The following is a 72,089-nucleotide window of genomic DNA, read 5'->3' on the forward strand; positions in this document are numbered from 1 at the left end:
AATCTTAGGGTGGTTTTGATTTGCATTTCTCTTATTACTAGAGATGTTGAACATTTTTCCATATGTTGGTTGATTGCTTGTATATCTTCTTCTGTGAAGTGTCTATTCATTTCCTTAGCCCATTTGTCAGTTGGATTATTTGCATTCTTGGTGTAGAGTTTTTTGAGTTCTTTATAGATTCTGGAGATTAGTGCTCTATCTGAAGTACGATTGGCAAAGATTTTCTCCCACTCTGTAGGCTCTTTCTTCGCATTGCTGATAGTTTCCGTTGCTGAGAGAAAGCTTTTTAGTTTGAATCTATCCCAGTTATTGATTCTTGCTTTTATTTCTTGTGCTATGGGAGTCCTGTTGAGGAAGTCTTGTCCTAAGCTGACATGTTGAAGCTCTGGACCTACTTTTTCTTCTATAAGATGCAAGGTCTCTGGTCTGATTCCAAGGTCCTTAATCCATTTTGAGTTTAGTTTCATGCATGGTGAGAGATATGGGTTTAGTTTCATTCTGTTGCATATGGATTTCCAATTCTCCCAGCACCATTTGTTGAAGAGACTATCTTCTCTGCATTGCATATTTTTGGCCCCTTTGTCTAGTATGAGAAAATTGTATTTATTTGGGTTTGTGTCCGTGTCCTCTATTCTGTACCATTGATCCACCTGTCTATTTTGGTACCAATACCATGCCATTTTTGTTACTATTGCTTTGTAGTAGAGTTGAAGATCTGGTATTGCGATACCCCCTGCTTCACTCTTTCTGCCAAGGATTGCTTTAGCTATTCTGGGTTTTTTATTCTTCCACATGAATTTCATAATTGCTTGCTCTATTTCTGTAAGGTACATCATTGGGATTTTAGTTGGAATTGCATTGAATCTGTATAGCACTTTTGGTAGTATGGCCATTTTGACAATATTAATTCTTTCTATCCAAGAACATGGGAGATCTTTCCAAATTCTGAGGTTTTCTTTAATTTCTTTCTTTAGTGTTCTGTAGTTCTCATTGTAGAGGTCTTTCACCTCTTTTGTGAGATTGATTCCCAAGTATTTTATTTTTTTTGATGCTATTGTGAATGGGGTAGTTTTCCTAAATTTTCTTTCTGAAGATTCATCACTTATGTATAAAAATGCCTTAGATTTATGTACATTGATCTTATATCCCGCTACTTTACTGAATTCACTTATGAGATCTAACAGTTTTCTGGTGGAATTTCCTGGTTCCTCTTAGTATATAATCATATCATCAGCAAATAGGGATAGTTTGAGTTCTTCTTTTCCTATTCGTATCCCTTTAATTTCTTTGGTCTGTCTAATTGCTCTGGCTAGAGTTTCAAGGAGATATGAATAGGAGTGGTGAAAGAGGGCATCCCTGCCTTGTTCCAGTTTTTAGGGGGAATGCTTTCAGTTTTTCACCATTTAGAATGATATTAGCCATGGGCTTAGCATAGATGGCCTTTACAATGTTAAGGAATGTTCCCACTCTCCCTATTTTTTCTAGTGTTTTGAGCATGAAGGGATGCTGTATTTTATCAAATGCTTTTTCTGCATCTATTGAAATAATCATGTGATTTTTGACTTTAAGTCTATTCATATGGTGAATGACATTTATTGATTTCCTGATGTTGAACCAACCTTGCATCCCTGGGATGAAACCCACTTGGTCATGGTGCACTATCTTTTTAATATGTTTTTGTATGCGATTTGCTAAAATTTTGTTGAGAATTTTTGCGTCGATGTTCATTAAGGATATTGGTCTGAAATTTTCTTTCCTCGATGTGTCTCTGTCTGGTTTAGGTATCAGGGTGATATTGGCTTCATAGAATGAGTTTGGGAGGGTTCCCTCCTCTTCTATTTCATGGAATACTTTGAGAAGTATTGGAATGAGCTCTTCTTTAAAGGTTTTGTAGAACTTGGCTGAAAACCCATCTGGTCCTGGACTTTTCTTTGTTGGTAGGCTTTTGATGACTTCTTCTATTTCATTACTTGAGATTGGTCTATTTAAATTGTGTATGTCTTCCTTGTTCAGTTTAGGCAATTCATATGTCTCTAGAAACCTGTTGATGTCTTCGAAATTTTCTATTTTGTTTGAGTATAGATTTTCAAAATAGCTTCTAATTATGTTTTGTATTTCAATCGTGTCTGTTGTGATATTTCCTTGTTCATTCCGAATTTTAGTGATTTGGGTTTTCTCTCGTCTTCTCTTTGTTAGTGTGGCTAAAGGTTTATCAATTTTGTTTATTTTTTCGAAGAACCAACTATTTATTTTGTCAATTTTTTGTATTGTTTCTTTTGTTTCAATTTCGTTGATTTCAGCTCTGAGTTTAACTATTTCCTGTCTTCTACTACTTCTAGTGTTGGTCTGTTCTTCTTTTTTTAGGGCTTTGAGCTGTAGTGTTAGGTCGTTTATTTGTTGAGTTTTACTTCTTTTATTAAATGCGCTCCATGAAATAAATTTTCCTCTAAGTACTGCTTTCATAGTGTCCCAGAGATTTTGATATGATGTTTCTTTGTTCTCATTTACCTCTAAGAATTTTTTAATTTCCTTCCTGATATCTTCTGTTATCCATTCATCATATAATAGCATATTGTTTAATCTCCAGGTGTTGGAGTAGTTTCTGTTTTTTACTCTTTCATTAATTTGTAACTTCAATCCATTATGATCTGATAGAATACAAGGTAGTGTCTCTATCTTCTTGTATTTGCTGACATTACCTTTGTGGCATAATATATGGTCTATTTTAGAGAAGGATCCATGTGCTGCTGAGAAGAAAGTGTATTCGCTCTTGGTTGGATGGTATATTCTATAAATGTCTGTTAAGTCTAAATTATTGATTGTGTTATTGAGATCTATGGTTTCTTTGTTCAATTATTGTTTGGAAGATCTGTCCAGTGGTGAGAGAGGCGTGTTAAAATCACCTAGTATTATTGTGTTATGGTCTATTTGGTTTCTAAAATTGAGAAGGATTTGTTTAACATACATGGATGAGCCACTGTTTGGGGCATAGATGTTTATGATTGTTATATCTTGCTGATTTATGCTTCCTTTAAGCAGTATGAAATGTCCTTCTTTATCCCTTCTAACTAACATTGGCTTGAAGTCCACATTATCTGAAATGAGGATGGATACTCCAGCTTTTTTGCTGAGTCCATGTGCATGGTATGTTTTTCCCCATCCTTTCACCTTTAGTCTATGGGTATCTCTTTCTATGAGGTGAGTCTCCTGCAGGCAACATATTGTTGGATCTTTCTTTTTAATCCAATCTGCCAGTCTATGTCTTTTGATTGATGAATTCAGGCCATTAACATTCAGGGTTATTATTGAGATATGATTTGTATTCCCAGTCATTTGGTTCATATTTAAAATTTTTGACACATCTTGGTTCCTCCTTTATTTGACAGTTCCTTTAGGATAATTCCTCCTTTGCTGATTTGCTTCTTTGTTTTTTATCTCTTCCTCATGAAATATTTTGCTGAGAATGTTCTGTAATGCTGGCTTTCTTTTTTTTTTTTTTTTTTTTTTTCAGAATTTTGTTTTCTTTATTTTTTTTTTTTTATTTTTTTTACGTTTACATAGGGTAATGATGTTTATTATATTTTTCCCCTCCACCCCACCCCTCCCACCCCTCCCACCCCTCCCACCCCTCTTTTCCCTCTACACAGTCCTTCTTTCCTTCATTCTTACTGCTCTCCTTAGCCTAACTCTAAACCTAACCCTAAACCTAATGCTAACCCCTCCCACCCCCCATTATATGTCCTCATCCGCTTATCAGCGAGATCATTCGGCCTTTAGTTTTTTGAGATTGGCTTATCTCACTTAGCATGATATTCTCCAATTTCGACCATTTGCCTACAAATGCCATAATTTATCATTCTTCATTGCGGAGTAATATTCCATTGTATAAATATGCCACAGTTTCTTTATCCATTCATCAACTGAAGGGCATCTAGGTTGGTTCCACAATCTGGCTATGGTGAATTGAGCAGCAATGAACATTGATGTGGCTGTATCTCTGTAGTATGCTGATTTTAAGTCCTTTGGGTATAGGCCAAGGAGTGGGATAGCTGGGTCAAATGGTGTTTCCATTCCAAGCTTTCTGAGGAATCTCCACACTGCTTTCCAGAGTGGTTGCACTAATTTGCAACCCCACCAGCAATGTATGAGTGTTCCTTTTTCCCCACATCCTCGCCAACACCTATTGTTGCTTGTATTCTTGATAATCGCCATTCTAATTGGGGTGAGATGAAATCTTAGGGTAGTTTTGATTTGCATTTCCCTTATTACTAGGGATGTTGAACATTTTTTCATATATCTGGTGATTACTTGTACATCTTCTTCTGTGAAGTGTCTGTTCATTTCCTTAGCCCATTTGTTGATTGGATTAATTGTATTCTTCGTGTAGAGTTTTTTGAGTTCTTTATAGATTCTGGAAATTAGCGCTCTATCTGAGGTATGGTTGGCAAAGATATTCTCCCACTCTGTAGGCTCTCTCTTCACATTTCTGATAGTTTCCTTTGCTGAGAGAAAGCTTTTTAGTTTGAATCTATCCCAGTTGTTTATTCTTGCTTTTATTTCTTGTGCTATGGGAATCCTGTTAAGGAAATCTGATCCTGAGCCAACAAGTTAATGCTGGCTTTCTTTTTGTAAATTCTTTTAGCTTTTGTTTATCGTGGAATGATCTTATTTCATCGTCAAATTTGAAGGTAAGTTTTGCTGGGTATAAGATTCTTGGTTGGCATCCATTTTCTTTCAGAGCTTGAAAAATGTTGTTCCAGGCCCTTCTATCTTTTAGGGTCTGGATTGAAAAATCTGCTGATATCCGTATTGGTTTCCCCCTGAATGTAATTTGGTTTTTTTCTCTCACAGCCTTTAAAATTCTATCTTTATTTTGTATGTTAGGTATTTTCATTATAATGTGCCTCGGTGTGGGTCTGTTGTAATTTTGTGTATTTGGAGTCCTATAAGCCTCTTGAACTTGATTTTCCATTTCATTCTTCAGATTTGGGAAATTTTCTAATATTATTTCATTGAATAGATTGTTCATTCCTTTGGTTTATTTCTCTAAGCCTTCCTCAATCCCAATAATTCTCAAATTTGGCCTTTTCATGATATCCCATAGTTCTTGGAGATTCTGTTCATGATTTCTTACCATCTTCTCTGTTTGTTCAACTTTGTTTTCGAGGTTAAATATTTTGTCTTCAATATCTGAGGTTCTGTCTTCCAGGTGTTCTATCCTATTGGTTATGCTTTCTATGGAGTTCTTAATTTGGTTTATTGTTTCCTTCATTTCAAGGATTTCTGTTTGGTTTTTTTCAATATCTCTAACTCTTTATTAAAATGATCTTTTGCTTCCTGTATTTGCTCTTTTAACTGTCGATTGGTGCTATCATTCAATGCCTGCATTTGCTCTTTCATCTCATCATTCAATGCCTGCATTTGCTCTTTTATCTCATCGTTTGCTTCCCAGATCATTTTAATTATGTACATTCTGAACTCCCTTTCTGTCATTTCTTCTGCCATGCTGTCGTTGGATTTTATTGATGTAACATCTAGATTTGTTTGGGGCATTTTCTTCCCTTGTTTTCTCATATTATTCAGGAATCAGTGGGTCATTAAGATATTGCAGATTTCCTCTATTGACTTATAATGTCCATGAAGATTGCTAGTATATCCCCTCTTATCCTTCAGTAGCCTGCAGATTTGGAGGAAGTTGATAATGTGGTGCTCCACAAGGAAGCTGCCTCTCTAGGGGTGGTGACCCTCAGGTGGCGTATATTCCCTGCTAGTGGGCAGAGGTGCCTCCACTTGTTGACCAATGGTCATCCAAAGGGGAACTAGGCTGCGGGCTAAGGCAAGGCCTGTTTGTACCTGTGTCTCTGGTTTTACCGTCCTTGTGGGAAAACCTCACCCAGTGGGGAAGACTCACCTGGTGGGGAGGTCTCGCTGGTCAGTTCCCCTCCTAGTTGTTCCCCTCAATCTACAACTACCGCCTGGGCTGGGCTGTCTTCCTCTGCAACGTTCCCAGGGGCCTGGACCTACCTCCTGGGCCTGGGAGCCTCAGCCTTCGCAGACGAGTCTCCTTAGGCTGCCTCTCCTCAGAGAATCCGCTCACAGTCCTGGAAACTTGGCTCCACCCCTAGGCGTGTCTCTGTGCGGCTCTTCCAGCAAGAAGTCGCCTAGGTCCTGGGACCCTAATTAGGTCCCGGGACCTAATCGCCTGGCTATGTGGCCCCTCCTCTGAGCCGTCACCTGGAGCCCTATACAATAGCTCCGAGACCCAGAGATCCGCCACACACCTCGTCCGGACAGCCACCCGGTGTTCCGACGCAGTCACTAGGAGTCCAAGGAACTCACTTCGCGTCTCCTCCTCCCGCCAACCACCTGTAGCCCTAGGCAGTCACTCCGAGTGGAAGTGACCCGCCCTGTTCCTCCTCCTCCTCCTCCTCGGGGTAGCCCCCCAGGTGTTCAGGAGCGGTCGCTCGGAGACCAAGGGACCCACTGCGCTCCTCCTCCAGGCAGGCCACCGGTGTTCAGGAGCAGTCGCTTTGAGTCCAAACAACTCACCACTTGCCTCTTCCTCTGGCAACCGCCTGTGGCTCTGATGCAGTCACTCCTAGACCACGCGACCCGCTGCGCTCCTCCTCTTCCTCCAGGCAACCCCCCGGGTGTTCAGAAGCGATTGCTCTGAGTCCAAACAGCTTGCCACACAACTCCTCCTCAGGCAGCCGCCCGGAGCACCAGTGGTTGCTCCGAGTCCAAGCGCTGTGCTGAGCCGCCTCCTCTACGATGTTCCCAGTGGTCCGTGTTTACCGCTCCAGTGGGGGGAGAGGTGTCTCGCCGAGCAACTCTACTTCACAAAGTTCCCTGCGTTCCGGGGCTACCGACCCATCCGGGACGCCTCCCCAATGGGAGAGACTCACCTGGCAGCTTTGAGTTGGTCCCAAGTCTCTCACTATCTCCTCTTTTGAATCCTGCGTCCTGGAGCAACATGAAATGCAGCCGCCCTCTAGTCCGCCATCTTGAAAACCCCCCTCTTAGTATTTTTGTAATAACTTTACTGACCTGTAATTCATATACTATACAATTTATTCAGCTTAAGTGTAGCATTCAGTGGTTTTCAGTATAGTTACAGAGTTACTTAATCATCACCACATTTTTTTTTTTTTTGGTGTTGGGGATCACACCCAGGACCTCACACATGCTAAGCATATGCTTCCCCACTGAGTTACACCCTTTGCCCCATTACCACAATTGCTTCTAGAACATTTTCATCACTCTGAAAAGAAACCCCACACTCATTAGCATGTACTCCTCTTTCCCCCTCCTACACCCTAGCCCCTGTCATCTGGCAGTACTTTCTGTCACTATGGATTTGCCTATTATAGACATTTCATATACTAAATGGAATAATACAATATTCAGATACTGAAAGTGGCCATAATTTCATCATCCTCATGAGCAGCATCTCTTCAAACAGACTAGAGACCCACATTTGCCATTAAATGGGCATAGTCATATAACCAGGCCATTATGTAGTCAAATAAACAAACAGATGGGATCTGACCATTAATTCCCTTAGAAAAATAACAGAGCTATTTGAAAATTAACATGTAGGTGGTAAAACCATATTTTTTTGACTTGCAGTATTATTAGTTGTGTTTTAAAAATATGTCCTTGGTATTTCTTTTCTCTTTTTTTCCCTCCTATTAACTTCCAAATTCAAGCCCTGCCATTCTGTCTGGGTTCATTACAAGGGGAAGGGTCGAGATGCAGAACATAGAGTGATAAAGAAGCTCTTCCTGGCTTTTCATTTAAAAATCTGGTCGTTAGACCAGATTTGTGCAGCATTGTCAGGTGGGCCTGTTGCATCTCACCTGACCCTACTGAGGTCATTGGCATAGAGCTATATCTGTTGGGAGGGAGAGGTGCCTTGATCTTATTTGCATAAAGATGCCAGAGGAGCTAGCAGCACCCTTTCCCTTAGCTGGCAACTGAGAGGGCCAAGGTGTAGGCAATAGACTTAAGGGAATACTTGAGTCCAAATCAGGTTTCACAAACAAAACGCACACACAGACCTCAGAGACTCAACGAGGTAGATCCTATCCTTTCCTCCTTTAAAGACAGACATTTGTTTCTCAATGCATATAATACAAATGGACACTCATTTTCTCCAATGCTGACTATAAACCAGTTCTGTCCCATAGAACTTCATGTGATGATGGATGTGCTGTCCATGTAACTAATGAGCAACCAAAATGTGCCTAGTGTGACTGAAAAATTGCATTTAAATTTTTTATTTGTAAAGACTAAAATTTAAATGTCACATGTGGTTACTGTATTGACAATACAGATGGTGAACATTTTCATCATCGAGAAAAGTTCTATTGGATAGTACTGTTTCTTGGGAAACCAGACCTGAGATTGGACTTGGAATTTATTTGGAGGGATAAGGGAGTGGAAAAAGTGGACATTCAGGAAAGGGGATGTGTCGGGGTCTTAAGCCCCCTTGCTCTTCTCGACCAGCAACAAGGGAAGGGAGCACTCCCCAACAAGGCCAGACCAGGATAGATAGGGCTGACTGACCGACCGCGAGAGTCCCAAGTTCATGGAACTGTTGTTAACCAATCCCTGACGGTGGTCTGATTTATCATCATTAACTAATGAAACTGCCTTTGAGGCCTTGATCTTGCTTGCTCGCCTGGGAGTAAGGAGTCAGCCTGAGTTAGTTAACGTGTCATTAGTCCCAAAAGGGATGTGGATAAGTGGGTCTGCCCTGGGGGCAGCTGGAGATGTCAGGTTGGGGAATTCTGGGAACCAACATGGAGCACGTACCTCAGGGTCATGGTGCCTAAGGGGAAAAGGGGTTGGGTATCTCTCCACAGTTTCTACTAGTCATGGATTAAAGGCTGCCCCAGCAGAGTGTGACTTCTTGGGCACTTCCACCTGTTCAGAACATAGGTGGGGAAGACACTGCAGACTGAGAGGGCCTTAGTCAAGGGCAGGGATGGTTGGGCTGGCAGGGACTGAGTGCACGGGGGGTGGGGCAGGCAGACACGATACAGTGCTTGCCCTATCCTACTCCTGACCCCTAGGCTGTTCTTCAGACACAACCATAAAGTTTCATGCCCTTGAGGACATTTTAGCATATGTATATATGTATATAAATATATATATTTTTCCATTTAGACAAATGGGCTTATTCCATATATACTCTTCTGTGCTTTACTTTTTGTACTTAATAGCATATCTTGGACACATTCCATTGGAGCCATTTCTTTAATTTCTTTTTCTTGGCTGTCTTTATCACAAACAAGTTCAGGCTGAAAGAGAAAAAGAGCTGCCATGGCTTGGCTGAAGAAGGCAAAGAGCCTCGTGTTTAGCTTATGGATTTAAAAGGCAAGCTGTTTGTTGAGACTGCAGAGTTTGGTTCAAGGCATTTCAGGATGGCGTGATTTTCCTCTTAAAAACAAACGGGAATTTGCTTGGTGATAAACTCAGGCAGTGTGTGGGCTGATTAGACAATAGGGTATGCAATCAGTGTATTAACCTCCTGGGATGACTGTCACAGCAGAAGGCAGCAGTCTCTAAGGTAGGGCATCTCCTCTACAGGGGCATTGGAAGTCTCAGGTTCAGGTCCAACCCTGACATTGACTTGTGTCACAGCCCCTCCCTCCTGCATTGGAGATCAAATGCTCCACCACTGAGCTACGTCCCCAGCTTTTCTTTTCTTTTACTTTTTTTGAGAGAGGGTCACTAAATTGCTGAGGGTTGACCTCAAACTTGTGGTCCTTCTGCCTCAACCTCCTGAGTCAGTGGGATTACAGATGTGAGCCAACACACTGGACTGGTTTGTATTTTGTTTTGTTTTGTTTTGTACCAGGGATTGAACCCAGGGGCACTTACCCACTGAGCCACATCCCCAGCCCCTTTTATTTTGAGACAGGGTCTTGCTAAGTTGCTGAGGCTGGCTTTGAACCTGCCATCCTTCTGCCTCAACCTCCCAAGTTGCTGGGATTACTGCACCACTGCACCCAGCTTGACTTGTGTCATTTTCGATGCCTCTTGAACTTTCAGGGCCTTTGCTTTCTTGTCTATTATGTATAAGGATGGTAATGAGTGTTCCATTCCTTCTCAATGGGTTTGATGCAGACAGGACAGGGTTGCAAATCCAAATACATTCCGGGTCTATGCAGACAAGTCCGAGTTATATGAGGCTGTTGTTAAGAAGCAGGGAGTAGTGGGAACTATAGGAAATTAATTTACACACCCTACCTTCACTTCTCCCATTTTTTTCTTTTTGGTACTGGGAATTGAACCCAGGGGTGCTTTACCACTGAACTACGCCTCCAGTCACTTTTTAAATTTAGAAACAAGGTCTTGTTAAATTGCTGAGGCTGGCCTCACACTTTGAGTTCCTCCTGCTTCAGCATCCTGAGTTGGTGGGATTATAGGCATGTGCCACCGTACCCAGCCTCTCCCCTGATTAAATATTTAAACAAATCCTATCTTAAATGAAACATGAGTGTGGGCTACTTGCAGTCTTTCAGCAAGAGTTAGCATCCTATAAATTTGTTTTATGACCCTATGTGGAAGAAATGACTCTGCTGTGACTATTTACTGAGTGTCACTCCTATTAACTCTTTTTCTTTTGGGGGGGTACCAGGGATTGAACTCAGGAACACTCGATCACTGAGCCACATCCCCAGTCCTATTTTGTATTTTATTTAGAGACAGGGTCTCACTGAGTTACTTAGCACCTCAATTTTACTGAGGCTGACTTTGAACTCATGATCCTCCTGCCTCAGCCTCCTGAGTCGCTGGGATTATAGGTGTGTGCTACAGCACCCCGCTCTTATTAACTCTTAAAAACATTCTCCCATTTCTGTGGTCCCTTCTGGTAGCATCAGAAGAAGCTGGGTTAGGCTAGGAAATGACTAAAATGGCAGTGACTTTAAACAGCCAAGGTTTATTCCTTCCTCATACTACATGGCCGTCAACCATGAGGCTGTGACTGACCTCCACGTCTTCTCTTGCACAACCTGATGGAATGCACCATCCAGGGCCACACATCATCTGAAAGCTGTTGTTGCTAGGGAAGGGAAGGGGAAAGTATATATAGGTCTTAAAGACTTCATTGACATTTCATTGACCCAAGCAAGTCATGGGTTCGTCTACCCTTAAGTGCAGTCCGCCTCTGGGAAGAGGACCAGAAATCTCTGTTCAAAGCCTTGAGGAGGCATGTTCTCCCTCACACATCCAACCATTTCTATTTCTGCAGTTAACTGGATAAAGATGTTCCGTTTCCTCAGTTGGAAGGTTGACATTCACTGAGCCTTCTGGCTGTTTCCACAGCACTTGACGCCTGGGCTCATTATAGCTCAAGTATAGTAGTAGCCATCAAGCCGGAATTCTTTCTTTTCAGGCTTCTTTTGGAGATAGGGTCCTCAGCTTGTAGTGTGTATGCCTTCATTCTTTGGCAGTTTTAAATCTCAAACAAATGAAAGATTTACTTGCATATAACTTAAAACAGACTAAAAAATGTCATCCCATATCCCATCTCTCCACACCTGATTGTGTCCCTTAGAAGCCACCATTTTCAGATGGTGATAAGCATGGTGGGAGGGGGGATAAAAGGAGAAGAGGGGTTAAGGAGTGCCCTGCTGGTGGAGGCCTTGCAATTTTTAATTTATTTTTTAAAGTGTATTTTAGTTTTTTGACACCATATTTTTATAGTATGCGATACAAATTATGTAAAATTATGGGGTACAGTATACTGGTTCAAGCTGAGTACATGTATACAACAATGTGTAGTGATCAAATCAGGATAATTAGTATTTTCACCTCCTCAAACATTTATCATTTCTATGGGTTGGAAACCTTCAGAATCTTCTATTTATTTTGAAATACATCATAAATTTTTATAGAACATAGTTATCCTACTGTGTAACAGAATACCAGAACTAATTCCTCCTATTTGACTGTTTTGGTTCCCATTATCCAGCCTTTCTAGTGACATTTGAGTACAGGAGGGAAGAAGTGATTTATGTGGCTCCTCACCTAGAGGGAAAGGCATTTCCAGACAGAGAAACAGTGGGGGTAAAATCCCGGGGCTGAGAGTATGCTAGGTTGTTCTGGATCAGTGTTCCTTATACCCAGGTATGAAGGAATCCCCGGAGGAACTTGTTTCAAATGCATAATCTGATTCTTGGGTCTAGAGCTAGACCTGATACTCTGCTTTTTGGGTGAGATAGCTCCCAATTGATACTGATATGGCTGGTCACAAGACTGCATTTTGAGTAGCAAGTTCCCAGAAAGAGTTAGGAGACCAGTGGGCTGGGGCAGAATGAGAGAGTGGGCAAGCAGAATGAATTGATATCAGACAGCTAACAGAGGACCAGATCTTACCATGGCTTACAGGCCAGTATAGACTTGAGTTGCTATCGCAAATGAAATGGGAGCTGAAAGGGGACTTGATCTGGCTTATGTTCTAGAAGTATCTCTGTAGAAGCTGATTGAGACTAGATTGGAAGAGGGCAAGGGTGGTTATGGAGCTATCAAAATCATCCAGGTAAGAGATGGATGATGGTGCTTTGGGCATGGAGGCAGGAGTGCAATATGAGAAGTGGGAAGAGCTAACAGGGTTTCTGATGGGTGGGTTGGAGAAATGAAGGAGTTACTGGAGTACCTGGAAGGCTAGAGTTGCCATTTTGACCCCATCTTTCCCACACCCAGCTTCTCCACTTTCACTGCCATTTCTCTGGGTTAGGCCCCTTTAGTTCTCATTGCTGTGATCATATTTAAATGAATACTATAAAACATCTTTGTTAGAAATGGATTTGTTCCGTTCAGGTCAGGTCTTTGTAAAGATCCGGTCATGACTCACAGAGTTCACAGTTTAGAAGGGAAGACCTGCTATGGTTTTGTCCCCTCTGAAACCCAGGCTGGAAAAAAATCATTATGAGAGATTAAGAGGTGGAACCAGATAGATCCTTTAAGAGGTGATTAGGACTCTGCCCTCATGAATGCATTAAACTAATCATGGAAGCCCGCTATAAAACTCTGTTCAGCTAGATATTTTGGGTGCTTCTTGTTCCTCACCATGTGATACCCTGCACTCTCTCAGGATTCTGCCAGTAGGAAGGCCATCACCCTTGACCTTGGACCAGAACCATAAGCCCAAATAAACCTCTTTTCTTTATAACAGACCCTGTCTGTGGTATTATTTTATTAGCAACAGAAAAGAGACTAAGATCCTTCAGAAACTGGTCCCTTCCCACATTTCTATCTCATTAGTCTGCTTCATAAACACATTCTAGCCCAGGGCTTCACAACCCTCTCCCCATTAGGATATACAGGATATGGAGGACGATGAGCTATGGGATATTTGCCAACCCTGGCACAGCTGCCCTGATGCCAGCATGTTGTCCCCTATTCAACACTTTAATCTGCTATCATTAAATACACTTTAAGAAAGCAAACCACTTGCAAATCTTCCTCTCCTTCTCCTTTACCATTGGAAAAAAGTTCTTACATCCATTCTACTCAATGTGGAGTCCATGAACCACGTTGGTAGCATCCTAGATTCACTGAACCAGAGTCTCTGACAGCAGGGTCCAAGAATCTATTTTAGTGAGCTTCCCAGGAAATTCTTGTACATGCCAAAGTTTGTGAAGTAGTGGCTATTGCCACCCTTCAAATCGAACAACAGTAGGTGCCCACACCATATTGAAAACAGCTGATTTGGCCTAGTGGCTAGAATCACCTGCAGAGCTTTAAAAAAACACAAAAAATAAAAATAGTGACGTCTGGGCTCCCACTCCCAGTGACTCTGATTTTATTGCACTGGGGTGGAATCCAAATGATTCTAATATGGAACCAGTTCTGAGAACCTCATGAGTCTGGCAGATGGATCTACATTCTGTTTCCCATATGCAACGGTATTTCCTGCTTCACACTGTTCCCTCTTCCTGGAGTGCTTCTCTGTGCCACCTCTAAGTTGCCAACTCTGTCCGTTGGAGAAAGCTGAGCCCAAATGCGACTCCCCCACACCACAGCCCCTGATCCTCCCTTTCCTCCCTCAATTCCTGCAGCATTCCATAGCTGTATTTCTCTAACTACCCAAATTCTCCACTACTTTTATTCATTTACATTTTTTCTCTTACTACATAATGTTTGGTGTAGCATCCATTTCTGATCTATTTCATATCTCTCTGTGACCTAGAAAATGGCAGATGCTTCACAATGGTTCACTACATTTAAAAAAAAATGCTTCATGCAGCATCAGAGAAAAATTCTTTGTACTGAAGCCCCATGGGTGACTACTAGGGCATTGGTGGCCAAATAAGACTCCTATAATAAACTCTGCTAAAATGAGACCTCATTCAGTGAGAGAATTTCTCAAACTGTGTCATGGAGTAGTGTTCTGGCATATTCTAATACTATCCTATGGAATAACTGTTCTTTGGGAAAAACTAACAATTGAGAAATATTACATATCACATGACTTCTGCACATCACTCAAGTTTCTCTCCCATCTCTAGACCACAGCTTCTAAGGCAACTTTCAATGCTTTTTACTTTCTCACACAGCAGAAATTCATATAACATTAAAGTAGCCATTTGAAGGGGTGGTCCAGTGCCTGCCAGTTGTCCACAATGTCATGCAACCACTACTTCTATCTAGTTCCACAACATTCTAATCACCCCAAAAGCAAACCCTGAACCCATTAGCAGTCCTTTGCCATTTCCAAATGACTCTCAGTGCCTGGCAACTGCTAATCTGTTTTCTAAGTTTGCTAATTTGTTTTCTATTCTGGACCTTTCATATAAATGATATCAAGTAATATGGGGTCTTTTGTGTCTGGCTTCTTTCACTGAGTATAAGGTTTTTGAGTTTTTTTTTTTTTTTTTTTCTTTGTTTTGTATCAGGGATTAAACCTAGGGGTACTTAACCACTGAGCCACATCCCCAGTCCTTTTTTTATATTTTATTTAGAGACAGGGTCTCATTGAGTTACTGAGACTGACTTTGAACTCCAATCTTCCTGCCTTAGTCTCCTGAGCCGCAGAGATTAGGGGTGTGTGAAACCGTGCCCGGTCTGTTTTTGAGGTTTCTAAGTTTCCTGTTACAGGTACTTTTCTTTTTACTTACTCTTCATATACTGGGTTTCCTCAGAGTCCTACCTTTAACTCTTTCCTTTTAGCCTTTGTGGCCTCCCTAAAAGTTCCATTTTGCTCCCATGAGATCTCCCATCACAAATAGACCCATACTGCTGTTTCTGCCTCTGGCTCAAACTTCTCTGTAGGTCTGGAATTGTGTATTTAAATGTCCACTGAACCACTCTGAAACTATAGGAAAACCTCCTCTTCACCTCTTCCCTTTTTGAATTCCTATCCCAGTCAGTGGTTACATTTCTCCTAATCTCCCAAGCCAGCAAGCTAGGGCTCACTCGAATCTTTTCCTCCATTTCAAGTAAGTATAGCACAGAGACAAAGAGCTTAGAGAGATTCAAAACCCAGGTTCAACCCTCACTCCTGAGGCTGACTTTGGGCAGCTTATTTACTCCAAGTTCATTTCTATATCTGGAAAATGAGAAATTGACCTCTAGGTGTTGTGCTGGGATCAAATGAGGTAGCGGATGTGAAGTGCTCAGCACATAGCAAGTTGTATCATTACACTCATCACCCATCAATCACATATTTCCCATCTCTGTGAGTTTCCTGTTGCTGCTGTGACAAATTACCACAAACTCAGTGACTTAAAGCAACATAAATATATTCTCTTACAGTTCTGGAGGGCAGAAGTCTGAAATGAGTCTTATAGGGCTAAGAGCAAGGCGTTGGCAGGATTGCATTTTTTTCTGGAAGCTCTGGGGGAGAATTCATTTTCTTGACTTTTCCAATTTCTAGAGGCTGCCGGCTTTGCCTGATGCACAGTTCCTTCCTCTCATCACTCCCACCTCTGCTTCTCAGATTCTTTCTTTCACTCCGACCTACCTGCTCCCCCTTATAAGGACTCCTGTGATGATATTGTGCCCACCTGGAGAATCCATGCACCTGAAGAATTCAGCTTCATGTCTGTATCTCAAGATCATTAATGTCATCACATCTGCAAAGCCCTCTTTTGCGATGTAAAGAAACAGTCACAGGTTCTGTGGACAGGGAGAGGGGATGGCTACAACCCTCTGTAAGACCCATGTCAACAGGCATGCCTTCCCCTGTCACTTTCTGTTTAATTTCCACTCTGTTTGAGGCGAATTCTCGGCTCAATTAAATCTAGCTGGCAACGAGAAGAGCAGTTTGAAGATCTGCATATCTAGTAAATATGTGACATTTGTCCTGGATGCCCAGGCTTTTCACATCAGTGCCAAGGGCTAACCCTGTCCAGCCCCAGCTCCCCCTCCCCCTTTCCCATATTATCTCCTGCCCGTTGCCAACAAAAGAGTTCAAAATTTCTGGAGAACCTAAGCTGCCTTAAACTGCTTCTGGTGCCCTGGACCTTAACTCACTTGGAATAAAAGCCCTGAATTTGTGTGGGAATATTTGGCTCTTTGGTCTAGGCCCTGAACCTCTGGTTATTCTCAAGGTTGAAAAATGGTTTGACTGCAATGGACTGGAGAGAAGCCAAACTTCATTCTGTTCAGGTGCAAACCAATTTAGACTACTATATTATATGTGCAAAGTACAAAACAAATCTTTTTTTTTTCATAACCACATAAAAAGTATGAAGAGCAAAATGTGCAAGTGTTATCTGGAAACATCTAGAAGTTCCCCAAGTGAACTTTTCTTTGGTGAGAATCAAGTGTACCTCATTGTAGGCAAACACAAAATGTGGGGTTATACAGAATAATATTCATTGAAAAGTGTTCAAAATATCAACCACAATGGAGATGTAACTGAGTAGCAGAGTGCTTGCCTACATGCATGAGGCCCTGGCTTCCACTCCTAGCACTGAAAACAAACAAACAACAAAAATGATTTTAGGGGCCTGGGGTTGTGGCTCAGTGATGAGTGCTCATCTTACATGTGAGGGGCACTGGGTTCCATCCTCAGCACTGTAAAAATAAATAAAATAAAGGTATTATGTCCATCTACAACTAAAAATAAAAAGATTCAAAAATATTTTAAAAATGAGTTTAGGTTTATAAAAAGTTATAAAGATAGTTGAGTTCCTATATACCTTCACCCAGTTTCCCCTATTGTTAATATTGTACATGACCTTGGTACATTTGTCAAAAACAAAAAATTAACATTGCTACATTCCTTACAAAACTACAGGCCTTATACGGATTTCACAAGTTTTCCCACTAATATTCTTTTTCTGGGCCAGGATCTCATGTTGTATTTGGTTGTCATGTCTCCTTAATCTCTTCTGTGACAGTTTCTTAGTATTTCCTTTGCTTTTGATGATCTGGAGGATTTTGAAGCATACTGGTGGTGTGTTTTGTAGAATGTCCCTCAACTTGGGTTTATCTGATGTTTTTCTCATGATTAGATTGGGATTATGGATTTTGAGAATCCGACAGAGGTGATGTGCCCTTTTAATTACATCTCATCAGATGGTCTATGATATCAACAGAACTTGTCATTCTTGATGTTGACCTTGATCACTTGAATAAGTTGGCTAATTTCTCTGTGCTTCAGTTTCCTTCTGTAAAATGGGAATAACACCCCTTCATCACATTTCTCAAATCCCCAAAGCTCTGAAAGACTTTCTAGTTTTTAAAATTTGTTTGGCAGCAAACCCTTGATCTTGGTGTGATGACAAAACCTGACCTGAATGAAATTGAAGATAGTTATAATCTATTCCACTTCTTTTGTTTGATAGTACAACTGTCTTGATGGCAGACTACTGCCCTAGCCTATCGGGATTAGTTCTAAAATCTGCTATTTTGTTTTTCAAATCTACAACAATGTCTGAATTCTGAGATGCATCAGATCTAAAGGTTTTAGAATCTAGGGTGTGGACCTGTTATAGGTGCCTCATGTTTGTCATAGGCTGATTGCTAAAGGAATTTATACTTGTAAAGCATTCACAAGTGTGGGGTTCATAGTAAGTTGAATACAGGTGTTTGATAAATAAACATTTCATGTAACATTTAATGCTAGCAAAAAAAAAAAAGAAAGATAAACTATATTTGTGTCAAAAAAGAGTTTGATGGATATGGGAGTCTCCATCAAAGCTGAGTTATTATCATAGCCTTTCTGTTATAAAGAAAATAAACATTAGAGACATGGAGAAAAGCCTTTTTGAATGATGCCCCACCCTCTTCCTGCTCAGAACCATCATTCTAAAGTTGATGTGTATGAATCATTCCCATGCATGTTTAAAGATTTTAGTACATATATGTGTCCACGGTATGTTTTTTTTAAAGCTTTGTATAAATGCTGTTATACCCATATAGTTAAAAAACTCAACAGTGTCGTTGTCATTCACGTAGTCTAGCTCAATTCTCTTAAGAGCTCATGTAGTATTGCCCTTCTGTGAACATTCTACAGTTTATTTACCCATGTCTCATAGATGGCCCACTTAATTTATTTCCTATTGTGCACAGTGAATGCTGTAGTGACCATTCTCATGTGCATCTCCCTCTGCCCATGCTGAAGAGTATCTTTTGGAAATAGAATAACTGGGTTAGATGAGCATGTTTCAACTTTATAAGAAAATGTTGCTGTGCTCTTCAACATGGTGGACTGACCTCCACTCTCATCTCAGCGTGAATTTCTGCCTCTCTACATCCTTGCCATACTTGGTATTTTCATTCACTCTTTTTAAACATTTGTCTATCTAAAGGGTGTGAAATATCACTCTTACTTTAATTAGCAGTTCTCTGATTACTAGTGGGGTTTAACATATTTTTGTTTTGTTTTGTTTTGTTTTGTTTTTTGGTACCAGGGATTGAACCCAGGGGTACTCAACCACTGAGCCACATCCCCAGCCCTTTTTTATTTTTTTGAGACAGGATCTTGCTGAGTTGCTTAGGGCCTTGCTAAGTTGCTGAGGCTGACTTTGAACTTGTGATCCTCCTGCCTCAGCCTCCTGAGCTGCTGGGATTTACAGGTGTGCACCACTGTGCCTGACCTTTTTTTTTTTTTTTAATAGGCTTGTAAGTTTTCTGCCTGCCTGCACTGTGTGATATTGTAATACAAAATAAGAAATACTTATTTCGTCTTTGCCCCTGGCTCCCTACACAGAGCTCCTCAATCCCTTGGGATTTCCTGGGTGACAGGAGCATCTTTCGTTCTAATGAGGCAACCTTTGGTGGGCTTCTGGATGGCCTCAGGATGGGGGCTGGTTGCCAGGGGATCCAACCATGTGATTAAAGGTGTGAAAGTTGTCAGAATCAAAATGGAGTTGCTTGTTCACACGATTGACTGATAGCAACTATGACAAAAGACTGCCAGAAACACAGTCTTATACAAAGGGCACTGCAACCTTATGCAAAAAGTACTTCCACAAGGACATCTGTCCAGTGACTGCCTGTTCAACCTTGGACTGACATCACTCTGGTTATTAATCATTGTGGCAAAGAATTATTTCAAAATATCTTATGTAATCCTCCTCATTTTTGCCTTTAAAAACTTCCCCTTGCCTCAACCTCTTTGAATACACTCATGGTTTAATGGCATGCATATTCTTCTTGCAATGATATTCTATAAATAAATATCACTACTCTTTGGAGAACATCTGTTTTTTTTTTTTCATTTGACAGAGGGTTGGAACTTTTAGCCCCAACCATCCACCCTCTGAGAAGGGGAAGGAGCTGAAGGTCAAGTTGAGAACCAAAGTTTAATGATGTAATCAATCACCTACACAACGAAGCTTCCATAAAACCCCCAAAGACCGGGTTTGGAGGGCCTCCAGCAAGCTGAGCACGTGGGTTGCCTGGAGGATGGTGCACCCAGAGGCACCATGGAAGCTCTTCATCTCTTTCTACAGACCTTGCCTCATGAAGTTCTTCCATAAGGTCCTTGATATGTACCTTTGTAATATCCTTTAAAATAAACATGAAATGTAAGGAAGGGTTTCTCTGAGTTTTGTGAGCTGTCCTAGAAAATTCATCAAACCCAAGAAGGGAGTCATGGGAATCCTGATTTATAGTCTGTTGATCAGAATTATAGGTGACAACCTACTACTCGTGATTGCTATCTGAAGTGGGAGGCAGTCTTGTGGACTGAGCCCTTAACTTGTGGGATCTGATGCTAACTCCAGATAGTGTCAGAATTGAATTCCATTATTTGACATCCAATTGGTGTCTGCTGAACTGCTTGTTGTCACAACTGGTGTCAGAATTATTCTGTGTTGTAGTGAGTTTGAAGGTAGAGAGAAAAAAAAATCCCATTTTTTTCCATCAGATATTGCATCTGCCAATCTGGGTTTCCTTCAGGGGTAAAGGAGACCTTTCTAAAAGGCCATTTGATCGTCTCATTTGAGCCATCCAGATTCTTCTATGACTGCCCAAAGAGTTAAACAATTAATTAGCTCTGTATGCCCCAAAAGTCTTACATATTTATACATGAAGGATAAAAGCCATCAGACTGCTGCCAACAGATAGAAGAAAAAATGGGATTTAGAAGAAAAAGGGACAAAACTTACTGGGATCCACCGAGATTGGGGTCTCATTTTTTTGGGGGGTAAACTCACTGGCAGACAGCTAGTAAAGAGGTAAAAATAGATGGTCGACCCTTGAGCAGGCTGGTTCATATCATCAGAGAAAGCTATTCTAGTTATGTGTGGATTTGGGGGAACACCCTGAGAGCTGAACTGAAGAGTTTACCTGATAGGCTGATTTTTATATGGTGTTGGCCAGCATCCTTCCTTCAACACCTCCCTCTTACTCTCCACCATTTTCCTGTCAGAATTCTCGGCTTCCTTGTAGAGAGAGCATTGGGATAAAGTTCAGAATCTTTTGTCAAGTGCCCATTGTGATCTGACCAATACTTACATTTCTAGCATTCTCTGTAGCCAGCAGTCAAGGAATTCTGTCCCAGTCTCCCCAGATCATTGGGACATCCCCCAAACACAGAAAGCTATTCGATAGTCCTGGACTTAACCTGACACTCACTTTCCTCCTTCTTGTCAAATTTTGCCCCCCATCCTGGGGGACATTCAGCAATATCTGGAGGCTTGCTTGATTGTCAAAATGGCAGTAGGGGTGCTACTGGCATCTAATGGGTAGAAGACAAGGATGCCACTGAACACCCTACAATGTACAGGACATCTCCTCTCCCACACAATAGAGAATGATCTGGCCCCAAACACCGGTAGTAGAGGCTGAGAAGCCCTCCCTGGTGGCTCTCCTCTTCACTTCCTGCAGCTGCCTCTAGCAATGTAGAAATGCAATTACTCTCATTGTACCCATCAGCCTCACCACCTAAAATGCAGGTTTCCTGAGAGAAGAGACTGTGGTGTAGCTAACTGGAATGAAGGGACTCAAATATTTGCTGAATAAATGAACAAACAAGCCATGGGTGCTACCATCAAATTACCTGAGACACCTGGGAAGGATGGACGGATATAAGGTATCCAGAAGCTCACACACCCATTTGAAGAGCTGACAGGGAAACATTTCTCATATTTTTAAGTCTTATACCCTGGACTCCCCCTGACATGTTTTGGCAAATTTTTTAAGACAGGGAATAAATGTCAATACAAATGTTAAATATTTACTATGTGGCCAGTGCTACATTTTGTAGGTGCTACTCACAATGACCTCATGTGGGGGAATCACTGGTGCTTATTTCAAGGATGAGGAAGGAATGAGAAACACTGAGAGGTGAAAGGAACTCACCCCAGGTAATGAAGCTAACAGGGTGGGACCACTTCTTTTGGGGAAGGTACAAGAGGCCGTAGTAAAGAAAAACATTTCACTCTTAAAAAGCTAAGTGCCTGCTCTAACAACAGGCTGTGGTTTGTACTTGTGTCTGGATCCTGTTTATAGTTAGGCATATGAGTTTCTAATAAAACAGAGAAATACTAAAGATTTGAAATTTTAGTCATGTGTCACCTCAGGGGCAAGTGAATTCTGATTTTCATCTGCAGTACCTAAGCACGAATCGCAACTCCAGTAATGAGAGCTTGGAAAAACAAGCACCCCGAGGCTGATGAAAGTAATGCATTTGTCTCGGGGCAGGGGCGGAATGTGAAGCTAAGCGTTCTTAGGGAGAAACATGTCAATACTAAATCTTTTCACCAACCTTTGATGGATGTGCTAATCTTCTCAGGTCAACCCGGGCTCACCCAGGCAATACACTGTAATAACTTATTTAAAAGGCAGCTGGCTATTATAAATGGACTGTTCCATCAACTTTTAGATTTTCATTCTCAGAAATGTTATTCCCTTATCCAAAGCAATATTTACTATATATAGGAAGAGCTTAATTGTGCATTTTCTACAATAGAGGACACTACAGAAGTGACTGGGTTGGGGAATTACTGTTCTTTGCTCTCAATTCTGTATGACTTTCAAGCTCTGTAGAGAAAACAAGATAACAATAATGACAGGTGATTTTCATTCCAGTAGAGCAGCAGTTGACAAACTATCATCTGGAGACCAAATCTGGCCCTCAGTCTGCTTTTATAAATAAAGCTTTATTGGAGCACAGTCGCATCCATTTGTTTATGTACCATCTATAACTGCTTTCACACTATAAGGGCAGAGATAAATAGTAACAATGTGGACTATGTGGCTTGCAAAGTCAAAAATATTTATTCTCTGGCCCTTTGAGAACATGCAGGCTGACCCCTGCATAGAAAGAGGTGGTATTTGTCTCCCTGCACACTTTCATCATTTTCAGTGGGGGCTAAAGGACCTGCAGTAGGAGAGAACGTCTGGCTTATTTAAAGTTATTTGTGAAGTTCAGGCAGCTTAAAGAAAGATGAAAATGTAAAAAGGCAAAATGCTAGGCAGTAATCTCTAGGCAAGTATTTTTAATGCACTGAAAACTATTATTGACAACATTAAAAATGAGTGGAATGTATACAAAATGATTTTTTTTTTGTACCAGGAATTGAACCCAGAGGCACTTAACCACTGAGTGACATCCCCAGCTCTTTTTCATATTTTTAAATTTAGACACAGGGTCTTGCTGAGTTGCTCAGGGCTTGCTAAGTTGCTGAGGCTGGATTTGTACTCTTGATCCTCCTGTCTCAGGCTCCTGAGCTGCTGGGATTAGAGGTGTGTACCACTGTACCTGCCACAAAATGATCATTTTAAATGATCACGTTGGCAATAATATACATCCTGCTTACTTTCAAGTGGCTGACATTACATCCACCTTGTGATGGCCCACCGGGACTTTGGTGACCATCCTTGTATCTCAGTATAGAGGCCTCTTTTCCCTGAGAATTGTACAGAGAGAAATGATGGGAGTGTGTCCAAGAGGGAGAGAGTGAGGCTGGGGATCATGTTTAGGGAGCGTTCCCTGGGGGCCCTGTGCCCAGGACTCAGAACTTGAGGGGAATGACAGGCCAGTACTTGGGCTGCTTTCTGTCGCAGTGCTTGTCGAAGCTCAGCTGCACAGCGGCCTCCATGGCCTGGATCTTGGCGGCATTCTCTCCATATAAACGCTTCATCTCAGCCTGGCGCCGCTCTCCAGGCCTCTCGCTTGGGGGCTCCACTGAGCGCCGGGTGTTGCAGTACAGGCCATGGTCGGCATTCACATAGTCATCCAGGCGCTCTGCGTCCAGCTGCTGCTGCCGTCCTAGAAACACACCTGAGCATGAACATGCATGAAACGCACGCGCACACAGACACAGGCAGAAAAGCAGGATGGTGAATGCTGCTGCCTACGGCCCCGGAGGCCCTTCAGCCTTCCCTCCCCAACTGTAAGATGGAGCCCTGTTGTGCCAGCTCAGTAGCCCTCCAGATCCTGAGGCATGACCTATAGATTATTATTGTCTACTTAGTTAATGAAGCTCACTCTTCACTTTCCAGGGGTAATTATACACTGATAGAAATGGCAAGAAGCCACAAGGACACTGGTCAGTCTGATCCACCAAACCTCTGCAGTGTGCCCTGAAAATACAGAAGAAAAATGAAACCACCTGAGTTTTTCTCATCGTCTGCATGGCTGCCCCCAAACCTGCCAGCCAGGAATGGACGAGGGTGCTTGCCGGCTTTCCAACACTACTAGGGCAGCGTGTGAACAAAAAGCTTCCCGGAGAGCCCAGGGTTGCAAGAAGCAGTACATATCGCCACAAATGAGGTGGTGGTGGGGACTCACTCCTCTGAAAGAGGTATTGATTTTAGGTAAGCTGGAAAACAAGTCCTAGTAAGTACTGCCTGCAATCAGGATCCACAATCCTTCCACAGATGCAAAATGCAAATCATACCAGGAAACAAAAGGTTAAATGATCCCACACTTGCTGAAGATAAAGGGCAAAGAAATGGCAATTCTACAAATGGACTTAAGACCCCTGACTTCTAATTTTGCTATATTAACAAATCTGCTACTGTGGGGGTTTCCTCACCGGGATTTGACTTTCCACCTCATAGACTGGTTTAGGTAGAACTGCAGTGGAAAGCATATAATCCTATATATAAAATGATCTCTGTATTTTGAATGCTACTAATTTAAGTGAATTCCTGTAAAACAAGAAATACTTTATTCAATTATTTCTCCCTCACTCTATTTTTTAGTATAGCAAATCCCAGGATCATAATTTTTATTATGTAAATAGCAACATAAGAAGTCAACAAAAGAATGCTGTATGAGGTAGAATTTAGTCAACTCACATAGATTTTGTAAGTGACTCTGTCAAGAAAGAAATTGATAGCAGAAAGTACATTATCTGTAGCCACTATTGTTACCAAGAGAAATGCCACTAGATAAGGAGTGAAGATGGCTATAGGGGAATAAAACAATGATATAAATCATTCTTTCCATATTGCTCTTCTCTCCACTTAGTACCTGGAAAGGAACACAGGAGTGAGCTAATCAAGTGTGAAGGGAAAGATATTTATATGGCTATGCACTGTCACTCTCATAAATCCCGTTCTTTATAAATATCACCTTGGAGTTGGAGAGAAGGAGTTTTACAGACTCGGAAACATTATTAAAAATGGAAAAGGCCACAAGTATGTGGCCACTACTGTCTTAGCACATCTGCAGTTTGTTTTCCTGCACAGAAGTAATACATGGATAAACCAATTGACTGTCAAACAAAATAAATGCCCTATGACTGTGACCTTACCCACAGAAAACAGATATGATTGACTTACTGTGAAATGCAGAAATTCAAATATGGGCCTAATATGCAAATGGATTAGAGGTCAATAAAAGTTTGATTCCAAATTTTGGTCTTTTTGCCAAGTTTGAAGAAACATTAGTATTTATGCTGTTCAGTTCTCATAGGTGTTTAGATTCTATGCCCTACCCAAACTGAGTTCTGTTGGAACAGTGTAGGAGTTGATGAACTAGGTCCTAATTAGAGAAAATGGCCATTTCTACACATTTTTCTGACTTCCAAGCTAACTTCCAGGGAGAGAGAAAAAAGATGAAGCAGTGGGTTAGAGAAAAGCACCGTGTAGTTGCTGTGTCTACCTCTAAGACCTCTGCGTGTTCCTGGCGCTGAAGGGTGGAAGGAAGCCCAGCTGCATGCCAGCTTCTCCCTGGGAACATCTCTCTCTTTCTCTTGCCTCTATCCTGGGATGACTCAACTGCTGTTCTTCTGGTAGGACTTTGGAGAAAAGATTAGCTTGTTTGGTGTTTGCAGAAGGAAGAAGAAAGGTACCTAGGACACCAGTGGGCAGTTACAGACTGGTAAGATATGTCTAGTCACTAAGCATGTGTACAGGTCTTTCACACTCACCTCTTCCAAAAGTCAAAGGAACAGTACTTCCTAAGAACCCTGGCCAGGCAGGGGGTGGGGCTGATGGCAGGCCTTGGGCTTTCCATTAAAGGCAGAATTTGACTGAAGGATCTCTTAAGGGGTATTCTGAAGGCCTGGCATTCCCACATTAGTGCAACAGAGTCCCTCTGCCACCTACCAGCACCTTAGATATGTTACGGATGCTTTGGCTCTCATTTCTTGTCTGCCCAGAAGAGATGATCCCACACATGTGGTGCTGGGTGCCTCAGAGCCTCTGCATCCAGAAGGCAGAGGCCGCAGTGAGATGTTCCCAGCTAACCATGGTATTACTCTCAAATTTGTCCCAAGACTATAATCCGCCTCACTGACAGATTCAGTGATACAACATATGTTCGACTGCTTGTCTAAATCTGAATCTCTGAGTTTAGAAGTTTTAACAAACACCAGGATCTTAGTTGTCTTAATAAGTGTTGCTCTTAGGTGACCATGAGGGTCTGTGAATTTAGCCTTTTTACTTCTCTGCATCTTACTCTTATTTTCCTTAAAATTGAAAGTGGTTATAAGTAGGCATGAGGATTATACGAACAGATGATTTCTCTTGGTGCTGGTATTTGTAAGAGAAACCTGACGTTAGTGTGTGGCAAGCCTGGGCGCAGTCAGGGAGCCTGTATAAGCTCCCAAGTTCACACTCCGTGTTTGCTTGTGTGTATCTAGCATGGGATTTTAGTGCTTAATTAAGTTCATACAGTGTGAGAATAAAAGAACAAAAGAAAGAGCCCCACGCTCCCAAATCTCAGCTTGTACTTCCTTCCCATTCAGGCTTCCTCATGAAAATTTAAAGCCCAGCCTGGTGCAATGGTGCACGCCTGTAATCCCAGCAACTCAGGACTCGCTGAGTAAGGCAGTGAGGCAGGAGGACTGTGAGTTTGAGACTAGCCTGGGCAATTCAGGGAGCCCTGTCTTAAAAATAAGTAAGTAAGTAAGTAAATAAATAAATAAATAGGGGTAGGGATGTAGCGAATGGTAGAGCACCCTTGGGTACCATCCCCAGTACCCACCCCGACACACACAAAATATTTTAAGGCCCAGTCCTTGTCCTCTTCCTGCCTCTCAAGAGATTTAGAAGTTTTATGGTTTCTTGCACAGTGGATAGTGGATTTTTTTTTTCTTTGGTACTGGCGATTGACCCCAGGGGTGTTTAACCAGTGAACCACATCCCCACCCCTTTTTCACATTTTATTTAGAGACAGGGTCTTGCCAAGTTGCTTTAGGACCTCACTAAATTGCTGAGGCTGGCCTTGAACTCACAATCCTCCTGCCTCAGGCTCTGGAGCTGCTGGGATTACAGGCATAAGCCACCATGCCCGGCTCGATAATGGATCTTAAAACACTGACCCAAAGGGTGAAAAGCCCGTCACCTGCCCTGACAGATATATAGGTGCCTATGATGTGTGAGGTCCATCTATGGGCACTGTCACCTTTATTGATTGCTACATCCCCAGCTCTGGGAAGATACCATGCCTAATGCAAGGCAGGTGCTCAGGAAATGATTGTTAAATAATGCTCTGACAAAAGTCATATGTTATTTTTTGTAAACAACTCTTCCTTTCAGATGCTGTCAAAGAAAAGTGACAATAAGCCAGGGACAGAGAAATAAATACTCAAATCTCACAAGGTGCTGGGCAAGGCTCCCCTGCCTGGGGGCTTCTCAGGGCCTCCATGGCAGAGGACACCAATAAGTTGGGGTTAGACCCTGTTCCTGTATAACCTAGTCACTATGCCTCTACTTACTCATAAAATTAAGAAAGAATAAGTTCCAAGGTTGCATTACAAATTTGAAAACCAGTTGGTTTAAAGTCAACTACCACCGAGTGTGATGGTGCATGCCTGTAATCCCAGCTACTTGGGAGGCTGAAACAGGAGGATCATAAGTTCAAAGCTGGCCTCAGCAACTCAGCAAGGCCCTAAGCAACTTAGCAAGACCCTATCTCAAAACTTAGAAAAATAAAAAGGGTTAGGGATGGTGTTCAGTGGTAAAGCCCCTGGGTTCAATCCCTAGTACTTCCCACCCCCCAAAAATAAAGTCAGCTACCCTCAGACTGGCTGTGTGATGATGGTCACAGTTAGCATCTGAAAGTAGTGTACCCTGAGGGACCAAGTCAACTTTAGAATGTAATATCTGAGTTTGAACGCCTCTACTTATTCTATTTATTGCTTCCTTCCTCCCTTCCTGTCAAGGTAAGGTGAAGGTTCAGCATCTGGATGAACCACCTACCTGAAGCAGAGAAGTACAACATCACACTTTGGAGGAAATCGAATGGTTGTCAGGTCATGGACAGTTGTGTTCATTCTTATTGAAAACACCTGTAGTACTCCATATTACCAAGCACTTTTTTCTTGTAGGGTATTTGGCCAAAGGAAGCTGTTTTACTACAAATCAGAAATAACTTTTTAGATTCTATTACAGCTTTAAAATAGGGTTGAGGTGGATTGAATAGTGTTCCCCCCAAATTCATGTCCACTCAGAACCTCAGAATGTGATCTTGTTTGGAAACAGGGTCTTTGCAGATTATAATTAACGATAAAGATGAGATCATACTGGATTAGGGTAGCTGTAAATCCAATGAGCATGTCCTTATATGAGACAGAAAAGGACACAGAGAGATGAGGAAAGCCATGTACAGATGGAGGCAGAGACTGAAGTGACACTGCCAACAAGCCAAGAAATGTAAGGGAACAGCAGAAGCTAGAAGCAGCAAGGTCCTAGAGCCTCTGGAGCAAAGGTGTCTGACACCTTGATTTCCAATTTCTAGGACTGTGAAAGAATAAATTTCTGTTGTCTTAAGCCACCAAGCTTGTTGCCACAAGCTTGTTACCACAGTCCTAGGAAACTAATACAAGGATGCAGAGAGGGTTAAAACAAGAAAAACAGTAGCGGACTATTAAGGAAAAACTTAACTGGTTTCTGTCTGGGTTTAGGATATAATCTTGATTTTATTGTTTTTGACCTCAATCTATATATCTACATGATGTAACCAATGTAGATTTATAGTCCATAAAGGAAAAAAATCATGGGAAGTTACTTGGATTTTAGAGAATCTTACATAGCAGGGAAACATTCATTAAATATTCCACGGATAATTAGCCCAGAGGCAGAACATTTTAAAGGACAAAGCACTAAGGTAATGAGTGTTAACAATGTTATTTGCCCTCATTTTTCTAGGATTAGCATGTCTCTCTGATGAGATTTTCTGCTATGTTGCCAAAATTAATGCTGGTAGCACAACCAAGGGAAAGCACAAACTTGATTACATCAAGAATGTGTCCATTCTGGCTTGTCAGCAATACTCAGAACATAGGTACTTGCCAGCTGAATTGGAGCCATTTCTGCTTGGTCTCCTCAACCTGTGTCCCTTGCTCCATGAAAAATGTAATTCCCAAGACAGTGGACAATCGACATTTCCACTTTTATAATAAAAATGCATTAGAACCCACCTTTCCACTTTTCATTGACCTTTGACATCTATGGTCCCAATGAATGGTTTGATAAACTTCTAAACATCTGGACAAGATGAAGGAGAAACAGGTGTGTCTGCGGCACAATGACTGAAGGCTCATGAACATTAGAGTAAAAATTTTCTGACCTGGTTGTATGGAACACAATGAAGCAGAGTAGACACTCATTCCAAATGGAACCTATCCCCTAAAGCCTAGAGCATGCTTCTTTTCTCCACAGCTACCCCATGAGTCTCTACTCCTCATCCACATCAGTCTCACAGACTAGACCTTGAGGTTCTTCTAGGTATCATTTTAAGCTTGACTTTGTCTCCTTTTCCAAACTGGGTTTAAGAATTCTGGGGATGTGACCCAGTGGTAGAGCACCTGCTCGGAATGTGTGAGGTCCTGGGTTTGATCCCCAGCAGTGCAAAAACAAAACACACACACACACACACACACACACACACACACAAAATATCCTATTCTATGAGGATATGTCCCTGTTTTGAAACAATGTCTGTCCTAAAACAGTTGGCACAACCCCCAGACAATAGGGGCAGTGTTTGTTTTGGAGGGCCTGCTTCTCTGTGAGGGATGATGACATTCACTCAGATTCCCTCTAAGTTTTAGGAGTATGATCTTGCAGTCTCAACTGATGGCCATTTATGATTAAAAAATATTTTTCTTAACCTAATGATAAATCTTCTTCTTAAAGAATGACTGAAAACACAGCTGACCTTGAAAATTTCATAACCATATACTTTATCATAAGTAATATTACCACTGAAGTTTTAAGTAATGGGAATATCTAGTTAGGAAATTATGACACATAACACAATGGAAAGCATTCATGTTCTCATTGTACAAAAGGAGTCTTATCCTACTTAATTGTTTTGCATTTATATTACTGAAAGCTATTAAATTAGAGGTTATTTGGAAGGGCACTCATCACACTGTCCAGTCTGAAGGATTTCATCCTAAGAAAGTATTAGACAGGGGCTGGGGTTGTGGCTCAGTGGTAGAGCACTTGCCTCGCATGTGTGAGGCACTGGGTTTGATTCTCAGCACCAAATATAAATAAATGAATAAAATAAAGATCCATCAACTACTATGTATAACAATTAGAACAAATAAAATTTAAAAATTTAACAAAGAAAGTATTAGGCCTCAGATGATGGTTAAATGCATAACTCATATGGCCCCATGGAAGTGAATGATACTGAAAAGTTAAATCTTTAAATTTAGCTACTTTTTTCCCTTGCTAGTAATATTTCATAAAATCTTGTGTTCTCTAAATGATTCAAGTTCCAAGATGAATTGGCCCTTACTTTGTATTTTTTTTGTTTTTTGGTACTAGGAATTTAACCCAGGGGTGCTTTACCACTGTGCTATATCCCCAGTCCTTTTTATTTTTTTTATTTTGAGTCAGGGTTTTGCTAAGTTGTTTAGAGCCTAAGTTGCTGAGGCTGGCCTTGAACTTGCAATCCTCCTGCCTCAGCCTCCTGAGCTGCTGGGATTACAGGCATGCACTACCACACCTGGCTAAATTGGCCTTTATTGAATAAGTAGCTTCTAGTTGTTCAAAGAGCAAAACAAAAAACTTTAACCAAATATTTGCAATACACAGGTCCCTATTCTCTCTTTCTCTTTCTTTAAGGTACTAGGGATTGAACCCTGGGCTTTGAGCATGCTAGGCAAGCACTCCACCACTGATCTACACCTCCAGCCCTTTTTCTTTTATTTTGAGACAGGGTCTTGTTAAGTTGACCAGGCTGGCCTTGAACTTGTGATCCTCCTGCCTCAGCTTCCTGAGTAGTTAAGATTACAGGTATGTGCCACCATGCTTGATTCCCTTATTTCTTTCTCTTTTTTTGGTACTGGGGATTGAATCCAGGGGCACTTTACTCCAGACCTTTTTTCTTTTTTTAAATTTTGAGATAGGGTCTTGCTAAATTGCCGAGACTGGCCTTGAACTTTCAATTCTCTTGCCTTGGACTTCCAAAATGCTGGGATCACAGGCGTGCACCCCTGCACCTGGCTGTCCTTTATCTCTTTGTTAAAGCTTTTCTGAACTGTGTATGTTCACTAAATTCTCAACGAAAATTTCTGGTGCAGGTAATGGGTTGGAAAAGGCATTCAAATTACATATGAATTCAATCCTTCCTTCCTGCCCCAAGGAACACATGTCCATCCTGTACCCACCCAAAGTGCTGCTGAAAAAAATGCTAGTGACTTGCTGCCCATTACTTTCAATAAGAAAATAAGGTGCAGGATCAGGCCCTGGCAGCTTCTTCTAAAACTGACCAAGTCTTTAGATTACAGTCTGACACCATATCCTGTCTGCACCCTCACCAGACAATTCTCACATTTCCCAGGGACCTGATAATGCTTTCAGGGAAGGTTGCAGGATGAGAAAGCATGGCAGAGACTCTAGGATAAGTCGTTTTGAACTGTGCTTTAATTACATATTTTATTATTTTATTGGGAATAAAACAATGATATAAATAAAACAATGATATAAATCATTTGCTAGGCAAATGCTTTACCATCTAGCCCTAACTACACATTGCAAAAGCAAAAAGAACCTGGAGCTTGTGTGTTTGGTGCTATTAGTGATATGAAGTGGGTTCACTTTCCATGTATTTTACTATGTTAAATGTCAAATGAGAATATCCTTGAAATAGAACTAAAAATTGTGTTAATGACTAAATTGGACAGACAGCAAGATTTTAATCCTTTCATGTTTTTATGTTCTAAATCAGCTTAAAAGTTTGAAAGGTGCTGCCTAGAGCAGAAATATATGACCCATTTGAAGCCACAAACAATGTCTTCGTGAAAAATCTGCAGAATCTCAACCAAGCACTAATCAAGGCAAACCAATCAGAGCAAAACCAATGCATGGTTAATAATCCATATTAAAGGATTGGTTATTGCAACTAACCACAACTCACATTTATTGGGCACTACCTTTGTAGCAAGCACCATTCTAGTTACCTCTTTTTGCATCAGTTCATTTCATCTTCTCAGTTACTTCTTGATTAATTAGGATCCCCATTTCACGGGTGAGGAGACTGAGACACAGAACAGTAAAGGTAGGGGCCCGCAAGAGGATAAGAACTTCCAGCTAGTTAGTGGGAAAGCCAAGATGAAACCCTATGATTTCTTTTGGTACTGGGATTGAACCCAGAGGCACCGTGCCACTGAGCTACATCCCCAGCCATTTTTATTTTTTATTTTGAGGGTCTTTCTTGTTAAGGTGTTGAGGCTGGTCTAAAACTTGTGATCCTCCTGTCGCAGCCTTCCAAGTTGCTAGGATTATAGGCATGTGCCATCATCCTCAGCTAGAAACCCTCTGATTTGAGTAGTTCTGCCATAACTCTCTCTGTGATAATGGTAATGTAAATATTGTGGAGTGAGGTTAAAGATGGAGATGGAAAATATTTTCATAAAATTCCCATTTTTGATGGTTTGCTATCTAGATCATGTATACCTTCAGGATGACTGAAGTTTAATCCCATTTTAATTATAACTTCTACCATAAAATATCAATCTCTGATGGGAAAAGCATGCTATTCTACCTTCTGGTAAGCACCACAGGAATAAGTCCTATCTCCATCACATTGCCTTCTTTGAAAGTTATGAAAATAGCATTTCAACTAAGTGTGGACATGTTCCAATACCTACTCTTACTCATTTGTCATATACTTTTAAATTAGACTAATGGTGTCAGGCATGGTGGTGCTGTAATTTCAGCTATTTGGGAGGTTAAGGCAGGAGGATTGCAAGTTCAAGGCCAGCCTCAGCACCTTAGCAAGACCCTGCCTCAAAATAAAAAATAAATGGGTTGGGGATGTAGCTCAGTGCTTGTCTAGCATGTGCTTGTCTAGGCCCTGGATTTCATGCCAGGTTCATATACACACACAAAGAGGAGAATTCTAGGTAAAATATTACACAATTGGACCTCACTTAAAAAAAATTGAGACTCCATACTGGTTATAATAGGGGGAAAGTATTTTTACATTTGTCAGAGGTACTTAAAGTATAAATGGTCTAGTAAGTCTTGGTAGTTCTTTGCAGCACGGTAGTAAGAAATGAAAAAAGAAAATTCCTGCTTTCTGACTGAAGAGTTAAGACCTTTACTGTAATTCTCTAACTTGCAGTATGAGACCAAACAGGAAAACTGCATTTTGTTGTTCTGTTTAGTTTCATGCTGATCTCTACATTGAAGGGAGCTATTTAAGATTCAGGAATGTCTCTGGGTTGTGAACCAGAGAAGTGGCAGTTTCAGGGACAAGCCCTGGCACAGAGAAGGAAGCACAGGAAGTGGAGCCAGGCAGACATGACTTGAATCCTAACAGCAAATAACTCGCTGTATAATTAACTTTCTTAAGGTTCACTTTCTTCATTTGTAAAATGGGTTTAATACCTTGAGGGACTATAGCGTAAATCAGGGAATGAAGGCACGCATGCATGTGTACATTCCATCTGGCAGAATGTCTAAAGTTCAATAAACGGTAGAGGTATTATTAGGATAAGCTCTGCTCTGGAAATAAAATAGTCCTATACTAAAAACACTGGCAACTAATAAAATTGAGGTGCAACATCAACATCAGTGCAATTTTTCCAGGTTTAGGACTGGATTTGGAATACTATCTGTACCCAATTGAAGAGTCATACAATAACTTGATATATTAGGTAAAAAGAAAGATATAAAAGCCAGGGCAAGGAATGGAAGCATAAAGAAACAGGTTGGAACTTACGTCGTTCTTCTCTGTGTCTCTCTGTCTGTGCAAAGTACTGGCGGAGCTCCTCGGTGATTTCCATATTGCTCAGGTCACATTCTACCTCATTGTCTGACTCTGACTCCATCTCTACCTCTTCAAATAATGCTTGGTCTTCTCTGATAGGTGTCTGGATGATACTGCCATTTGGAGGCTGCCCAGACCTTCTATTGGGTGTATAACTGTGGTAGGAGTCCTGCCAGGTCACATGGTGGTCATAGAAGGACTTCGGATATCCCACCTCGTTGTCATAAGAACTTTGGGGAAGAACTGCAGGAGGGAAGTACCATGGAAAACTGAAATAGGATCCCACAGCCTTCCTATAGGCATTCTGGTGGCTTCGCATCCAAGACATTGCTTGATGATAATGCTGCCAGTATCTTGCATATACTGGATGAGAATACCAAGACTCAGAAGCTTTTGATGTTGATGCCTACAAAATGAAGGTAAGCATTAAGACAGGTTCATCCTTAAGAGAAATATTCAAACATTTAATCAACTAACCAACAGACATTACTGAATATTTACTAAATATCTACTCTACCCGAGGATGTTACTGGGCCCAAAAGGGTATAAGACAGGTCTATACTTACAACAGAAACCAAGTGTATGCACATGTGTTCTCTGCAATATATGTACATCAGGTACCCACAGGACAATTAGTTAAAGATTATGGAGGCTTATAATGTGGGAACAGAGGCTAATAATGGTCATTTTTAGGTAAGATTCAAGGAGAGATAAAATAGGGATTGTTTTTAGATAAGATGCAGGGAGAAAGAAAAAAACAACATTTATCATCTCTACTAGCTCAAGTTAGAAATGCTTTGTCAATTCTAACTGATGACCATGATAGTTTTTGGTTCTTCCTCTTCTGCTTCCTACTTATCTGCTGGTCCGGCCTACTCCTCAATGTCTGGGACAAGATGATATGTAGTAATGCACTTGATGGTGCTTTTACTTTTAGATTTCTTTTTTCTTGGTACTTGAGATTGAACCCAGGGGTGCTCTAACACTGAGTTACATCCACGGCCCTATTCAATTTTTTACTTTGAGATAGTCTCACTAAGTTACTTAGGGCCTTGCTAAGTTGCTGAGGCTGGCTTGAATTTGTGATCCTCCTGCCTCAGCCTCCCAAGTAACTGTGTACAGGTATGCACCACAGTGCCTGGCTTAGTTTTCTAATGTACACAGTGAGTATCCCTTATCCAATATGCCTGGGACCAGAAGTATTTCAGATTTTGGTGTTTTAGATTTTGGAATATTTATATAGCTGTTACTAGTTGAGCCATCTTGATGTGAAAATCCAAACTATGGAATACTTCAAAATTTGAAACCTTTTTTTTTGGCAGTGCTGGGGATTGAACCCAGGGCCTTGTGCTTGCAAGGTAAGCACTCTACCAACTGAGCTATAACCCCAGCCCCAAAATATGAAACCTTTTGAGCATCACATTGGTGCTCCAAAAGTTCTGGATTTTGGAGCATTTCAGATATTTGGATTTGTGATGCTCGGTCTGTATTTATTCGGTCTTCTCCATCAAGGAATAGGAGCATGAAGAATTTAAAGACTAAATTTTTTTAAAACTCATATAAAAAAAAAGGCATCTTACCTCTGCTGCCATCTCTGACTGTGAAAAGTCCAAATGGGCACTAAAACTAGGAAAAGAACAACCACAAAGAGAACATGTGATCAGAACAGCTGTGGGATATTCATGGCCATTTCTTGAATTGCAAAGCAGCTCCTGAGAGGCTGCCTTTCTCTAGTACCACACCTGCTTTTCAAGCAACATATCTCCCTAGACCCTGGCACCAGGGTTATGACCCTGTGGTCTTTGCAGGAGGAGAAACTTTTCTACTGGAGACTCAACCGAGGTACCACATAGCCTGCCTTTGCCAAACAGCACTGATCTGGCACAATTCTTATCCCATTGCCCACCTACCTGTTGAGATTTACTGATTCACTGCAAATACGTAAAGATAAAGTTTATCTGTAGCTGCACACCTTTGACTACTTATTTAAAATAGATATAATTTTTTTTTGCTCCTGTTCAGGGTTTAGAGCTAGCCAGTCTACACCATAATGTGCTTTTATAAAAGTTAATCAAAAATAGCATTCTCAAATGCATGTAAATTTAAGCTTTTGTGAGACAAACCGATAACAATGGGATACCAAGCAAGCAGTTACTTAGGTTTTGAGACTCTGGAAATTAGATACTGAAGGAGTCCTGTTTTTCCTACTTCACTGAAGTAAAGGGTATAATTTAAAAGTTTCCAAGCCTTAAGAAATAAATGTGACTTATTTTGTAATGTCTATCAGACTAGTTGATATGGTTATGCTACAAACTAAGATGTTAAATTGATCATTTCTTTTAAGATCGAGCCTAGGTCTGGGGTTGTATAGCTCAGTGGTACAGCGCTTGCCTAACATGTGTGAGGCACTAGGTTCAATCCTTGGCACCACATAAAAATAAATAAATGAATAACATAAAGGTATTGTGTCCATATACAACCCAAACCATTTAAAGACAAGAAGTTAAAAAAAAGGTTTACCTAAAGAGAACCATTCATATTCTCTCTTTTTCCCAGTACTAGGGATTGAACCAAGGGACACTCTACCACTGAGCTCACTCATAGCCCTTTTGTATTTTTGTTTTGAGAGTCTCACTACGTTGCCCAGACTGGCTTTGAACTTGTGATCCTCTTGTCTACCAAGTATCTGGGATTACAGGTGTGCAACTGGCTCACATTCTTTTAAAATTAACAAGCTTTAAAATAGCATACTTCTAAGAGGCTTGAAATGACTTCCTATGAATTTATTTTAAACACAGCCCATAACTCCTGTTCCCTGTCCTAAATTCAGGCACAAAGAATATAAACTGGGAAACAATTAACCAATACAATGAAAAGTGGAAACTGAATTCACATTACATTTAAGCTATAATTTAAAGGTTTAGAACATGACCAATTACTTGGAAACCTAGCTAATGACTGTGTGCTTTACAGGTTACTGAAGAAATGTAAAATAGTCAAAACTTGGGTGTCTTACTACCCAAAGAAATAGAACTAACACAAGCGAAATTATGGTAGAAATTAGTAATATTGAGTGCTAAACTGTAAGGCAAAGCCTTTAAGTGTGTAATTCACTAAAGCAAGGTTTCATATTTCTATTCCTGAAATCTGAATAGCTTTTGGAGAGCCTGCAGTACATAATGACATTAAAGTGAACTCCATGTGTGTCTTAATCAAATTTGTTTCATAGATTAACAAGTAGCACAGAAATTACATTTAAAAAGTCTAGGAGACATCTATTTATCTTCTGGAAATTAAGAGTTTTGAATCTAGACTTCTTTCCACACCCTCTAAGATAGTTAGAATCAGGTCAATTATCCTAAATTGGGAAATCAGATAGGCTCAAATATGTGTAATGAACACCATTGGGCTGGCCGTGGTGACAGTCGCCTGTAATCCATTTGGGAGGCTGAAGCAGGATTGCAAGTTTGAGCCCAGCTTTGGCAATCGAGGGAGGCCCTAAGCAACTTGTCTCAAAAAAAAAAAAAGAAAAAAAAAAAAGGAAGAAAGAAAAAAATCCCCAAATCCCCACCACTGCAATTCAACACTACTGCAGACTAAATCCTGTTTTTTTGGGATTGAATCCAGGTGCTTGTGCATACAAGGCAAGAGCTGTACCACCAAAGTGCCTGTCCACCCTTTTTTTTTTTGTTTTGTTTTGAGATAGGGTCTCACTACATGTTGGCCTTGATCTTGCAATCTTCCTGCCTCAACCTCCGGAGTACCTGGGTTTACAGACATGAGCCACCACACCTGGTCCCAAATCTTGTTTTTATTTATATTTGGGAAAATCCAGTCTGGCATTAAAGGTATTCTGAAGGTCCATGAGATGGCCAAGAGGGGCTCCTTAGGCAGAACCAGAGGTTTAGGTATGGGTGATCAGAGTAGACAACTGCTGAAGAGGCTCTGATTAAAAGAGGGGAAGGAGTGCCAATTGGAGGAGAGGTTGCTTTTAACTTTGGTTCAACAGATAATCTGGTACAAGTGCTGCTGTGATACACTGTTGCAGAGATCGCCCAGTGCTCACTCAGCATTTTTGGAAGAAAGAAGCAAGGAAAGCCAGTTGAGATGACTGAAGAATGCCAGTTCCAGCTTTCCAGACAGAAGTAGGTCAGAATCAGCCCAGGGTGCCCACTAAATCTATGATATCCATCGGCGAAGGTATTAGCCTTTTTTGTGGAGGGCAGGGATGCTAGAGAATTGCTCTATCACAGAGCCACAACCCCAGCTCAGGTGCTAGATTCCTTTAAGATGCAGGCCATGAAGAAAGATGGAATTATGTTAATGATGGAATACAGCGAACTTTGTTAGCAATTCTTTTTGGGGGTAACAAACGGCATAGGAATTAAATTTACTTTGGTTGCTGCGATATCTGTAATAAAATGTGCTGTCATCCTTTAGCAAGTTTAGTGTTATGGGGCTGTAGGTTCAAAATGCTCATTTCACCTTTGGTTTTAACATTTTCTCTTCTCAAATTCTAAATCCTATGTTTTACATTTTAAGTATTTTTTAAAGTTCCTAAAATCCTACAGATATTCAAACTAATCATTTTGAATACCTCTTAAAAATCAAATAGGATTAAGTATTGGAAAACATATCTAAAGAATAGTGATTTGCACAGAGCTTTATAATTATTACTAGCTTGGTATTTCCAGTATTACTTGTTATTTTATGCTACAACTTTTTTTCTGTAATGGTCCAAATAGCGAGTATTTTAGGCTTGTGGGGCACATATAATCTTTTCCATAGTCTTCATATTCTTCTTTGTTTTAAAAACAGAATGAAACACCAAACAACACTTTGAAAATACATAAAAATAATTCTTAGTTCCTTGGAAGAACAAAAGACAGGCTGTGAGCCATCGTTTGCCCTTCCCCGTTTTATGATAACGTATTATTAAGTTGTATACTGTGTCCTTAATACATTGAACATCCTAATTGCGCCTCACTTTCCATTTGGAAACCAGTGGATTCTCATTTCATGAATTATTAGGCTTGGAGTAATATTAGCAGAAGCAAGAAAACCAAATATCAAGTGCAATCTTGGTGACTGGTTCCTAATATTTCGGGGAAAAAATAGTCCCCATGACTAAATAAGGAAACTGAACCATTTCTTAAAGATCTACATAGATGCTTAGCCAGGCATGGTGGTAAACACCTGTAGCCCTAGCTACTTGGGAGGCTGAAGCAGGAGGATTGCAGGTTCAAGGTCACTCTGGGTAACTTACTGAGACTGTGCCTCAAAATAAAATGAAAAGGGTTGGGAATGTATAGCTCAGTGGCACAGCACCCCAGGTTCAACCTCCAGTACCACAAAACAAACCCCCCCCCCCAAAAAAAAAGAACTACAGACATTTAAAGACAATTAAAAACAAGAAAAGAACAAAAAAAATTCTGCAAAACCAAGTCAATCCCTGGGGCTTAGAAAGCACTGACAGGGCCATGATTTCTGATGGAGACCCTGCTGCCACTGCTAGACAGGAACACAAAATGACACAAAGCAGGATGGAGTTGAGTATCTATGCCCTAGGAGGAATTCATACTTGCTTCTGCTAAACATCAGCACCTATCAGTTCATTTCTAAGGGAAGAGGAGAGTCTCCTCTACAAATGGATCCTGTTATAGTGAAGTTGGTTATTTTCTCCATCTAGATAGCTTAAGGAACTAAGCAGAATGCCTGGGTTTCTGAAAAGTCAATATTAAAATAATTCTGGGCATCAGTAAAACGCTTCGGACATAGCCACCTCTCATGGAGAAGGAAGATTGTGGCTGTAGCAGATTTAGACGCCCTTTTAATGTTCTTCATTTTATCTTTCATGCTCCCCTCCCCAGGAGGTGACACGAGCCTTGGTGGACTGAACAGCAACTTTTCTCCTATGGCTGATGGAGCTGAGAAGAGATTGGCAATGTCAGGGAAGGCCAGGATCCACAGCTCCACAGACCCAGCAGCCCTTCCCAGTGAGCACAATGGCCTAATAGTCACCATCCAGCTGAGCCCTGCTGAGTATAGAGACCATTCATTGTCTGTCCTCAACTAAGAAGGAAGGAAAACCACAGGGATGAGGTTATTCACTAAACACTGCTGAGACCTATCAAGACAGAGCCTCTGAATCTTGAATGATATATTTCCCAGATGGCCTCTCTAAAAATGCATTTATTCTGCAGTGTATCTGCTTACTCTGGAAGATATATTTTTAAATACAAATATACATGAAAAACAACAGAAGACCTCCATAGTTTTCAATGGATGAAATGTGACTATTTCCATCGAGTTACTAAAAAAATTCTACATATAAGTAATGTGGTTTTGTTGAAAGGGTGTGGCATCATACATATTCTTTTTATATTCTTATAAATACAGGATCTAGGACATACCATGGCAACCAGATACATAAAATGAAAACAGATCCCACTCAAAACTATAATGTATACCCTGTAAATAGATTTCCCTTTCTACCTTATCTCCTTGTTCCACTAGAATTCTGAAAATTAAATACATGAAAACTCATTTGCTTTAATTTTTGCATAGAAGCAGTAAAAGTCGATCATTAAATCATTATTCCTGAAGGCTGAACCTTCCTATTAGGTTCCCACCCATCTGGCTGAGACGACCAGATAACTTGGGGATCTAATTAAGGCCCTCAGTATATACCGTTTCAAAGAGGAAGGGGGTCTGTTAGCGAAGTGAAGGTATGGGGAGAAATTTGAATAACATAAATTAAGTCATATGTGGCTCTAAGAAATCTTTCTGTACATGCTAGTCCTATCTGGAAGATGTCTTTCAATTAAACACATGTTGATATGAACTTTAACTCAGATAAAGAAATACAATAGGGACTTGTGAGAGCACTGCTTCCTGCCCCCACCTACTTGGGCAGCCCTGCTGTCACCCCTAGCTGGTTGCAAAGGATGGCAAGCTCATCTGGCTTGATGCCCTATGGGCTCCCTCCTGTGGCTCTGCACTATCCCTGCTTAGTTATTTGGACATCGAAGATGGCACAAGTCCCAATGGCCTTCTTCCACCCGTAGGAAGAGTGCAAGCTCCATCTTTTGGCTGGACATGGGCCTGTTCAAAGTACACATGCCACTGTGTTTGGAAAATCTGCACCTCCCTATGAGTTACTGTTAAAACTGAGGGGTGAGGGACTCAAAAAGCTGAGTTTTAGTTCCTTTTTTTGTTCTCTCAATCCCAAACCCCAATTTACCTTCTTCTGGATATTGCAGAAGTATTGTCACAAAGAAAGCATGCATGGGGAAGAGGACTGAAAGGATGTAGCTAACAATTCTTCTTTTCTCCACACAAATGACATTCCACTCACAGAAGGGCATTGTTTAATTTGTCAGCAAGGGTGATGGGTTTGTGAATAGATTTATTTGCAAGTTCACTGAATCCCCATGTGATTGGCATCAGAGCCAAAAGGCCACAAAAAAGCAAAGTTATCCTCTCACTCATGAGCACAACAGGAAATGGGAGAAGTGAAACTTGGGATAACTAAGAAGGACATAATAGTCACAGTTTAAAAGAGGAAATGGCAACTTTGTTTCACTGCAGGAATTTCTATCATACAGCAAAACCTAGAGTGATCATAAAAGAGTAAGGGCTGAATAAGTAGGTACAGCAAATTAAGGGTATAGCAGCAAAAACCTTGACTAATTTAAAAATTTAAGACCACTTTTACATTTCCAGGGTCTTAGTTCAAGTTAACTTCTATAAACATTCATGGTAATTCCATGTTACTTGTTCTCTTTTCTGAATCCATATGATACTCACTATGTCTCATACATTTGGGCACTTAATTACTTGTTAAAGTAGAATTTACAATTTATTCCTTTTAAATTTGCCATTTTCCTTTCAGCATAAAATAATAGCTAGCATCTTCTGCCTTTGGATGCTGTTGAAATTGCTATTAAGATTGTCTGTTATATCCTGATAACATTCTTCCTTCTACCTCTACTTCTCCAAATCATTGAGGAACTCTAATCACTGACATAAAGGCCCATGTCTTTTCAGGAAGCAAATGTTTAACTATAGTAATATGGTTTCAAGATATTTTCAGTTTGTCTGGCTTTTAATAGTTACATTCTATATTCACTTGTCCAACTTTTCTATGGGTGGATTCTCTAATGTAGAGAAGTATTTCTGGGAGCTCTGTATCTAGTTTGTAAACTCTCCAGCTCTAGCCTTAGTCTTCCCCATCCTTCTCATCTCACCCTATCCTTAAATGTTGGATCTTAAGAAACACAAAAGAATCTTTTGCCACCTTGTAAAAGTTTTAGAAGAGAACATAGAGATTTATATACGTTATTGTGAACTTGCCTTCAGTTATGCTTATCCAAAGGTACTAAAAATCTTTTAAAATAGTTTGTTCACATAGCCACCCCAAAGGAGCTTTTACTAATAAATTATATAGTATAAATTGTATTTTTAAAGAGTGTCCTAAATCCCACCATTCATGGGAGCCATGAGAATAAATACCCCCAGAAGACTTGTTTGTATTATTGATCTTTAATCTAGATTTTCCAAGTAATATTGTTCCAATTTAAGGTGAAAAACACCTGAATACAGAACCTGGTTTGTGAAACAAATTTAACAATCATTTCTGAAAACATTGTTCAGAACCATTTTAACTGTACTCGGAATTTCAGAGCTAAAACTTCTTTGGCCACTGGTTCAACTCCATCTCATTACTAGAAAGAACAAGTGGGCATTCTCTACCTCACTAGGTAAGGCTCATCAAAGATCACAGCTGCGAAATGGTCTCAAGATAACTACCACTAAAGACTCTGACCTCCCAGAGGTCAAAGTACAAGGGGAAAGGAAGAAAAACTTTTTTTTTTTTTAGTAGACAGGTCAATATCCTAGACATCCCTGCAAGGATATGTCCTGGGCGCTCTTCTATTCAGATATTGGACTGGATGGACAAAATCCGAATTCACCTGCAGACCTAGCATAACACGTTGATTTTCAGCACATTAGAATCACCTGGGAAACTTAAAAAAAAAAAAAAATTCCCCACGCCCTAGCCTCACTTCTAGAAATTCAGATTGAATTGGGCTGGGACGGGGGCCGGAGCATCAGAATACTTAGGTCATCCAGTGATTAGGAAACATGCCAGAGTTGAGCGCCTCTAGAACTACTCTTCTCTAAAAATTAACCTGCAATGATTTAGGAATCTCTTGGGCCTCTGGGCCCACCTTTTGTGCCGCGGGAAGATGATGGTTACAACGTGACCACCAAGACTCCCCCTGCCTCTAGGAAGGCAGGCCCTGGGGCCATCAGGCTCCTCCCTTACTCCCCCAAAGAAACCCAGTCATCCCCGAAGTCACCTCGTGGGCACGCAGCTTGCAGATCCTGGGTGATGGCTGAGCAGGGGCCTATTTTTCGGTAGGGAGACAGGGAAAACGAGGAGGGACTGTTGCCCGGGTAACTAAAACGCGCTTCCAATGAGTATTCACGTAGCCGTGTCGCGCCGGAAGTCCCGCCTACACCGTAGACGTCAGGTTCCCATCAAGGGCTACGCAACGGCGGAGCACGAGCGCGGGATGGGAATCTGCTGCGTGGGGTGGAGCGTGGGGCGGAACGTGGGGTGGAGCGTGGGGCGGAACGTGGGTGGAGCGTGGGGCGGAACGTGGGGTGGAGCGTGGGGCGGAACGTGGGGTGGAGCGTGGGGTGGAGCGTGGGGCGGAACGTGGGGTGGAGCGTGGGGCGGAACGTGGGGTGGAGCATGGGGACGGCTGGTGACCCGGTTAGAGAACTGAGGGCTGAATGCTGTCCCGGCACAGTAGCGAGAACGGGAACGGGAGTCCTGGCGGAGGTGTCTGCCCTGATGTGTGTGGAGGGACCGGAAGGCGAGGAGTGCTTCTGCAGGGTCCCTGTGTTTTTAACTTTTTACCCTGTCCTCCACTCTCATTTTTGTTCCCTAGTCTTTAGCCTTACTTTCTATTTTCTTAACCAAAACGGAGGGTGGGAAACGTCCATGCTTTGCAAATAAATGCACCCGGATCAGAGTTAAGAGATTCCAGCGCTAGTTTATTTAACCTCCCCAGCCCGGTGTTTCTCATTCCTAGGATGTACATGACGTATTGTAGGGCGTATTGTAGCAAAGAACTAGTACCTGTTAATCTTTTTGTCATTATTATCAGCAACACCTGTCCTATTAGCATCGCAGGAAAATCCTTAAGCATATACCATCAGAAGTCTAAGTGACATATCCTTTCTGGGGTAATTTGGCAAAATACAGTAATCCCTAAAAGGGGGCATATTTCGTGAAAATTTATTCCAAGTAAAAACAGGGCATGAATCGGATATTTATTGCAGACTTATTCCAAAAAGTAAAAGTTGGAAACAATCTAAGTGCCTAATAAGGGGAAATGGCTAAGACTACTAGGTGACATAAATAGTGGGACATTATTGTCATGTTATTTGTATACTATAGACGAATCAAAAGAACATTTGTTTAGCAAATACATACTGGTTGCCTACTATGTTTGAAGTATTATTCTACATCTGCAACCTGTCCACTGTGGTGGCCATTAGCCATATGTGGCTGTGCAATCTTGAAATCTGACAGTCTGAACTGAGATGTACTGTAAGGGAAAATTACACACTGAATTTTTGAAGAAGCAGAATGAGGATGTAAAATATCCCAATTATTTAGAATGTAAAATATCCCAAAAATAAAAAAAAAATAGTGAAAACACCTTAGGGAAGGACTGGTTAGGTTAAATAAAAGATTAAAATAAATATCATCTTTTTCGTGTGGTCACTAGAATATTTAAAATTATAGGAAAGACAGTAGAATAAATCTGACATAACTTTTCTATGCTCGTATATGAATACCTGACCAGTGTAACTCCACATCATGTTTTTTTTTTTCTTTTTCTTTTTCTTTTTTTTCTGGTGCTGGGGATTTCCACATCATGTTTAACCATAAGAATGGGATCAAAATTGTATTGGATTGCACCCCATGTATGTATGTCAGAATACACCCTACTGTCATGTATATCTAAAAACAAATGAAATTATTTACGTGGAATACATTATAATTTTATTGGGGAGTGGTATTTTATTTACTGGATATACAATGATGAGTAACAAGAATAACAAGTGTTTTTTTTTGGGGGGGGTGGTGCCAGCAGGGATTGAACCCAGGGGCACTTAATCACAACAGCAACATCCCTAGCCCTTTTTTGAGACATGGTCTCTCTAATTTGCTGAGGCTGGCCTCAAATTTGTGATCCTCCTGCCTCAACCTCCTGAGCTACTGGGATTACAGGTGTGTGCCACCACACCTGGCTTTGAATAACAGTTTTGACCTCATAAAATTAACAGCCTGTTGGGTAAAGCATAAATAAGTGAAATAGTACAATTAAATGTTGTGGTAACTTATGAAGAAAATATTGTATAGTACGGACCAGAAAGTGTGTATATGCTGAGGGGATTGTTTTAGGAAAATTTCTTCCTCCACTGTTCAAAAAATGTATGTGGTAGGACATGAGTACTCTATGGATGGAAAGGACAGTCTGGGGTGGGAGATAGAGTGTGGTGTTTTCGGGAAAAAGTCAGAATTGTAATTGAGGCAGGTAAGTCAGTTTGGTCCTGGTAGAATTTTTGTTTCACGGAGGAAACCAGCATCAAGAGAAGAAGGAATGGGCTGGGGATATAACTCAGTTGGTAGAGTGCTTGCATCTAAAAATAAAAGGGCTGGGGATGTGTCTCAGTGGTTAAATCCCCAGTACCAAAAAAAAAAAAAAAAAAAAAAAGAGGTGAGGGGACTTCAGGGAAAGCCAGAACAAGACAGAGTAAATATATGTTTCAGGCAGAGTAGTTATTGGAATACTATGAATATAAATAGATACACACATACATATTGGTTACAATATTGTTATTTTGGCTGTTGTCATAGAGACCTAGAAAAGTGACTCAAACCCTTGAGAAGAATGGTGTCTCTCACAGTAGTCTGGGTGTAAGGAGTCCAGAGTAGCATGGCAGCCCTGTGGTCCCAGAGACTCAAATTCCACTTATCTTGTAGCTCTGTCTTCCCTGGTTTATTGCTAAGGCCCACATGGTCCAAGATGGCACACTGTTGTACCTTTCTTCTTGCCATTGGGAACTGGGAAAGGGGAACCTAGGGGTATGCTCCTTTTCTCTAAGGTGGGGTTTCTCCACTTCAGCAATATTCACATTTGGGACTGGATAATTTTGTGTACTGAGGGCTTACCTTGCATTATGAGATGTTTAGCAGCATCCCCAGACTTGAACCCAGTAGATATCAGTAGTACCCCTCAGTTGTGACAACTAAAAATGTCCCCAGATATTGCCAAATGTCCCCTGGGGGCAAAGTCACCCCCAGTTGAGAACCGTTGCCTTAGAAGTTGCCCACAGCACTTCTGCTCACATCCCACAAGAGTGTAAACTTCATTACTTGTCCTCCATCCCAATGATAAAGGAGTCTTGGAGTTTTGTATCTTTCAAGTGGTCAGGTGCCTAGCTGAAAGTCCACTAGAAAGGAAACTAACATTCTCCTACCTTTATTGCTTACAGGGAATGAAGTTCTGTAGCTGAGGAGGTGGCTCTGTTCTTTTTATCTTCCAGACTTTCAATCATTATTCATTTTAACTCGTGTAAAGTTACTGGTAGTGGAGAACACTAAGCACCTAAAAGGTGAGGATTCTATTCGAAAAGGATGACCCTTATTACTCCAGGGGTTGATGAGGGAAAGAAACTATTTTGAGAAGGGGGCCAGAGGATGTTGGATTATTACTTGTGTTTTGGCGCCACCTGATGGAAGTCCCTAAATGCTGCCATTCTTTATCCTCTGGTATTTCATTCATTTATCCCAGGCTTAAATTTTAAATTATAAATAACATTAAATGGATTACAGCAAATCGTAAAAGGGTTATATGATATGAGGAGCTCTTTAAAGCATGATTTCTCACCCTTCACATTTGTGTTAGTGAGCTTTTTGTCACTGTGACAAAATATCTGAGAATATCAGCTTAGAGGAAAGAAGATTTATTTTGGCTCACAGTTGCACAAGTTCCAGTCCTTGGTTAGCTGACTCTTTTTCTGAGTCTGTAGTGAAGCAGAACATCATGGTGGAAGGGCATGGCAGTGCATCGGGGAAGCAGAGGGAGAGAGAGGAAGGGACCAGGGACAAGATAGAGTCCCTAGGGGGATCCCTCAAGGACTCACTCCCTTCAACTAAGTCCCACCCCTTGCCAAATATCCCCTGGGGGGGGCATTTTCCACCCCCTCCTAATAGTCCATTCAGCTATGAATCCATCAATGAATTAATTCAATTATGTGGTTAAAGCCCTCATGATCAACTGCTTCCAAAAAGTCCCACCTCTGGACTTGAGTGCACTGGAGACCAAGCCATCAACAAAAAAGCCCTTGGGGGACATCTAAGATCCAAACGATAACAAAACTATTAACATTTGGGGTTAATTCTTCATTGTGGGGGCCACCCTATGCACTGTAGGATATTTAGAAATATCCCTGGCTGGCACTCACTGGATGGTGTCCCCCATCTGTGGCAATCAAAATGTTGCCAAATATACTGCAGGTGGCAAAAGTGCCCCCAGTTAAGAACCACTCCTTTAAACAAGGCATCTAAAATCCCATGGTCTATTAAGGTCACATACCATAGTGGTCTCACATCAATGGATCCCGGAAGTGGAACATTTGGGAAGATAGGAGGACGGTGCTGGGAATGCAGCAGGACATGTCCTCTTTTCAACTCTTTGTAGAACTCTGCTCTTGCTAATCCAACCATAGAAGATAAGATTTGTGGAGTTATGCTGAAAGGCATGGCAAGAGGAAGCAGAGTTTCTTTAAATCCCACATTCTAGAGAAATCTACACAGGAAGCAGGATGTACCTAAATTTTCCCTCAGGGATGAATAGGTGTGGATGATCCTGCCAGGTGTGGGAAGCCATAGCTAATCCCTTGGGCTTTTTAGACATCCCCGACCATTCTGGGACCCATATGCCACCTGAGTGCTGTGGGGAAAGCAGTTGGAAGCTAATTCCCTTGCGTGGGTGAAGTAAGTGGTGCCACCTGCAAACAGATCTGAACTCTTACTTTGAAGCTGGGCAAAAGCAACTTTCTAGGAGCACCCAATGGCAGGTTCCAGCTTCAGGCCTCTCTCAGGTCCTTTCCTAAGATATCACCTTGATTTCACCTTTTTCTCAAGCCCTTCCCCTATCACTCAGACTGTCCTTTTCAGCAGATGATCCCACTTCCTACTGACAAAGAAGGCTGGGTACAAATTTCTCACTTAGAAACATATCACCAATTGAATTCCACACTTACCATACCTTTTGTTCCAGAGGAGGAGGAGGAGGAATCTTTGCTTCTACCTAGACCAATCCAATCATGTTATTCTCTGGATCTTATTCCGTATTCTCATAGGCAGCTCTGTCTCTCAATTATGCACCTGTCTTTTCTGTTACCTCTTTCTTTTTGAATCCCTTCCCCATCAGTATCGAACTTGTTCAGGTTCTCTGATCTTTAAAATACTTTGGGTTGACCCCCCACTTCAGCTTCCAGATCTGTTTCTATTTCTCTTTTGGTTGTACTTCTGTAAAACGTTGACTACCTGTTAAGGAAGTCTGATCCTAGGCCGACATGTTGAAGATTTGGACCTACTTTTTCTTCTATAAGATGCAGGGTCTCTGGTCTGATTCTGAGGTCCTTGATCCATTTTGAGTTGAGTTTTGTGCAGGGTGAGAGATAGGGGTTTAGTTTCATTCTGTTGCATATGGATTTCCAGTTTTCCCAGCACCATTTGTTGAAGAGGCTATCTTTTGTCCATTGCATATTTTTGGCCCCTTTGTCTAGTATGAGAAAATTGTATTTATTTGGGTTTGTGTCCATGTCCTCTATTCTGTACCATTGATCTACCTGTCGGCCTATACCCAAAGGACTTAAAATCAGCATTCTACAGAGACGTAGCCACATCAATGTTCATAGCTGCTCAATTCACAATAGCCAGATTGTGGAACCAACCTAGATGTCCTTCAATTGATGAATGGATAAAGAAACTGTGATATATATATATATATATATATATATATATATATATATACATACATTCAGCCATAAAGAATAATAAAATTATGGCATTTGCAGGCAAATGGATGAAATTGGAGAATATCATGCTAAGTGAGATAAGCCAATCTCAAAAAAACAAAGGAACGAATGATCTCGCTGATAAGTGGATGATGACACATAATGGGGGTGGGAAGGGGCAAGAATGGAGGAAGGAGGGACTGTATAGAGGGAAAAGGGGTGGGAGGGGTGGGGGGAAGGAAAAAAATAACAGAATGAATCAAACAACATTACCCTATGTAAATTTATGATTACACAAATGGTATGCCTTTACTCCATGTACAAACAGAGAAACAACATGTATCCCATTTGTTTACAAAAAAAATAAATTTAAAAAAGTGGACTACCTTTATTTTTTCACCTTCTTTCCTTGCCTCCCACTGCTGTCTCCCTGATGTCACTGTGGATTTTTTCTGATCTTCTATCTACTATTCTTTGGCTTCTCTGCAGCATTTGATACTACTGACCATATCCTCTTTCTTTGCAATTAATTAGCACCCACCCACCAGACTGCATAAATTTACATCAGTAACAATTGGTAACATGTACTTAAAGAAAGAAAGAAGCTGGGCATGGTGGCAAGTTTCTATAATCCCAGCGACTTGGGCTGAGGTAGGAGGATCATAAGTTGGAGGTCAGCCTCAGCAACTTAGGAAGGCCCTAAGCAACTTAGCAAGGTCCTGTCTCAAATAAATAAATAAATAAATAAATAAATAAATAAATAAATAAATACATAAATAAATAAAATAAAAATAAAAAGGACTAGAGGTGTAACTCAGTGGTAAAGTGCTCCTAGGTTCAATGTCCAGCTTAAATAAGAAAAAACAACAAACACACACAAAAATACAATCTTGAAAAGCCTGGAAAATTTAAGCACAAAGGAAAACAACAAGAATTACTCTTAACATCACTACTTTAAAATAACCAGTCTTTATATTTAGTGTATATTATCCTAGTTTTGTTCTATATCAGAAAATTTAGACACATACATACACATGTATAAAAGTAAATGGTTTCTTGTTGGAGATACTGTTGTATAATGGTATGAGTGCTTTTTTTTTTTGAGAACTTAGTTGATGATATAAACACTATTAAGCTGATCTTTAGTGATGTTTTGAATCTTCTGTAGATGTGATTATTAGTAATTTAAAAAGGGTATTTCTGAAATATTGCCTAGGATTTAAATATTAAAAACTTACTTTAAATAGATATGACTATTAAAGCATTGTATTTTCTCTATGGATAACCTCACAAGTAGTACCCATTTTCCTCCAGCAGAGGGAACAGTTGTGCATAGTTTTTGATAGAGAAATACTGTGTGAAGATGAAAGCGCATTAATCTCCCAGTCATATATTGTAGTGACATGTCACTCACATGTAAAGCAGTCTAACTATACACCTAAAGTTCAATAATGTATTGATATAGACAATATTTCACTAATACATTTCCAATTTTATTCCTTCACATTAAATTATTATATCTTCAACAAGATCAGAATTAGGTAAAATTGATCTCTAAGTAATACTGTTAATTTCTACTGGCTATTGTTGTTTGTACCCAACAGCACATAAGGATTTTTTAGAGCATAATTTCACAAATGGTATGTTTTCTGTCCTCATATGATATTTTATGAATCATGACCCTGAAGTAAAGCACACCTATATATACTGTGCACTATCACCCTTAGAAATAAAGAGAAAATCCTAAGCTGGGTGTGGCAGTGCACACCTGTAATCCCAGCAGCTTGTGGGGTTGAGGCAGGAGGATCAAAAATTCAAAGCCAACCTAAGCAACTTAGCGAGGCCCTCAGCAATTTAGATTGCTAAATAAAAAATATATATAAATTAAAAGATATAAATATATAAAATATAAATAATATACATAAAATAAAATGTATCTAGATAAAAAAGTATCTAAATAAAAAAATGGGTTGGGGATGTGACTCAGTGGTTAAGTACCCTTAGGTTTAATCCCTACTACAAAAAAAAATAATAAGAGAAAATCAGGTTAATAGTGCCTCCTCTACAGTATTGTCAGATTTTGCTCGGCATCAAAATGAGTTTGTCTGGTGAAATGGATGAACCCCTGTTCTAGATCTGGTTTTGTCCCTTACTGATTGTGTCATTATTTCTCAGAATCTCTCTACCTCCATCTTCATAGAGGAACAATGATGCCCTCTTGACAGATGGGTGACATGTGTTTATAGTGTAAGAGCTGTGGGCATCCCTTCATCAGGTGCGTGGCCTTGTCACCAGTGCCACAGTATAGGAGTAACTGAACCAATGGCAGCCATACTGAGGTTTCCACTGCCCAGGGGTCAGATTCTCTAGTTTTCCCTCCGTGTTGACTAAATCAATTTCCAAGTTCTTGGGCAATTCAGGGCAGAGGGAGAAACTGGCTCCAAGTAAAAGGTTAAATTTCTTTTTTGTGGTCCTTTTTAAAATTGGTGCATTATAGTTGTATATAACAGGATTTGTTGTTACATATTCGTACTTGCAGAAAATATAACAGTATAATTTGGCCAATAACATTCCCTAGTATTTCCCCTTTCCCTCTTTTCCTCCTCCTGGTCCCTTTAACTCCACTTTACTGATCTCCCTTCCATTTTCATGAGATCCACTCCTCAACTCTTTTCTTTTACTCTCTAGCTTCCACATATGAGAGAAAACATATGACCGTTAACCTTCTGAGTTTGACTTACTTAGCTTAATGTAATGGTCTCCAGTTCCATTCATTTTCCTGCAAATGACATAATTGCTTCTTCTTTATGGCTGAATAAAATTTCATTGTGTATGTAAACCATATTTTTTTTATCCATTCATCCACTGATGGACACCTAGGCTGGTCTCATAATTTGGCTTTTGTGAATTGTGCTGCTATAAACGTGGTTATACGTGGATCACTATAGTATGATGACTTTAATTCTTCCTTAAGATAAATACCAAGGAGTGGTATAGCTGGGTCATATACCTAATCTTTTGAGGAACCTCCATACTGATTTCCATAGTGGTTGTACTAATTTACAACCACTAATTTACAACCCTACCAATAGTGTAAAAGTTTTCCTTTTTTTCCACATCCTCTCCAGCATTTATTATTGTTTGTATTCTTGATGACTGCCTGACTAGTGTAAGATGAAATCTCAGTGTACTTTAGATTTGCATTTCAAAAGGTTAGACTTCTGCTAATCCAGAGAGGAAGCTCTTAATTAGTATTGTGAACTTACTTTCACCTTATAAAGCAGGTCACTGTTCACATTATTTCTTGCTTTATTTTAGATTATATTTCTAATTCAACTTTGCGGAATTTGTCCTTTGATAATAATTCAAAATTATAAAAGGACAGAATAGTTATACCTGTGAAGATGTTTATGGTGGTATTATTCATGGACAATTAGAGAAATTAGAAACAATTTAGTAACAGACTATTAGGCAGCCATCAAAATGAAAATTGTGCAGTGGTGCACACCTGTAATCTCAGTGTCTCAGGAGACTAAGGAAGGAGGATCACAAGTTCAAGTCCAACCTCAGCAACTTAGTGAGACCCTTAGCAACTTGTTGAGATTCTGTCTCAAAAATAAAACATAATGTCAGCATCACCCTCCTATCTAGGTATCTTTCCTATCCCCAAGGATAGTAGAGTGAAACAGACATTATTACCTCATGTATATATGTGACTGCATGACCAATGTGATCCTGCAATATGCATAATCAGAAAAATGAGAGATTATACTCCATTTATATATGATTTATAAAAATGCATAAATACATTCTACTGTCATGTATAACTAATTAGAACAAATAGAAAACTTAAAATAATAAAAAACAAAAAGAACTTGGGGTGTAGCTCAGTAGTAAAATACCCCTGGGTTCAATTCCCAGTAGAAAAGAAGAGAAAATTATGAATATCATATAATTGCATTGAAAGTAAGTGATGATAAGTAGAATGGAAGAAGAATAAATTATATGTTGTGTTAACTATGTCGAAATTGAAAGCATATGTGGCTGGGGAAAAAAATGGCAAGATGGAATGGTAATGACATTTAACATGTTTATGTCAGGGAGTTATTTCTCTCTCTCCCCACTCTTTTCCCTTCCTAAATTAGATTATTGTTGTTATAGTGATATTTGTAGAAAAACACAGTCCTTAAGAAATTTTCATGCTTAGTTTGAAACACAGTTTATCCAGTGCGTTGGGGAAGAAGTAGTATATTTACATGAGTTATGAATTGTTTTTTTTTTCTTATTTACTGACATTTGCTCCTCTAAACTGAATGACAAAACTGGTTTTAACTAGAAATCTTTCTAAATGTATCCTGTACTTTCCTGCCTTCTCCAGCAGTTTCCCAAACACATTTTAGGCTTTTCTTTATTTCTCAGGCTTACCATGATAAATGCCAATCTCCCACACTAGAATGTAATGATGTCCTTAGGTGTAGCTCAAGTATAGGGTTGATCATCATCTCTGCTTGGCATCATCAAATCTCCTCTGATTTTGGATTGTTTGGTTCTTATTTTTGCAGTTTTTCTTTTACTGTTGTTTGGTTTGTTTCTCTCTTTCAGTCTATCAGGTGTCATTTTCCTGGCTGCTTGTGTCACAGCCTTTGGCAGTCTTCCTTTCCTTACCTCCCAACAAATTTGCTGCTTCTAACATGCCTTGTTAGAAAAATCACTAGAATTGACTAGAATTAAGCAGAGGGCTCCACGTGCTGTTCTGCTTTACATTAAGTATGTGGACAGTGGAGACATGGGGATATAAGTTTTGGTTTCTCAGAGGTCCTTTGGCTTACTTTTCAACTCTTGGCTCTTTCCTGTATTTGGTGAGGTTTCTGGGAAATGACCTGTGCACAAGGGACATGTTGTTGCAGGGAAGATAGAATTCTGGCTCCCTGAAACAGAGCAAAGTAGCAGGAAATCCAGTCAACCCCAACAAATCAATGGAAACTGAAAGCAGAGTCAAGCAATCAATAGTTATATAAAAAAAGAAAAACCTCACATTTACATCTCTTTCCTTCTCTTTCGATGTCACTTAATCCTTCCCATTCATAGTCTTCATCCTGGTCTGAATTCATCTCCAGTTGAGAAAGGAGTAATGGAAGCAGGAGAAACAGAAATTACATAAAGCAAATGAGAGAATAATAATTTATGCAATTTATGAATTTTTCCCCTTCACTAAGCAATAAATAGCACATATTTCAAATGTATAAGGCATAATTTTGGATATATAAAGTAGGTTGCTATGGGCTGGGGCTGTAGCTCAGTGATAAAGCATTTGCCTAGCATGTGTGGGCCCTGGGTTCAATCCCCAGTACCACAAGAAAAAAAAAAAAAGCAAAAATATCAGGTTGCTAGATGCTTTCAATGTTCAAAAAAAGAATGCATTTATGCTCCCTACCTTCATTTTTCCTTTTTGTGGAAGTATTAACTTCAGGAGCAAAGTGAACTATTTGTGCAATTAAAATTTAATTAAATTATACTAACTCTTTGTGAGTATACATGTTATATAAATTTGGGTGTTTCTACTATTTAGGGTCAGTGGTATTTTCTTTTAGTTCTGGTGTCTAAAGTGAAACTCCAGTTTAACCCTAGCCTAATGAACTCTTTCGAAGAGTTTCTACTATAATTTGTTGAACTCTACCCTACTCTTGAAGGTATTTATGTACTTCCAGGACCTGGGAAAACTTATACTTCCCAACCTTCTCTTTCTTCCAAAATATACCCAACAAAAATGGCTAGAATGACAAAACAAAATAAGTGAACCTACCCCCTTATCTTCAGAATAGTGGTTGAAAGATAACTTGTAAAGGGAAATAATTTTTGGTTTCTATTTCTTAATTCTCAAGATCCTTACAGATTCCTTGGAACAGCGTGACAGGTGACCTACCTTTTGTAAGGGAGAAAAGATTTCTTTCTCCCACCTATCACAAGGTTTATGACTAACACTCCTATAACAACAACAACAAAAAAGATTAGCAAGAGAAACTCATAACAAATTTATATAAAATATATTTGTATGTAACATAGGAGTCAGAAACAACAACCTAAAGACCCAGAGAAAACTATTTTAGAGGATGGTCATACAGAAGTATGATTAGAGGACAAAAAGGTATGATTTAATGGTCAAAAACTGGGAGTAATTTAGCAAGGTCTGTTTGTTCAGATTCTTCTTGGTCTGTGGGATTTTTTATTTGTTCTATTTAGTTATACATGACAGCAGAATGCATTTTGATTCATTGTATACAAATGGAGTATAATTTTTCATTTCTCTGGTTGTACACGATGTAGAGTCACACCATTCGTGCAATCACACATGTACATAGGGTAATGATGTCTGTCTCATTCCACCATCTTTCCCACCCCCTACCCCTGCCCCCACCCCTGCCCTCATTCCCCTTTGAAGTTCCTCCACATTTTCCCTCTGAGATTAGGGCAGACACCTGTCACACAGTACTTCAGGGGAAAAGGAGGGAAAGGATCAAAGAGTGATCTTCCTAGGTTTTATGACTTGCCTCAGGAGAGAACACTGTGAGAAAGTCAGAGGGACCTTCCTGCTTCTACTGTTTTTTCAGTTACCAAGCTGCCATATTTGGGGGTATTGTGTTCTGAGCCCTGACAACTTCAAATGATATTATGGAAGTGATCATTTTGTAAGAATCAGTGCTTATTATTGGACAAATTTTTGTGATTAGTAATAATCATTAATACTGAAGAAATGATTTGAATGACAATACTATTTTGATCACCATGTGCATGTATAGACTATCCAGAAAACGAAAAGGAATATATTTGGCATGTTGTGTCTAGATTAGGACGCAAAGACCATCTCTTCTATAGTTTGAAGACTGTGGTAATGAAAACTTAAAATGTCCTGGTGTTACCTGAATAATTTGTATATTAGAAACTGATGTATCTATTGAATTTTGGGTTATTTATGGTGACAGGGACTAAGTTAACTTTTAGGAAAATCACCTAATCAGATATACTGGAATAATTCAAAATAAAGTGTTGAGAGTCCTGAAACCATTTCAAATCAAATTTCTTTTATCATTTACTGGGATCTGAATTAGAGTAAGATATATTCCATGATTGTATAATTATGTGAAAATGAATTCTATTGTCATATATAACTAAAAAGAACCAATAAAAATCAAATCATGGGGCTGGGGAGATAGCTCTGTCGGTAGAGTGCTTGCCTTGTAAGCACAAGGCCCTGGGTTCCATCCCTGGCACCCCCCCAAAAAAAGTCATTCCATCAGACTTTTATGATATTATCAAAAATTATGGAATAAACAATATCCTTTCTATCTTTTTTGCTCATTTTCTGTTGAGAATGATGATAGGAGACAATATGACCCAAAGGTTGGAAACTAGAAAATACTTTCCCTTCTGGCTATAGGATGCTGTGAACATCTAGAAATTTAATCAGTAGCTCAATGAGGGTTGAGGATAATGGATATACTCTGTTTATTAGGCATTGATTTGGTTTTCTATTGAGCTAAATGTACAATCAATTTAATAGTCATAACTGATAAGAGTCATAGAGATAAACTACTAGTTTAATTCTTCATAACAGTGCTTTGTAGCTTTGGATTCATATTAGAAGCATTTGGCATACTTTAAAATACCCCAAACCCAGGCCACATCTCAACCAATTAAATTCAAATCTCTTGGGGATGAGACCAGATACCAATATTTTTAAGGCTCACTAGATGATTCTAATATGTAGCTGAGTTTAAGAAGCACTGCTTTCTAGAACATCCTTGCTCATTCTTAGTTAAGCTTAAGTACTTTAGGGACTCTTTCTTTAACAATATTTAATAGTCTTTTCTTTAACAGTCTTCAGGGCCCATTTGTTTCTTTAGCTTTAGATAAAGACAAGTCATTCCCAAAGAATAATCTTGTTTTCTTTTAATTCAGCCTTTTTATTCGCTCTTGTTTTTTTTTCCCTGTCTTATTGATCAAAACAGCATAATAGCACATGGAGTCCGGTCAGTCTAAGTTCGAATACAGGTTGGACTATTTATTCATTTTCTAAACCAATTCTTCCCCACCTCCCCGATAACAGTGGTTCTCAGAGGGAGGTAATTTTACCCACAAGAAGATATTTGGCAATATTGGAGATGTTTTTGACTGTCACCACTGGGAAGTTGCTTCTGGCATTCAGTAGGCAGAGGCCAGGGTTGCTGCTAAACATCATATAATACATAGCATAGATCCCACAGCAAAGAATTATCTGGCCTCAAATATTACTGGCAAAGGAATCTTAATTCATAGAACACAGCTCTGGAATCTGACTGTATTCAAAGTTTCATTCCTCTATTTTTTAGCTATGTAACTTTGAGCAACTCACTATTTCTGCTTGAATTCCATTGGAAAATGCAGTTAGCATTAGCACTCACCTTGGAGTTGATGTGAGGCTTCATTGGGATAATGCACATGGACCTTAACACAGTGCTAATTATCATCAAAATTTGTCTCCTATTCTGGGGCATGTATGGCCTTTGTTAGTGTTCTTGAGATAATTTGGCCCTTCTCTTGATAATCTCAGAGCTAGTATTTTATGGTTCAGTTGTAGGAGGGGGAAAGGGGTTGGTGGTTGGTGTTGCCTTTGAACATGCACTTACTTTGATTTCCACGTGTAAATTCAGAGGAGACAGTCCCACAGAACATTGTTAAATTCCTTCACCCATCTTTCATATGCCTGCCCCACCCTACCACTAGCTTGACACTTGTGTTGAGGTGGAGCATTCAAGTAAACAAGCTTGTATTGGACCAGATAAATAGTCAAGGATATGCTTATAAGTCCTGATTCTAATGGAAGAGAGCTTAATGGCAATGAACACAGTTTGTCAATAAACTTTATTATTAACAAGAGGCAGATAACCATAAGAGTCTGAAATCCAGGAAAGAGTTCTGTTCTGGAAATAGAGATTTGGGAATCATTACAAGAAGGAATCAAAGTTATGGGAGAAAATGAAATTGCAAGGGAGGGTATAGGGAGAAGAGAAAATGGGGCTCAGGATGTAACTTGAGAAATAATGTTCAGCTAATGGTCATTGCAAGCAACTGTACTTGCCAACCACCTTTATCATGTATTATACTACATTTGACTATTAGGGAGGGTCACTTTTTCCTCCCTCAGGCCTTGTCCCTAAGTATGGTAAGTCTGGCTTGAATAAAATGAATCTCTACTGAAGAAAAAAATGAAATGCTCACAAAACTAGGTAGGACATTTCTACAGTGATTGCTCTTCATTAATCAGATTTATTTTAAATAGTTTTCATAATTATACAATCACATGACGAAATATTAGAACACTGGATTTCCCTCCATGTGTATTCTTTATCTGGTTGTAGTGTATGTATAGGTATATTTTTAATAACTGTTTTATATCACATACAGTTCAATGGTTTTTAGCACAATCACAGAGTTGTATAACTATCAGCACAATTTTAGAACATTTTCATCATTCCAAAAGAAAACCCGCTCCCATTAGCAGTCATTCCTTATTTTCTCCCAACACTTCAAGTACTACAGACTTTCTGACTCTATAGATTTGCCTGTTTTGGACATTTCACATAAGTAGATTCATAAAAAATGTGGTCCTTTAGGTCTGGCTTTTTTCTCCCAGAATGTTTTCAAAGTTCCTCCATGTTGTAGCATGCTTCACTGTTTTATTCCATTGTATGAATATAGCACATTTTGTTTATTCATTCACTAGTTAATGGACATTTGCATTATTTTCACCTTTTGGCTATTGTGAAGAGTGATGCCATGAAACTTTTTTGAACAAGTACTTTTTTGACCACCTGTTTTGATTTCTTTCCAGTATATACCCAGAAGTGGAATTGCTGGGTTATATGGTAACTTTATGTTCCTCTTCTGAGGAAATTATAAGCAATTTTACCATTTTCCACTCCCATTGGTAAAGGATGAATATTCAAATTTCTCTGCATCCTCACCAACAAATGTTATTATCTGCCTTTTTGATTCTAGCCATCCTAGTGGGGGTAAAGTGGCATATTATTATGATCTTAATTGTATATTATTTTAAAAAGATGTTATTTGATATGCATTTTCCAGGTAACTATCCATCCTTCATAGTCTACATTTAAAGTAGTTTCAAAATATTTCTTCAAATGGCTATATCATAATTTGTTAGGTCATTTTTCTATCTGGGGAGCATTTAAATAGTTTCCATTTTTTACCATTATAAGCAGATTTTCTTCCACATAGATTTATACTGTCTGGATTATTTTCTTAAGCTACCTTCAAAATCCATTTGAAGTCATTTTTTATCCATGAAGAATGCATAAAGGAATACACAACTGGAAAATTGTGTGTGATGGAGAAACTATAATGGATTAACATTTGTTATCAAAGTTTTAAACAGAGAGAAAGCTCCCAACAAACAGGAGTGAACCCAGGTTGGGCAACCTGATCTCATCTTTGACCAAATGAAAAGCTTGCTAAACTTTGCTTGAAGAAAACCGAACTCCAGTGTGTCCCAAAATTCACTATTAAGCTGGTAGACTTAAGTTTATAATTAGCCAAAAATATTTTGATTGTAAAAAAAAGGAAATAAAAGCAAAAGGGAAGAAAGAGAATTCTCCCACCCAGGAAAGTTTGTCACCACTTTCTAAAGGATCCTTGGATGAGCATCTTTGGATCCTAAGGTTTGAACTATCTGTGATGGTGGAGCCTGAGGAAAACCACCTGCCGGGGTTTCTCCAAGGAAATCCCCTTGGGGAACAGTAGAACTTTCTGTTTCCTCTTTTCTTCTGGGTTAGTTTAAATGTGAATAAAATTCATACAAATACAGGAAGAAAATTTCAGTGGGTTCTTCCATTTACTTCAGAAAATTGATTTAAAATTGGAGTGACAGTAATTCCCAATGCATTAATTAGACAGCTTGCCAGGGTGCATCTCCTGCTAATTTCAATAATTTCCCTAAGTTTTACTTTACCTCTTTTGTATGCAAAGATGTGCCACTGAGGTAATTTGATTGTCACAAAAGGGAGTTTTTCTTTTTACAGTTAAAAAACAGGCCTTTAAAAAAATCTTTGGATCTCAAACTCTGAAGAAGGCACACTTCTGCACACTTATATTAATTTATTGGGTATTTACTGCACATAAGGCAAGTTGCTGGGATTATGGATTCAATTCCAAGATGGCTTGGGTGTTAGGGAGAAAGAAGCCTAATCTTGAGGCAAATTTACATTATGAACAGAAAAGGTTCATTGCATAAGGATTCTCAAACTGAAGATTTTCTAGACCCCCAACTTTAATTTCAGTTTCCAAACATGGTGGAGGCAGGGAGGCCTTGTGGTGTTGGGCAGAGTGAGAACCAAGTGTGGAGCTACTATGTTTGCACAGTGCTTGAGGGGAATGGTAAACTGTGTCAGGGGACCCAACAAACAGGAGAGAAAAGCAGATTTATCTGGGCAAATTTGCCTTGGTCCCCGAAGGGTGACAAGTGTCTCTAGGCATGGTAATGATGCTGTCTTCCCTTGGGAATTTCTTGTGACTTTTCAGAAAAAATACAAATAGCGTGAACTCACTTTGGAGATTGTGACTTAGTTAGTGGCAAGGGATCCAGGAATTTGTATTTTCACAAAGCTTCCTCAGGCAATACTTATCACAGGCAGGTTTAGGAATCTCTACAGTGCCATCATTCCATTTAAGGCAGTGGTGCCTGACCTCTGTCCCCTGCACCTGGGAAGCTCAGGTCCCATTCCCAGAGATTCTGCTGTCATTGATTGGCAGTGGTGCTGATCATCTATTTCCCAAGCTTCCTGGGAGAGTGCAATGTACAGGCACATTGAGAACCACTGGCTTAAAGGCATTAAAAACTGAAAGTGGAGAAATGGTGGCAGTTTGAATAACTGGATTAGAGAATTCAAGAAAATTTAGAGAGCACAAGAGAAGATGCAAAGAGAACTGTTCCAGAGGGCATCATTATGAATGCAAGGCCAATAAGAGCACTTTCTCTTAGAGATAGGTATGCTTTCTCATTTAAAGGTGAGGGGAGGAGAGCTGGAAAAACAAGCACTCTTTAAAAGACCTGCTGCTTCCCTAAAGTTCATAAAGCAGCCAGTGCTTTAATTAGGAAATAAGCTCCTTGTTTCCAAAGATAAGCAGTTTCAACAGGCATCCAGGTGGGTAGAGACATCAGCAGAACTCACTCTGACGATTTCTTCACCTGAAGACAGGACCCACCTGTGCAGAGCGAGAGACAGACTTCACTCAGATGGCACAGAAAATCAGCTGCTTTGTTCAAAAACTCTGTACTTGTAACTACACTGTTTCTTCTCATTTATAAATGGCACAGCAGATGGCAGTGCAACATAAAAAGAATGAGATGAACATGTCACCAACTCCATTGGTGACACACAGGCAAGAGATAGCAGTCTGGGAACCCCATCATGTTTGCAGAAGCACCATTTGCCCAATAAAAGTTTCTGGGCTGATAGAACTGTTCTACCTCTGTGCTGTTCAGTATAATGGTCACCTGCCACATGAGCTCTTGAGCACTTGAAATGTGTCTAGTGGGATCAAAGTGAAGTGTTAATTGTATTTAATTTTAATTAACTACAATTTGAGAAGCCACATGAGACTAGTGACTTCTATATTGGACAGTTGCGCCTAAACTCTGTCACTTATGGGGCAAGTTTCTGGATTTTTCTGAACCTTGGTTCCCTCACCTGTTATTTCTTATGTGCTAGCACCAGAATTTTTGCTAGGTACAGAACTGCTTTTGTTTGGGAAAATACCTTGATGGGTAATTTGGTCATCACACTCTAGGTCACAGAAAAGGCTCTGGAAATAAAATGCAAAACACAGGAAGGGCCAAGTCATTTTCTATGAGAACATGGCAGAAATGAATCATTTGTTTTTGGCCTGGAGTGAGAAGGAGTAATGGAAGAGGTGGAAAGACGAGCCAGTAAGAAATGTTGGGGTCCACATGGAATGTTGGGGTGGCTACAAGAACTCTTGGGATCAGGGAGCATGAATATTAGTTTTAAGTTACTTGTGTTACTGTGTTGTAAACCCCTGTCTTTCTAAACCTTTGGTAAAATTGCTGTAAACACAAATGATGTGGTTGGATTTGTGTATGTGCATGAATTTACCAAATGGAATAGGCCTAATGTTTACAGTGGTATTGAATGGAGAAGGGAAAGCATGGACTGATCAGATAATAAGCTAAACTAATACAGTTAAAGCAGGTGCTCAAGAGGCAGAGGAAACCATGAGAAAGTAAGCCCTAAGAAAGTTTTCGCTAGCATTGTTTTTTTTTTTTTAGCATTGTTTTTTCATAAAAAACTTATATAGATCTTGAAGGGAAGGCTCATCACAGCTGATACCTGCATGACATGAAATCTGAAGTTAATACCTACTGGCAGGGCTGGTGTGAAGATAAAATGAGATAATGCTTTGCAGAGTGCTTACCCATAATAAGAGCTTAATAAATAATAGTTGAACCTTAGTTTCATATTTTTAAAATTAATATACTCCTTTTCCATTCTTAGGCAAGATTAAGTGAAGGAACATGTAAAGCTCTCGGCTCACAGTAAAGTACTCCCTAAATGCCATACTTCTTCCTTTTAGTGGGGGAATCTTCTTCCAGACATTATTTGATAGCTATATGATTTTACACTGGAGACTCAGACAGGCCCCAGAAACTTCTTGGTGACATGAGGTCTTTACTTCTGTCCATTCTCTCAATTACATATGGCTATCACTTTTAGGAACAGTGAACTGTTGCAAACTATTTTTTGGTAGTATAGCACGTATTTTAGGGTGCTGTCTAATGTCCAGCAGGTTTGTCTTTCATCTTTATCCACAACCAACTCTCAGATTTTCTCTCTCTCTTATAACTCATTGCCTTATACTGATGATCTGATCAACTATTTTACAGTGCTCCACTGTTTTCACTGACTTGGGGTTCTCGTTCACCCAATCAGTTGCCCTTGCCTCTCCTGTAGTGGCCTTCTTATCCAATTGTATTTATTACTCCTGCTTTGCAAATGCCATGAATTTTCTATTGAATACATTCTGCCTTTGACTGAAATGTTACTTGTACTTTTTTTGCATCTCTCTTATTTATTCTAGTCTCCTTCTTATTGCTAAGTGAGTACCTGTAGATCATTCTTGTACATAAGAATCAATTATTCCTGAGAGCAGGATGGAACAATTTCTAGAATTATAGGGCTTTGACTATAGCTCCTGAAAAATTCAGAGTACAGGCAACGGACATGCAAAGGAAAGGAAATGCAAAACACAGTAAGAACTCTAGGGCCCCCTAGGTGGATGTCTGATTTTCCTTAAAAATGATATGACAACTTAAGATTTGAAGATTCAAATGAAAAGTGTCTTATTCCTCCCTAAATAAGACAAAACACAATTACCATTTCCCCTGCAATTCGGCTTCCTTACCTCTGGATGGTGGTGGTGAAGGTGTTTGCTTCAAGCTACTCATCAGCATATGTGGGTAACAGTATGTTGACTGAAATAAAGATAAACATGCCTTTTGTCCCTCAAAATATATGCTTCCTATTAAAAGAGTTTAGTGTAAGTGCCATGGCATAATTTATCAAATTTATTACTTGTATTTTCAGTCAGCACTTCTATTTGAGTGATGGAGAACTGCAGTGGGATCCTTGCAGATTTTGGCACTGACTATTTAATGATTTGAGGCCTGGGGAATCTCATATTTTCTAGAATGCTTAGGTTTTTAATGTGTGGGCTCAGGTGTTCTGGGTAAAGACAATTGCAACTCCACTTCTGAAACTCCAATAGTGGAATGATAATCCAGGAAAAACTGTGTCCCACATTCTGATGACTAAAGAGAAGCCTCATTTTGTAGTCATTTCATTTCAGCTGTTGACTTTCCGTGGTGAATAATAAACACAGGCATAAACTGTAAAGAGATAGTTTCTTTTCCAGGAGATGGGGCTGCCTAGAATTTTTTTAAAAACCTGAATATAAATCTTGTCAGACCTGATGACTAATGCCTGAAATCTTTATCTACTCTAAGTGGTGAGAGTTGCCAGAGAGTGTATTAGGCAAAGCACCCCAGTTTGTCTGTGAATAGATAGGGTGTTTATCAGTCAGTATTGTATATGAAGAGTTCCCCCACAGACTTAGTGCATCCTGTCAAACGTTCTTGTTTTACTCTTTATAAATCATAGAGTGTGTTTGAAACATAAAGTAATGGTGAACTCTGATGTGTGGTAGAGTTGCCATTACTGTCAATTTTCTTCTTCCTACACCTTTACCTCAAGTACCCACAAGATAAATGCAGTTGGGTAAAGGGAGCATGTGCTGAGAAATGGGAAAATATCTGAAAGGTGCATAGGAGTTTTTGATTTTGAAAGGTGCATAGGAGTTTTTGACTTTTTGAAGAGAGGTTCTCTTTAGAACGTGAGTCACACTTTTTTTTTGGTACTGGGGATTGAACTCCCAGGTACTTGACCACTGAGCCACATCCCCAGCCCTTTTTTGTATTTTATTTAGAGACATGGTATCACTGAGTTGCTTAGTGCCTCCCTGTTGCTGAGGCTGACTTTGAACTCGCAATCTTCCTCTCAGCCTCCGGAGCCACTGGAATTATGGGCGTGCGCCACCGTGCCTGGCTCTGATTCACACTTTTTGAATATCCTTATGGTTGGTATATCAGTTAGAGTAGAGCCAGAGACAGAAATCACACAAGCTATTTCTCTCAGTGGAATAGTTTGTGAAGTTCTGGCTTCTCACAAAGGTCACTTAATATTTTCTTGCCATCTCTATGGTGTTGTGAATCAGACTGTCATCATAATCTTCTAAAAATCTAAAGTTGGGTATTTCAGCAGTTTCCATGATTCAGATGCAAATGTAATGAGAAGTTCATTTGAAAAGTTGTGCTTGAACCTGAAAAATTATATTGTAGAAGAAAATCCTAACTACACAAGAAGACATTCAAGCTAAATTGTTATGTGGACAAAGCAAGCTACCAAATTATGTGCACAGAGATCAGTTTTAGTTATGACAGGGTAGTTTGGATTGGACTAACCCTCCTATAGACATAAAGTGTAAGGGCTTCACATAATATTAACAAAAATAACTATTCGAAGGTGAAAGAGAGTGACATAAATGAGGCAGAAATTGGATTTGACCCTTGAAAGAAGGGAACTGCACTGGGGAAATCCAAGTTTATATAGCACTCCCCTGAAGGCATTCACCAGTCATGGCTAAAATTTAAGCCGAAAGCTGATGTTATATTGGCTAGAGGTGTCAGAGGAACAAGTTAGGAGATGCAAGAGTTGCTGGAATTTGAATGGTAAAATCCTAGAAAGGAGGAAGTCAGAGAGGTAAGGGTATATAATCTATTAAATCCTATGTATGAAGCTCATATATTCATACAAATCTGTATGTATTCTTCCTTTTTTAAAATTCATTTTTATTGTAAACAAATGGGATACATCTTGTTTCTCTGTACATGAAGTAGAGGCATACCATTCATGTAACCATACATTTACCTAGGGTAATTGTTTTTGATTCATTCTGTTATTTTTTTGTATGTATCCTTCCTTTAAAACCCAGTCCGGGGCTGGGGTTGTGGCTCAGTGGTGAAGCACTTGCCTAGCACCTGTGAGGCACTGGGTTTGATTCTCAGCACCACATAAAAATAAATACATAAAATAAAGATATTTTGATCATCTACAACTAAAAAAAATTTTTTAAAACCCAGCCTGATCCCTGAATTGAACTTGCACCAAGGAAAATCCAAGAATACCAGTGGAAGGCAACAGTGAAAAGCTGAAAAATGTGAGTGGGAATTTAAGCCCCTCTCCAAGAAGGGAAATAGGGTCCTGCCAAGTTATGTGGGCCTAGTAAGTACTTTGGGATTTCTTTTGAAATTCCAGAAAGGCCATGCCCAGGGCATTACAACTTTGTCACAGGACTAAGATTAATCTTAAGACTAAGTACAAAACAGATTCACCCTGACAAAATGTAAAATCAAACTTCCATAAGTTTGAGATTATCTATAAGTCAGTAATTTAAATACCTGCTAAGACAAAAATCAATAATATTTCATAGAAGATAACAGAATTCAGAATATCTAAAGTATACCATCTACAATGTTCAATATATAATAAAAATTGTGAGATAAACAAAAAGGGAGAAACATGTGACCTAAGGACAGAAAAGAAAAAGCAATGAATAGAAATAGACCCAAGTTTACAGACAGACAGATACTTTAAAGAAGCTATTATAGTCATGCCAAAGAACTTATATGAAAAAGATACCATAACAAACAGATGTGGAACCAAAGAAGAAAAATAAAAACAATAAAAAAGAACCAAATGAAAAATTCACTGGATGGGCTTAATAGCAGGTTGGAATTGACAGAAAAGAGGATCAGTAATTTTTTTTCTCCAGTGCTAGGGATTTGAACCCAGAGCCTAACACATGCTAAACAAGTACTCTACCACTGAGCTACATATCCAACCTTTTAAAGAGTTTATTTTAACAGGGTCTTGCTAAGTTGTCCAGACTGGTCTTAAACTTGCAATCCTCTTGCCTCGTCCTCCTGTGTAGCTTTGATTACAGGTGTGTGCCATCATACCCAGAAGGATCAATGAATTTTGAAGCCAAACCAATATAAATTGTTCAAACTGAAGAATAGGGAGCAAAGAAGATTGCAAAAATAAACAGTTCTCAGTGGCAGGTGGGACAGTTATCTGGTGATCTTATGTATGAGTAACTGGTGTTTGAGAAGTACTGGAAAGAAAGGAGCAAAAGAAAAAAGAATATGAAGAAATAATGCCTGCAAAATTCCCAGGGGCAAAGATCATCCATCAATTTACAGATTTAAGAAATCAAGTTAACATCAAGCAGGAAAAATATGGTAAAAACCACATGTAGGCACATCATAGTCAAACTGCTGAGAGCTAAAGGTAAGGAGAAAAATCTTAAAAGCAGATGGTGGGAAGATATGTCAGAAAACAATAGTACAAATGATGGCTGACTTCTCATCAGAAATAATAAAGACCTAGAGACAATGCAATACTATTTTTAAAATACTGAAAGAAAAAACAAACCCACCCAGAATTCTGTATCTAGTAAAACAACAATAACAACAAAAACCAAACCAAAACAAGCAAAAAAAAAAAAAAAACTCCTTAAAAATGGAATCTATATCCAGAGATAAAAAATAAAAATAAAAGGAAAACAATTAAAACCATATTTTGAGATGAACAGAAGTTGAGGGAATTTGTTCCAGACAGAATTGCACTACAAGAAATGAAAAGGCTGAAGTGGTACAACGTGAAATTTGCATAGTTTCTAAGTTCAGTATGCATACTATAATTTTTATCTATACCTCTTTGTACTATGGGACAAATAAAACAGTATTCTAATGTTTATGTAGAAGAAAAAAATGAATAACCAAAAAATAATAATAAAGTAAACTGGGGTTACAGGCATGCACCACCATGCCCAGTTATTCCTATAAAAACTTTTAAGAGGAAGGTTATACTGGGCATGGTGGCACACACCTGTAATCTCAGAGACTCAGGAGGCTGAGGCAAGACAATAGCCAAGTTCAAAGTCAGCCTCAGCAACTCAGTGAGGCCCTCAGCAATTTAGGGGAAATGAAATAAAATAAAAGGACGGCAGAATAGCTCAGAGGTAAAGCACCCCAGGGTTCAATCTCCAGAATACAAATACGTGTGTGCACCCCCTCACCCCCTCATGGACAAAGGAAGGTTAGTGAGTACTACGGTCTTCACCCCTATAGCTGTTCTTTGGCTACAACTCATGCTTATCAGCTGCCTTCTGTACTATCCATTCTAGATTCTACTCACCCTCAGCTATCAATAGGAGACTGACTGAACAAAATGTGGCATAGCCATGGAATACTACTATATCTGTGTGGTGGAAAATGATTCAGCAATAAAAATGAACAATAAACTGTGATAACATGCACAACATGCAAGAACATGAGTGAATTTCATGAAGATGATGTGTGAAGATTTATGAAGTTCAAGAACAGGAAGAAATAATCTACAGTGATAGAAATCAGAATAGTGGTTGCCTATAGAGGGTAGAGACTGACTGGAAAGGAGCCCTAAGGGAATCTTCTGGGGGAATGGAAATCTTGTAGTTCCTGGATTTGGGTAGAGTTTACATGGATGTATACCTACATCCTAATTCTTCCAATTATACACTAAGACATAAGCCAAAATGTTAACCTTGTTGGAATTGGATGCTTCATTTGAGATATCTATTTACCAAGATTTCTCCAATGAATATGTATTTCTCAAGTAATTGTGTTTATTCTTTTGAACCAGTGAGCTTCTTTTCTTTTTAATATTTGGTCATTTACAAATTTATGTCTATACAAGGTCATGTTTTCCCTGGACTCATTTAATGCTTAACATTTGTATTAGCATGTTGCCTACAGGGAATTTCAAAGTTCCAATGAATTATTGAGTTTATATGGTTAGAAAATAACTTGAAAAATTAGCTGGCTCAGAAGAGTCACATCCATAGCACTCAGGAGGGGTGGTTATTATCTTCTGGTTATCTGTAATTATAGAACCTCCATCACTTCCTTTAGCCAATTTCTTTCAAAACTTTATCTCATTGATGACTGATTACTTAGAGGATCCTTTTGTGGCAGGTAAAAGCTAGATAGACTACTATGTTGAGAACAAGTTGGGGTTACTGACTTTTAGAATGTTCTTCTAGTCACTTGATCCTATTGCTCCTTCATTGATGTTTTATAGTTTAGATGTTCTATTGCCTGTGATGAAATTAAAGAGACATTTGCCTGTGTGAAACTCTATTGTCTTTAAGAACAACCTCCTGTCATTAAACAAAATTAAGCATGGAGCACCTCAGCTTCATAATGATGCCTTGTATTTAGTTCAGAATAAAGGCATTGTATCATCTATGCCTTCTTATATCTACCAGATTGTCATTTATCTTTTAAGTGAAAAGAGGAACTATCATGTCAAGAAGCTTGTATACATTATTTCAAATTCTTATGATGGGGGCTGGGGAGATAGCTCAGTTGGTAAAGTGCTTGCCTTACAAGCACAGGGCCCTGGGTTCAATCCCCAGCACCGCAAAAAAAAAAAAAAAAATTCTTATGATGACCAGGTGTTCAAAATAGAGGGTTACAGCATTGCATGATACATGAATTAGGGTTCCCTCCCCTTCCCTTGTCCCTTTCTCTCCTTCCTTTACTCTCTTGTCTCCCAATCCCCTTTTCTCCTATTATTTCACAAGGTTGCCATACTCTGGGAGCATCTGAGAGGTACTTCCAAAGGAAATTTGGAGATGTTCAGGAATGATGACTGGGATTCAGAACCCTTTATTATATCAGATCAGAAGAGAATGAATATATATTTTGGCATTCTTTTTAATGTGGATACAATAGGATTAAATAGGACTGAATACTTTGACAATCCAAGATACTTTTAAAAATTGTATATATTTATGAGGTACAATATAGATATTTCGATGCATGTATTCTTTGTGAAATGATCAAATCAAGATAATTAACATATCCAACACCTCAAATTTTTATTTTCTTTTTGTAGTGAGGGCATTTAAAATCTACGTTACTATTTATAATCGCTATACTGATAACCAGAACTTATTTCTCTTGTGTGACTGAAACTTTGTACACTTTGACCAACATCTCCTCATTCCTGTCCCCAACCCCTGAAACCAGGATACTTAATGGGAGTGAAGTGGATACTCTCATTATCTGACACAAAACCCACAAATGACTCTACCCCTGGTAATCTGAACTTGAACAAGTTCTGTGCGGCTTTTAGCTAACCAGTGAGTGAGGGCTACTGTTGGACGTGTATTTGTACACGTGGGGTGAGGGAACAGTGTTTAAAGGAGGTAAGGAGAGGGAATAATGTCTATGGGACATTCCTAAGGCAAGTTTTGTTTATGTGTAGATTTAGGTAAAAAGGAAATGTAATCTGTTTTTGTTAAGGTCCACAGATATCACAAATATTGTTACAGAGTTAATTTAGTCTTTTTGGTTCAAAATGCTCCAAATATTGGTGGGGATATTGCACTGGGGAACAGTTCTTTTATTTTTTGATTGGTATGTCTTCTCCTTACTGATTTCCCTGCATGCAATTGTATGTCTGTTTATGTGAGTCAATCTGTTTGCCTATTCATGAGTAAACTTCCCTTCGATTAATTTTTTGGCCTGCTCAGTGCTTCCCTGCATTACTGTTTTGCTTTACACTAATAACAATTGATAGCTATCGACCTACTCTGACATGATTATGATTTTATGAGTATTTTTGCACACAAATTTCTTCTTGGTTATGCCTATAATTGGTATGGTGGCTACAGAATCATTTTTAGATTTAATTGGTTGTTTTTGACTTACTTTTAAATAGTTTCTTGTGTGCAAAACATCTACTGAATATAGTCTGGTGAGAATGCTGTTCATCAGTGTAAAAGCACAGTCTCTGTACTGCAGAGGAGGAAGTTTGTTAAGGGAAAATATGTAGACTCTAAAGTGAACTCTCAATGTTCAATTGTGCCTGGAAACAAAAAAGGGCAACATAAGTACAATGACTTTCACTTAATTCAACCACTTGTTAGTTAGATTCTATTTAACTTGATCAAAACCACAAAACCAAACCATGTGTAATAAAGGCAACACAACTCCTCCTCTTGTATTTTGATAGATGTTAATTACTGCAGGCAGGAGCTATGGAGTAATTCAATTAATGACCATAATAATGTTGTCATTTAATTAATAGTGCATGCCTCAAATCTGACTGAGAGGAAAGAGGGTGAAGGCTTTGGAGAATGGTTACAACAAAATAATGTAATTCAGATACATGTGATTGAAGTTCTCAGAACAATTGCCAAGGGTAAATGCCTGCTGCAGCCTACAGGGATGGAACTGATAGGCCATGTCCCATTGCTTGGTGAATAAGCTATTCCTTAGTGAAGCAAGGTAGGATGCATTTTGGGACAATCATTAATAGTGAGGTTGCCGTCACTGAAAATGGAGATGTAGTGCTCTTCATCATAGTAATAATAGTGCTAATGATAATAAATGCATAGTATTTAGTTTAAGCCTGGCAATTTTCTAATGCTGTATAGATATTCCCTCTTTCAAATTTACAACCTCCTTCTATATCCTTCCTGTTATGAAAAGGTGTTTGCTTAGCTTAGATTCCCCCAGAACAAGTCTCTTGAGGTAAGAACTTGAATTCAAGCAGTTTACTTGGTAGGTGAAGGAAACTCTACTACAGAGCAGAGACAGGAGTGGAAAGGCAGCTAACCTGCTGATGTGGGTCCCTAGGAGCTCATAAACCAATTTCTGAGATTGTTTTGAATATGAATATGCAACTTCTCTCTGTTCCTCCCAGGGATATAGAAAGGTAGATGCCATTGTCCCCACTGTCCAGATGAGAGTGCCACAAGGCACATACACAAACAGGATTTGGGTCTCACTCAGATCTATTTGATCCCACAGCCAATGTTCTTTTCCCCACATCCTCAGATCTGACATTTCCCTGTGGATATACTTCTGATTCTCTAGGTGTAGGCCAGGCTCAGGCATCTGCTTTTGGTGATTCTCATATTGATTGTACTGTGGATGTCACTTTAGGAAACTCATGTTATGGCACTGCATTACATTTGAAGTTCAAAGATCTTACTCATGGCCTCTGATTAAAATGGACCATTAAGTGAAACAAAGCAAGGGGCATTACAATGTATACAATATGGACATAAAGAGAAGAAAAACAGGATTCATGTTTGCATGGAGAAAACCTTAGGGTGATACACAAGAAAC

The 72,089-nt window shown here is 39.7% G+C and overlaps 1 protein-coding gene across 2 annotated transcripts; it reads right to left on the reverse strand.

The window, feature by feature from the left end:
* Positions 1–22,896: 22,896 nt before the first annotated feature.
* On the reverse strand, positions 22,897–43,658 carry Gemin8 (gem nuclear organelle associated protein 8). Of its 2 annotated transcripts, XM_047537006.1 has the most exons (4): positions 43,468–43,658; positions 35,683–35,728; positions 34,055–34,508; positions 22,897–23,686 (listed from the first exon to the last, which is right to left on the reverse strand). In XM_047537006.1, the coding sequence occupies exons 2-4, from the start codon at positions 35,692–35,694 to the stop codon at positions 23,430–23,432; spliced, it is 723 nt and encodes a 240-aa protein (XP_047392962.1). In that variant the 5' UTR covers positions 35,695–35,728; positions 43,468–43,658; the 3' UTR covers positions 22,897–23,429. The 2 variants fall into 2 exon arrangements, with proteins under 2 accessions (XP_047392962.1, XP_047392963.1); XM_047537007.1 differs by lacking the exon at positions 43,468–43,658 and having other exon boundaries at positions 35,683–37,574.
* Between the last annotated feature and the right edge of the window lie 28,431 nt (positions 43,659–72,089).

This window comes from Sciurus carolinensis, chromosome X, assembly GCF_902686445.1.
Source record: "Sciurus carolinensis chromosome X, mSciCar1.2, whole genome shotgun sequence".
Classification (NCBI taxonomy): Eukaryota; Metazoa; Chordata; class Mammalia; order Rodentia; family Sciuridae; genus Sciurus; species Sciurus carolinensis.

Bases quoted from the DNA above. Each gene is read 5' to 3' on its own strand.
- Gemin8 (XM_047537006.1), bottom strand. The intron at 23,687-34,054 runs GTAAGTTCCAAC...GTGTGTTTCTAG, and splicing joins GAGACACAGAGAAGAACGAC to GACGGCAGCAGCAGCTGGAC.